The sequence below is a fragment of the Pelodiscus sinensis genome, unplaced genomic scaffold (genome assembly GCF_049634645.1).
Source record: "Pelodiscus sinensis isolate JC-2024 unplaced genomic scaffold, ASM4963464v1 ctg47, whole genome shotgun sequence".
Taxonomy (NCBI): Eukaryota; Metazoa; Chordata; order Testudines; family Trionychidae; genus Pelodiscus; species Pelodiscus sinensis.
Window position 1 is genome coordinate 138,379 of NW_027465886.1, and position 70,438 is coordinate 208,816.

The 70,438-nt window shown below is 53.1% G+C and overlaps 1 protein-coding gene across 2 annotated transcripts; it reads right to left on the bottom strand.

The window, feature by feature from the left end:
• Positions 1–5,685: 5,685 nt before the first annotated feature.
• Positions 5,686–43,731, bottom strand: AHCYL1 (adenosylhomocysteinase like 1). 2 transcript variants are annotated; one of them, XM_075916023.1, is made up of 17 exons: positions 43,509–43,730; positions 19,814–19,925; positions 19,068–19,211; positions 18,429–18,529; positions 17,932–18,034; positions 17,407–17,501; positions 15,986–16,092; positions 15,369–15,485; positions 15,059–15,122; positions 13,587–13,675; positions 13,019–13,089; positions 12,178–12,272; positions 11,937–12,035; positions 11,147–11,215; positions 9,964–10,042; positions 8,329–8,449; positions 5,686–7,995 (listed from the first exon to the last, which is right to left on the bottom strand). In XM_075916023.1, the coding sequence occupies exons 1-17, from the start codon at positions 43,614–43,616 to the stop codon at positions 7,989–7,991; spliced, it is 1,581 nt and encodes a 526-aa protein (XP_075772138.1). In that variant the 5' UTR covers positions 43,617–43,730; the 3' UTR covers positions 5,686–7,988. The 2 variants fall into 2 exon arrangements, with proteins under 2 accessions (XP_075772138.1, XP_075772139.1); XM_075916024.1 differs by lacking the exon at positions 5,686–7,995 and having other exon boundaries at positions 8,325–8,449; positions 43,509–43,731.
• Between the last annotated feature and the right edge of the window lie 26,707 nt (positions 43,732–70,438).

Consider the following 70,438-nt stretch of genomic DNA (forward strand, 5'->3'; position numbering starts at 1 on the left):
TTAAATCGGCTTCCATACCTAATGACTGGAAGGTAGCCAACGTGACACCAATATTTAAAAAGGGCTCTAGAGGCAATCCTGGTAATTACAGACAAGTAAGTCTAACTTCAGTACCAGGCAAACTAGTCCAAACAATAGTAAAGAATAAAATTGTGAAGCATGTAGAAGAACATAATTTGTTGGACAAAAGTCAACATGGTTTCTGTAAAGGGAAATCCTGTCTTACTAATCTATCAGAGTTCTTTGAAGGGGTTAACAAACATGCGGACAAGGGGATCCAGTAGATATAGTATACTTGGATTATAGTATACTTGTGTAAATTACATGGCCATGGGATAAGAGGGAAGGTCCTTTCTTGGATTGAGAACTGGTTAAAAGACAGGAAACAAAGACAGGTAGGAATAAATGGTAAATTTTCAGATTGGAGAGGGGTAACTAATGGTGTATCCCAAGGGTCAGTCCTGGGACCAATCCTTTTCAATTTATTCATAAATGATCTGGAGAAAGGGGTAAGCAGTGAGGTAGTAAAGTTTGCAGATGATACCAAACTGTTTAGGATAGTCAAGTCAGAAGCAGACTGTGAGGGACTCCAAGAAGATCTCACCAAACTGAGTGATTGGGCAACAAAATGGCAAATGAAATTTAATGTGGATAAGTGTAAAGTAATGCACATTGGGAAAAATAACCCCAACTATACGTACAGTATGACGGGGGCTAATTTGGCTACGACAAATCAGGAAAGAGATCTTGGAGTTATCGTGGACAGTTCTCTGACAACTTCCACAGATAGTGCAGCGGCAGTCAAAAAGGCAAATAGGATGCTAGAAATTATTAGGAAAGGGATAGAAAATAAGACCCAGAATATCTTACTGCCCCTGTATAAAACTATGGTACGCCCACATCTTGAATACTGTGTACAGATGTGGTCTCCTCACCTAAAAAAAGATATTTTGGCCTTGGAAAGGGTTCAGAAAAGGGCAACTAAAATGATTAGGGGTTTGGAACAAGTCCCATATGAGGGGAGGCTAAAGAGACTGGGACTTTTCAGTTTAGAAAAAGAGGAGACTGAGGGGGGATATGATAGAGGTCTATAAAATCATGAGTGGTGTGGAGAGGGCCGATAAAGAAAAGTTATTTATTAGTTCCCATAATAGAAGAACTAGAGGACACCAAATGAAATTAATGGGTAGCAGGTTTAAAACTAATAAAAGGAAGTTCTTCTTCACACAGCGTGTTGTCAACCTGTGGAACTCCTTGCCAGAGGAGGCTGTGAAGGCTAGGACTATAATAGAGTTTAAAGAGAAGCTGGATAAATTCATGGAGGTTAGGTCCATAAAAGGCTATTAGCCAGGGGATAAAATGGTGTCCTTGGCCTCTGGTTGTCAGAGGCTGGAGAGGGATGGCAGGAGACAAATCGCTTGATCATTGTCTTCGGTCCACCCTCTCTGGGGCACCTGGTGCTGGCCAGTCGGTAGACAGGATACTGGGCTAGATGGACCTTTGGTCTGACCCAGTACGTCCGTTCTTATGTTCTTATATGACATGACACATTGACCCTGGACAGACAGTCGCTATGAGGCAGTGGTCACCAACCAGTAGATAGGGATATACTGGTAGATCTTGTATCCTCTGTCAGGTGATCATGACTGGTGTGGGCAAGAGGATATCAAGTGCCAGCACTTAAATGCCCCTCCCCCCACTGCTGTGGATGTCCTGCACTTTGCCTTGCAGCTGATACCACGCCTGGGAGTCTGCTGCTTTGTGTGCACGGCAGGGGAGGAAAAAGAGGGGTGCTGATGTCAGGGTTCAACATATACCATTCTGTATCCTTTCAACACAGGACCAGGGATGGAGTTTTCTTGCTGCTTTAGGTAGTGTTACAGGGCAAGGCCATGGGTGAGCCTGCCTTAGGCACACTCCACCACCATCTAGGAGTCACCAGCAGTGACAAAATGGAGCATACATCACTAACTCCTACCCCTGGCATGAACCCAGTCCTGTATCCAAGCCCTTATCATTGCTCTGAGCACCCATGCATCCAAATACCCTGCCAAAGCCTGCACCTAGAACACCACAGTAAATGCATGCTCCAAGAGCTGATCAGAGCCCTTCTCACACTCCAGATCCCTTAAGCAAAGACCAGAGCATGTGCACCCAACCGTCTGTCCCAGGCTGATGAAAGAGACTGAGGATGGGCAAGAGAGGGAGGATAGAGGGTGCAGGATCTGGGACTTGGAGAAGGGGTAAGAAGGAAGCGGGAAAAGGGTATTTATATATAAGGTACATATTGGATTGCACTTTCAAAATGTTGGAGCCCCCTGCTCTGAGTTCTCTGACCCATGTCCCCATTGACTACGGGAGGAATCACTAAAATTTCACTTGGCCATGTTGGCGAGGAGTCCTGTGGCACCTTATAGACGAACTGAAGATAGTGCCACAGGACTCAACGATTCTTCATATTCAGACTAACACAGCTACCCCTCCGATACTTGCCCATGTTTGGTGATGAGGATCTGGGACGGAGTTTGGGTGCATGAGGGGTGCTTGCTAGGGGGAGTTTGGGGGACAGGTGTGGGATCTGCCATGGGTCAGGGGATTGCAGTACAGGAGAGGGTGTGGATGGGAGGGACTTTAGCATATCAGCATAGTACACAAGAGAAAGGAGATGCAGTGACTTCTGATAGAGAAACAAAGAGAAAACTATTAAATACTAAAAAAGTGAGAGGCAGAGTTTGAGACAGGAACTGTATGTAGAATATTTCACACTTGTACACATACAGAGGAACGGTGGTGTCTAAGCATTGACCGTCTAGGAATTGGGAGGCCTGTGCCTTTAAGAACTCAAGCCCAGGAGCCCGCCCCCTGCTCGGGGGCTGACAGGCAGAGTCCAGGGAAAATAAAGAAAAAAAAAGACTTTGCCCCTGGAAAACTGATATTTTCAAGGACATCAGGTGGCTTGTCCTGCTGGGTGACTGTTCCCACCTCTCCCCCTCCCTAAAAGGGGGTTTTGTTCGTGCACAGGGTCTGGCAGTGTCCCCCAGCCCGGGGTTAACCAAGGCTACCACCCCCCACCCCTCCGATTTTTCAAATTTCGCCCCTCTTCTGCAGCTAAAAAAAGAAGATTGATGCCTCCAGCCGGTAAATTTCTGCCCCATGCTCAGAACCAGACACACACACCCCTGCAATTTGCCCCCCTTCATCATTTTAAACACCTCCGAAGAGGAGGAAGCAAATCTGAGGAGGCAGTGAGGGCAGAGAGAGGGCAGCGGCTACAGCGAGGGAAACTGAGTTTGCTCAGTTCGGGTGCGCATGCTCAGTGCACCCAAAGTAGCAAATTCGGAGAAGTTAGTGTTTTGCTCACTACACCGGCCTGGCCGGTCAGCGGCCCCCCCCCCCCCCGAGCAGAGGGGACCCGGCCGGTCAGCGCCCCCCCCCCCCCGAGCAGAGGGGACCCGGCCGGTCAGCGGCGGCCCCCCCCCCCCGAGCAGAGGGGACCCGGCCGGTCAGCGGCGGCCCCCCCCCCCCGAGCAGAGGGGATCCGGCCGGTCAGCGGCAGCCCCCCCCCCCCCGAGCAGAGGGGACCCGGCCAGTCAGCGGCGGCCCCCCCCCCCCCGAGCAGAGGGGACCCGGCCGGTCAGCGGCGGCCCCCCCCCCCGAGCAGAGGGGACCCGGCCGGTCAGCGGCCCCCCCCCCACGAGCAGAGGGGACCCGGCCGGTCAGCGGCGGCCCCCCCCACGAGCAGAGGGGACCCGGCCGGTCAGCGGCCCCCCCCCCCCCGAGCAGAGGGGACCCGGCCGGTCAGCGCCCCCCCCCCCACGAGCAGAGGGGACCCGGCCCTGCCAGTCAGCACGCGCCGCTGCTTCGATTTCAGCCAGGGCAGCAGTAATGCGTCCCCGAGAGGATCGGGCCCGTCCCTGTAAAGGGGCGGGTGGTGCTGGACCTGTAGCACCACGCAGAGCTCAGAGCCCATATCCCCACTGCACACTAAGGACTAGAGCCCTCAGCCCAGCAACATGACCCAGCTCACCTAGCCCACTTTTTCTTCCCTAGGACCCTGCCCCCTCCTTACATTGTCCAGGGAATCGGTTACTCAGATTCATTTGAGCTGTTCTATTTGTACTAAGACAGAGTGACTTAATTGGAGGATTGGGCCACAAGAAATCTGATGAGTTTCAACAAGGACAAGTGCAGAGTCCTGCCCTTGGGCCGGAAGAATCCCAAGCATTGTTACAGGCTGGGGACCAACCAGTTAAGTAGCAGTTCTGCAGAAAAGGACCTGGGGGTTACAGCGGAGGAGAAGCTGGAGATGAGTCAACAGTGTGCCCTTGTAGCCAAGAAGGCTAATGGCATATTAGGCTGCATTAAGAGGAGCATTGCCAGTAGATCCAGAGATGTCATTATTCCCCTTTATTCGGCTCTGGTGAGGCCGCATCTGGAGTATTGTGTCCAGTTCTGGGTCCCCCACTACAGAAAGGATGCGGACGCATTGGAGAGGGTCCAGCAGAGGGCAACCAAAATGATTAGGGGGCTGGAGCATATGACTTATGAGGAGAGGCTGAGGGACTTGGGTCTGTTTAGTCTGCAGAAGCGAAGAGTGAGGGGGGATTTGAGAGCAGCCTTCAACTTCCTGAAGGGAGGTTCCAAAGAGGATGGAGAGAGGCTGTTCTCAGTAGTGACAGATGGCAGAACAAGGAGCAATGGGCTCCAGTTTTGGTAGGAGAGGTCCAGGTTGGATATTAGGAAAAACTATTTCCCTAGGAGGGTGGTGAAGCACTGGAATGGGTTACCTAGGGAAGTAGTGGAGTCTCCATCCCTAGAGGTGTTTTAAGTCTCGGCTTGACAAAGCCCTGGCCGGGTTGATTTAGTTGGAATTGGTCCTGCCTAGAGCAGGGGGCTAGACTTGATGACCTCCTGAGGTCTCTTCCAGTTCTATGATAAGACCAGAGAGAAAGGGAGATCTGAGGTTCTGAACCTGTTGTCTTCCAAGAGCACCAAGAGGAGAGGCTGACATGCCCCTCGGTGTCTCAGCCACATTGCACCTATGGAAAGCAGCAGAGCAGAAAGGATCACCAGGAAGTTCAGGAAGGCTGTTCACCAATGGTTTAATCAAAAGCGACAGCTGAAACCTCACCCATGTGACAGGAGTGCCAAGCCCTGGCCTTTTAGGCATCTCAAGAAAGATCTTAAAGAGACACTCCAGGTAAAAAGAAAACAACATGGCAGCAAATCCAAGGCAGAGCTAAACCACAGATTCAATTGGGGGGCGGGGGGGGCCGGAAGCGGGGAGGCGCGCGGGAGTGGGAGGTTCGTTTTAATTTGCTAGCCATGGTCTGAGCCCAATACATAGGATTTTAACAATCCTCCTGCAGGACTATAACAAAGCCCAAGGACAGACCCTCTCTCAAGTGGTATTCTACATAGAGAGGAGTTCCACAGTGTTGTCATGAATCTAGCAACTACAGAGGGAGCAATTTTTACATCTGGGGGCAACAAGCTTGCATCTACAAGGCCATGACCAGGTGTGTGCAACTGCAGTTTGGTGAGGTGTGCTGCACTCTGTTTGAATGGGCCATGATTAAGTCGATTTTAAGCTCTGTTCTTATGCCACAGAAAGGACAGTAACTGAATCACTGATCTGAAGGCTACCATGTTAGAGCGTAGAACAAAATCTCACCAGGCAAGAGAAGGGGTTTTCTAATCATTTTTAATTAGACTTTAATGATTTATTGCTCATCTGCAAGGATTAATATTGCATTCATTAAAAATCATTCATATACAAAATAAACCTTTCCCACCCGGATTGGTGCTAACATGCTCCCTCTGACAGAACCAAGGCTTCTCTAGGCATAAGACCAATTGTTCCGTTGTGTCCTTTAGTTACATGGCTTATACCGAGATGGAGCCCTTAAGCTAAGATTTCTCGTGACACTAACACTCAGACAAACGGAACAGAGGGCCATCATGACGGAGAACATTTAGGAGAACATGTACTCTGTTTGGCTGAGTGGGAGACCCCAGCCTGCTCTGGGATACTAGAACTTCTGTGCGCGCAGGAAGTGCAAAGGGAGTCATGGCATGGAGCAAACCCCCTGGACTGGAGCAATGATGGAGAGGGAGCAACTCTATGCTCCTGGCCATGTCCTCTTCCCTGAGCAAGAGGAAAGGGGAGCAGGGCCCCCAAAGGATCCTGGCTCACCACTCCAAACCCAGCTGCATCTGGCTGGAAATTCAGGTGATGGGGGGGGGGCGAGGGGAGAAGAGGAGTGGGATGCACTGGTGGACTTGGTAATGTCATTGGGAACCAGACCTGGTAGCCCAATGCAGCAGCGAGTCAATCAGAAACTAAGAGTTTACCCAGGAGAGGAGGGCAAGAAAGATTAATCAGCTGGGCAAGGCTGTCAAGAAGAGTCTGGAGGATGAAATCTTAACCCTATCAGCAAGGAGCTGTTCACTTCCAGAGAGGGAAGCAGCCAGGATCACCAAGAAACAAATACAGGTGGGTTCCTCAGGGGCGGTGCTGGGAATGAATCTTTGTACTTGGGTGAGGGTGGCACGAGAGCATAGGCTTGGTCAAGAGGGTTTGCTATGCCTGGCTGCAGCAGCTCAATTGTCGTTGTACCTGCACATTCATGCAGGGCTTTGAAATGCTTGACTGACGCCGTCCACTCAGCAGAAATACCCTCAGGGACTGGAGCTGGGCTGTTCGGCCACTGCAGCTCGAACTCCTTCCCTTTACCTGCCGTCGAGCAATGAACTGGAATCTGGATTTTTGTGCTGTGACCCTTGTTGAATTAAGCCTGGAAGAGGCTGAAAGCCATGGGGCATTCGCACCTTCCATAGTGGGACCATAACAAGGTGAACCAGATGAAATAAGACAACCTGCCAACTTCTGGGCTGGGGGACAAAGAGGTGATTGATCAAAGCAGCTTCATGCTTTAGAGGAGAGCTGTCAGCTGGCCAGGCATTCCCCCTCCCAGTGGAGTTCAGTGGTTTACAGAGCCGTCCCGACTGGAGAATTTTGATTTCAACATGAGCACTTGCTGGTGGAGCTCATGGAAGAGCAGTTACATCATCACTCTGCATGTTAAGGGCCAGGTGTGTTCCACACACTTGTGCTCAATGCCTGGGGGAGTTCACGGGACTCAGCTCACATTGGTGGCTCATGGCCGGACAGGCTGCGGCGTACTCTCAGCTGCCTGACTAGTCCTCGGTGTGCCCACTCGGAAACGCTTGCTCCCTTAAAATAACGGGCTGGAACGGAAAAGAAGAGAGAATGGTCTGAAGTGAAATAAGGTGTGGCCAAAGCCTGGCAAAGAGGAGGCGTCCGATGGGTAGGCGATCCCTTTTCAAACTCAGATCAGCACCTTAAAATAGACTAGTTAAACCCGACCGGGGCTTATCCTTACCAGGCACCAAACCACCTTCACATAGGCAACCTGGGCTGGGGTTACACACCTGTACCCCAGCTGGCCACTAGGTGCCACTCTGCTCCAATGCAGGGACAGGAGCATTGATCTAGCAGCTAAAAACTGGGCTCGTTAAGGCAATTTAGAAGTTGCAGATAGTTCGGGGGGGGGGGGGGGGGGGGGGGGGAGAGAACAACACACAGAGTACCTCTCTCAGTGTTTGCAGCGATCCCAACTAAAACTAAGGTGCACTGGAAAGGTAAAAACCATTGTGGGAATGAATTGCCCTTCCAACTCAGGAAAGGAAACTCCTCCCATTACTGAAAGCCTGACACCACACAGGCAGGCGTCAGCCATCAAGCAGGAAGCAAATCCCACCGTGTCTGCCAAGATCAGACCTACAGAGAGACGCGATCACTTGAAAGTGTAAGACAAAGAAGTGACATTAAAATCAGACTGCTAAAAGAAAAACAAAAACGGTTTTTTTTCCAAAAGAAAAGAGTAAAACAAAATAAAATGATCTTTAAAAATAATTTCTCTAAAGTTGTCTTGTGTGGTCCCGTCCTTCATGGCTGTGGTCCATCAGTATCTGAAACACAAGGAGAAGAGACCCGAGTCAGGCTACAGGTACGACACTAGAATCCACGCTGTCAGTGGGACAACTGGCACCTTCGGAGAGCAGCCAGCGGCCAGCGCAATTCTTTCCCAAGCCTGACAAACACCAGCTCTACCACCAGCCTGGGTGCCTCTCATCCCACCCAGAGCTGGCTAAGCAAACAGCTGGTCTGCGTCCAGCCACGTTGACAGTATTACCCTGCCCCAGCAAGCAGCAAGGTATCTACACCCCCACAGGGCACTGCGATCAGAGGCACAACCCATGCTGCTCCCCCGGGAAGAGACAGCCCTCTCACACGGCTATTACCTGTAATAGTTGGGTTTGAAAGGCCCGTTCTTGTTGAGTCCCAGGTATTTTGCTTGATCATCTGTTAGCTCTGTCAGATGGGCATCAAAGGAAGGCAGGTGCAAGCTGGCAACATATTCATCTGGGAAGAGCAAAGATGAAGTCAGGGGGATTGAGTGTCATGGCCCTGCCCACGGTGGCACATTTAACAGAACCAACGCACAGGTGGCAGCTATTAAGTGACATCAGAATGTGGTACTGGATGCCCCAGCTACTACAGAGATGGGCAAGGGCTAAGTCCTAGAGGGAACAGCTGATCCCTGCAGAGTCAATGTGTCCTGCACTGCCTGAAAAGGCCTCTGGCGTCGACGGCTCTTCCTCGGCTACTTGGCACTGCTGGAGCAAGATGGGAAGGGCTCGGCCACTCCCCCAGAATCCTGACGGGTGGCATGAGTCTGGGCTCTACCCCGACCCCCGCGGGCTGTTGGGGAGCATCTCCCTCGCCGGTGGCTTTGCCTCCTGTGCTGGGGATTGCGAGGGGGAACGATGCTGGCCAGACAAGGGCACCAGAGTGCTCGGTGCAGCGCTTGGGCCAGAGTCTGACCTGGTCGCCAGGGCAGGAGCAGACTCCATTAGCAGGGCCTTGAGGCCAGTGTCTTTTTCTTTATAGTGCAAGGCTTAACGACGTGCAATACAGCACTTGTGGCTAACATGCACCTCGCCCAACCCCCTCAGGTACCTGCTATGCGGGGCGCTTGCATTCTGAACATGGTTTAAAACCTGGGGATTGGGCCATGCCCTGACCTTAGGCTAAGCCCCACCCTCACATGAATTAACACTACTGAGAACTAGCTACACCAGGACACCGCCTGCTCAACAAAAAAAGCAGCTGCCTGGAGCACAGCAGTTCGGAGACACTGGTGCACTGGTAGAGAACTGAGGGTGGGGGGGAGCACACAGAACCCCTTACACTGTGCCAGGGAGCTCCCCACTCCAGGGGCGGCTTCCCTGGGGTACTGCTGAGGGGAACCTTCTGGCACCGTTGCATGTGGTAAGCACACCCCTCCTCGCCACTGTGGAACGGACTTGCGCAAGCTTGAACTGCACGTTCAGGAGGTGACTCGTTCATTCTGTGCTGCCCAGAGCAGCTGGCTCACTCCCACCACTGGCGTGAATGGACACCAAAGGCAGCCTGACCCTGGCTTCTCCTACATTTTACTGTTACGAGTCTCAGCCTCAATAGTAAAAGCATCTTGCTGATCCTCCAAGTCAGAAGAGCAAAGCTGTGCTTCTGCTTCATTAGCATCAGCCAGGGACTCTCGCTCCAAGCCCTGCTAGGCAAGACACATGGTCACTGGCACTTGGGTGTCAGGATAAGGTTTGAGAGCTAAAGGCAGCACATCAGTTACACGACCCAGCCAACAGTGCATACACATCACCCCAAACTTCCTGCCTGCTACAATCCCCTCTGAATAATCACACCGCAGGTTGGCTTCAGTTTCTCCTAGGAGCAAGAAAAGGAGGGCCAGAGAGCTCCGCTGAGTCTGGGGAGATTGTCGCTTCTCTAACAGCTTTGCTGGGCCCTGGCTGGATCCCACACAGCCCTGTTGGTTGGAGACCCCTTCAACTAGGGGCTCCAGAGCTTCCTTTACTCACCCATCTTTTTAGGCAGCAGGTACACATCTTGCTTGTATCGTCCCTCGGGAGCATTGTAGAGCTCAATCAGGGCTAGAGCCTGTGGAGACCAGGAAGGGTAAATCAGGCACCAGAGCAGAACTCAGCAGTGTGGGGGGCAGGGAGAAGCCTGCCAGAGGCCAGACCATGGTATGCATGTGGAGATTGACACTGATGGCAATTAACACACCAGAACAGCCCACCTGCAATGCAAGACAATGGGTCCTGGGTCTCCTCACTGATAAAACCCATTACAAGAAATGTTTCCATTCTGAAGATAACCTTGCCTCCTGGTCATGCGACTCAAATACCATAGGACCCTGGCACTAGAGAGCCACAGAGAATCTGACCAGCATCTTTTCAGTGCTCCAGCTGGATGTGAGGGCAAAACATAACCCTTGGACACACAGAAAAGCCAATCAAAGATAAAATCATCTTCTGTGAAAATCTACAGTGGTCCTCAGTCACAGGCAAGGGAATTTGTGTTTAACAGACATTCATTTTAACCTGGCAGTGTCCTCTCTCAAGAGAAATGGCCAGCTCTCCCTTGATGTAACTTGGTGGAGCAGCAGCTGGTCCAAAGTGCTGATACTGTAACACGTTCCAATTGGCATGAAAATAACTCCCTGTCAAGGGAAACAATCCCCAGAAACTCCCTTCCGCAATGCCCAGAGCTAGAGAGTTCAGTTTAGAACAAGTTTAAGGGCCTTCCAGCTCCAGATTTCCCAGTGTATCATACTTCCTGCATCTCTCTCAGATTATAGCAAGGACAGCCTTGACTTTGCATGGCACAGAGCAGAACTCGTAGCCAGTGCTGAACACAATTTGCAGCGCAGCGCTGTATTTCTTTACAATGCTGTTTCCAGAGACAGCCACCGGCCAAGAAATGTGAAGGGCGGTGAGGACAGCTCTCCATGTGAGGTAACATTGTTACCGAGGAGGGTTTAAATCATTTTGATCTTCGAGCCAAAACAGAGTAGAGAATTTTTTTATCCCAAGAGAAGTTGCTCCAAAGCTGTACACTGCAAACTCACGCGGCTGAAATCCTGAGCTACAGAAAGCATCTCCTGCTGCTCAATGGTGACGTCCAACCTCCCCTCAAAGTACAGTGCGAGGCAAGACAGGCGAGCCTTGAGCCGAGGACTGAACGGCTCCAGTCACATACCTGAGTGGTGGCTGTGATGGACAGAACAAAGGTGGGAACTGTTGAGCAGCTCAGATTGAGAAGACGACCCTACAATGGCAACAGAAAGACACTGAACTCATGACACCGGTGGCAGCTTACGTGTTCGGAAAACGGGGTGAATTTTGTCCCTCCCAATGCTTCAGATTCACCCATTTAGTCAGGTTACTAGTTGGAGCCAAACCAGCCTCAATACTTCCCACCCTCAGGGGTCCACACACCATCTCCAGTCTCACTGCCTGGGCCGGGCCAGGCCCGGCTATTTGAGAAGGCGCAGTGCCCCGCTTCCCACGAGTTCCTGTCCTCAGCTAAAGGACAGACATGCAGTGTGGCCCTGACAAAGGGAGAGACCCTCCCCCACTGCAGGGCCGGTGGTGTGCCCAGGGAGGCGGGCGTGAGAAGCTGGAAAGGAAGGAGACATGCAGTGTTTTGTAGACACTGGGTCCTTCCCAGCCAAGACAGCAATTGGTCTGGCTAGCATGCAGGGCAGGGGAAAGGCAGCTGGTAACTGGTGCTGAGAGCAGGGGTTAGAATTGGTTCCTTAGCCCCCCTGAGACAGTCCAACCAAGAAACCAGACTCCAGGAACTTCATGGTACAGGGTCCCCCCGGCTTCCCAGCCCAACAGGGTGCTCTGTAGTTATGCTCTGGAGCTATCTCCCAACTCACACCAATGCCCACAGTATCTCCTGGGATAGCAACAGCCCCAGGAGCCCCTGCAGCAAGGAGGTGCTTAGCACAGATGCTCTTCTGCAGCCTGACTTCAAACCGTACCTCAGCCAGCAGGACCACCCGCTTGCCATCTGGCCAGATAACATGGTCCACCTGTGAGCGGACGCGCTCCCAGGTCAGCTCTGGGGTGCGGAGACTGGTCTGTGGGAGACACACATGCAGGAGTCATTTACCTGTGACCCAAGGGGCCCAGTGGAAAGCAACTGGTAGCAGCCTGAGGCTACAGGACCCAGGGCCTCACTGCTGCAAAGGCTGATGGGACATGTAAGCAGCAGAATCTCACCACATCGATTTCCGTGTTGGAATGGCCCATGTTACACACAATGCAGCTGTTCTTCATTCGGTCCAAGTGCTCCCTGGTCACCACGTTCTTGTTTCCTACCGAGAGAGGGGACGTGACTAGAAACCCAAACAACTAACTCGTGCCTACCGATCCCTCTCTTCACCCTGGCGGGCACTGAAGATTTCTGCCCAAAGCCTGGCACAAGGTTCAGTCTCCGCCAGACCGCCGCTGGCTGGTGCACTCAGCCCACATTCACTAGGGCACAGCTGGCTGGAGGGCTTGGCAACAGAGGAGCTATGCTTCTTGTTGATCAGAAGGCCACGGCTGTGGCACTCCAAAGTGAGCTCCCATAAGTGGCTGTGAGGTCACCCAGTAGCAAAAAGAACCCAAAAGGGCAAGAAAAATGTGCACTCCTGAGTCACAATCTCCCCCTTCCCGTGGAGACCGACTCCCCTTGACCCACCGAGGCCGGCAGGTGGAGCTCACATTTTGACACCGACACAGCAGTGGATTTGATTTTCCCTCAGCTGCCTTCCAGCTTGGCTCCCCTCGCAGGCTAGGAACTGCTCTAGCTCCCCACAGAGAGCAGGGACTTGAGGGAGCCCAAGGTCACAAGTTGTATGGCTCAGGTTGCCTGGGTAACATGGCGACTGAGGGGTCCAAGCACAGGAATCAGTACCTGCTCCATGCACAGGCACAGGCCCAGGCCCATCACCTGCTCTCTGACGAACGTGGAGCAGGGAAACCCTAGAGTCCTGCCCCAAGTACAGGAGCCCAGGATCAGTTCCAGGGAGCCTGAAGCAAGCCTCAGCCACAGTCCCCTCCCACACCATCACTGTACCTGTGCAAGTTATGACCACATCCACCTGGCGGACCACTTCGTTGAGTTTCACCACTCGGAAGCCGTCCATGCTGGCAAAGGGAAAAGGGGGCATGAGAAGATGAACCGGAGCAGCCCCGCCTGCCTACCACAGCATGGCCTGGAGAGGGGAAGCCAGGCAGGATGCAGCCGGCTATTCTGACCAAACAATGGCTGAGTAGCAGGCTCCCCACCCGCAGCCCGAGTGCAGCACGTACACGATAGGCAGTGTGGGTAGGAGCCTGTAGGAAAGCACCTGGCTATGGATCCCAGCAACAGAAAGCAACCTAGAGGCCGGCACCCAATGGAGCATGGAGCCCTGCACCATTCTTTTAAGGCTCCTAGGGTCTCCAAATCCTGCTGGCTCTCTTGGGCCACAGATCCAGGAGCCCAGTGGCAGCACAAGTGAGGGAAAGTCGCTGAGAGACGTGTGTATGAGACTCGGCGTGGGCCCGGGCAGGGCTGAGGGCTGAGACGTGAAGCTCAACGGGCAGGAGCCCTCGCGAGGAGCAGGGGCTCCCTCAGCAGTGTTGAACACTTCAGCTCTTACCAGGCTTGGAGAGCACAGATGGGGTCAATCTCAGTGATGTTGACTATGGCTCCGAGGGCTTTCAGAGCTGCACAGCACCCCTTTCCAACCTGCAACACAGAGACGAGCCTCCAGACATGGCTCCAGCGGGACCCCACAGACAAGCCGTGCCAAAGGACCCGCACCCGTCTGCTTACACAGGGAGCGAGGTCACTGCACACGTCTGCAACGCCAAGGCTCAGGTCCAACTAACTCCAGGGCAGAAGCATCCGTATCAGCTCTACAACATACATGGCAACAGGCACTTGGCCCCTCCCAGCCCAGCTCTTCCTCCCAGAAGGGTCATTCCAAGATCAGCAGCTGGCCTTCGTGGCCTGCGCCTAACATCCAGCAGGTCCAAGGCTCTGAAGTGACTGCATTCAGCCATGGAAGCCAGCGAGCAGAGATCACAGCTAACTGCTTTTAAACCAAGGAAATGGAGACCTGGGCCTGGACTAACTTCCACATGCACTTTAAGGAGAACAAGGGTGTGCAACAGCTTTGTCACAGACCCCATATCTTTATTTAGCACAGATGGGGTAGTCAGTGTGGCTCTACAGTTCAGCCTCAGGCATCTCATATTTAGTATGGCAAAGCAGCCCAGTTGGGACTACGGATCCCAGCATGCAATGCTGTAGCTTGCTCGGAGCAGACAGGCGAACCCTTGGAGCCCTTGGCAGATTGCCAACACAGCCTTTTGGTTGGGCAAAGTTTTGGTTCCTTCAGTGTATAAACAAATTAGTACGCATGTTCCTGGGGAGAAGAGCATTTACTGCTACCGCCAGGGTCTCAACTGTACTGGACACAGCTGGTAAGGTAAACACACACAGACAGCCTGCAAACGGGGGAAGGGGTCAGGTCCCTGATTTGTGCTGTCTCTTTTAGGTTTTACAATCAAGATAAATGTAAGTCCAGGAGTTTTACAGGCACCAGGGAGTTTCAAAGCATGCAGCAAGAGAACTGCCTCATTCTATCTGCCTGCTTTATAAAGCCAAGAGTATAGCAGAGCTCCATTCACCAAGGCTCCAGCTGTGATCACCCTGAGGGCTCTGACACTGCAGTACACATGGCATGGCCATTCAGAGCGGTACCAGCAACAACTGTGTTGAAACAGAACAATTCAGACAAATTTCGAAGCAAGCTGGGAAACAGATCAGCAGTATGTAGCCAGGTTTTCCTGCATGAGCACTTGACAAGGTGGGCTTCTATCTTCCAATGCCGGAAAACAATTCCCTCCAGGATCAGCAGCCAGCCAGGCACAGACATAGGGCAAACAGTCTAGAGAGGCACTCTTCCCTTCTACTACATATGAGCTCTTCTATCCTTAGCAAGGGTAAGAGGCTGTTGCTAGTCAGATGGATAATGAACCTGGGGAAAGGATGGTCCTGACCATGCTTCAGGGAAGAGACGCAGAATCAAAGCAACACAACTTGGTGTTCATACTGGGAACTCACCTCCCCATAGCCACACACCACCACTTGCTTCCCTCCAAACATCACATCTGTGGTCCTCTTTAGGCTGCAGGATAGAAACAGACCTGTGTTGGGATTAGTCAGTCTCAGAGCTTTCCAGACAGAGGCAATGCTCCATGCCGGCTGCTCTAAGTGACAGCCGATCACGTGGCTGGACGCTGCAACATTCGGCTAGGGCACACCGGAGTTGGATTTAAATGCCATGGCAGCCAGAGAAAGACATGAATTAAAGGAAGGCCTCCGCACCCTCAGATCTCCTCAATGGCCAGACATCCTGAAGGATCAGACTCACCCGTCCAAGATGGACTCCCTGCAACAGTATAGGTTATCGAATTTCTGTTTGGTCACAGAGTCATTGACATTCATGGCCGGGACACACAGTTTCCCAGCCTTGGACAACTGGTACAGTCTGCAGGGAGAAAGGACACTTCAGAACCTGTTCCATTAAACACTCTAGAGATCTGTCACAGCAAAGCCAAGGCGAGCCAAATTAATACCATGCCCCACAGAAAGACGGCACCCCTGTAGCCTCCTAGCCTAGCACTAGGGAGTGGAAAGCTGGCTACCCAGAAGGGCAAACTGCCACAGAACATGTAGCTCCACAAGCCGCTCAAGAGAGGTGCAAGACAGAGCCAGACACACAGCAGAGGAAGTGATTGACAAATTAAATCATGTAATTAGATACTCAGCCCTTCACAAGCTTCTGTCACTTCCTGGAAGCAATCGGAGCACATGTGTAAACAGTAAGGGTCAGGGAACCCTGAAGGCCTTCCCTCGCATGGCCAGAAAAAGTACACCGACTCACTGACTGCTAGTCCCATCCAGCTGCCATGGAGAACAGCAGCCGCCTGTAGCAAGCAAAAGAGCAGTGACAGAGGTTCGATTCATGGCTGTCCCTGGGTCCGTTACCTGTGCACACCAGTCACACTCTCCTCCACAATGCCGCGGATCTTCTTAAACACGTTGGGATATTTCTTATAAACCCAGTGAGTCAGGTCTCCCCCATCATCCAGGATCTAGGGAACATGAAGAGAAAAGCAAAGGATATTGTGTCCTGCTGCTGCCAGCAAGCCAGGTCACACTCAGCTACACACAAGCCCCTGTAAAACAGGAGATGACTGGAGGATTTCTGCTCCTGGGTTCTATTCCTAGGTGTGAGACTTGTCTGGTTCAGGGCATGTACCAGGACTCAGTTTCCCCTCCATGAAATAGGGATAACTACTGACCCACCTCACAGGCGGACCAGAAGGCTGCTTGCATACCACTTCCAATCTTTGACCTGAGCGTCTCTAAATATCGCACATGCTCACTCAGGAGCCAAGAAGTCTGTGCCCAACCCAAAAGGGAACAGTCCTCAGGGCCAGGTTTAGACACTGCTTTGCTAAAGGGCTTGTTTCCTAGGTGAGGGAGGAAGATAAATACCAGTTAGGGAGCAGACTCCAAAAAACAGAGCACCCCATGGACTTCATGCAAATTTCATAGGAACCTCCACATGGCTCTGTGGAGCTGAGCAGCACAGGGACTGGTTTGTTCTCCAGTGTGAGTTAAGTCAGGCTCTTATGGGAGTGGCATATACCCCACTACCTACAATGGGTATCGGCCTCTTGAGAATTCTGCCTACTCACAGACCCTACAAGTCTCCCCTCCTCCAGCGACCCTGGGCTGTCTAGTCACAGGCTCTAAAACACTCGATCTCTGGGAACTCCCCTTCTTGAGTAGCACTCAACCCCGCCCGGCATAGAGGAGAAAAATGCTCCACGGATACACTTACAAGCCAATTCCCCCCAGCACCATCTCTGGGGGGGGCAGGGCTGCAGAGGGGAAGAGCATTTCAAAAGCAGAAGTGCCGCAGGGAGCACGGGGCGAGCAGGGGGACTCAGCATTCCCCCACTGGCCCTATGTTCCCTGCTTAGGGGATCTTGTGCATTTCCAAAGCAGGGAGCATGGGGCCAGTGGGGGACTGCTTGAGACCCCCGCTAGCTCCGTGCTCCCTGTGGCGCTTCCACCTTTGAAATGTAGCGAGAGCCAGCAGGGCTTCCGCTACATTTCAAAGACAGAGGCGCCCTTAGCGACTATTCGGATAGTCAATGCAAATTTCCTCCATTATTTGATTAGTCGATTCATCTAAATTGGATATCCCTCTTGATACACCGAGGGACTGGTGGCACAAGAGAGCGGCCGGATATTCAGCAAAAATCACAAGGTAATCTAATCTATTTGCCATTAGCAACAGCTCTTGGAAACCTAAGCTGTGTTCTGGGAGGGAGGACAGGCAGTGGAACATTGTGCGTGGGCGGAGCACAGGAAAGGCTGGGAAATGCTCCCATTACCATGTTGGCCTGCCAACCATCCATGTTAACACAACGGTCAATACACCACCAGAAATCATCCTCTGACTCCCCCTTCCAGGCAAACACAGCAACACCTAGGGAGGAGAAAAATCCAGTCATTTGCTGCTGCTGTGCGGGAGGGCGCTGAACAAGGCCCGCCGACACCGAGGCCTGGGCTAACACATGTGAGATGGCTCCTACGCTCTTAGACTCCCCCAGCTCTTTAAGCCTACGCTAACAGAAATAGCCAGTGCTGAAAACAGGCGCCTCTGCGCAGAGCTGAACAGCAAGCCTGGTCAAGAGCAAGCCCGTGTTATAACCCACCCCTCCGGCTCTGGGACGACCTTGTCCAGGGGGAATCTAGTTGTGCCCAAGTAGCCCTGGAATGTTCCAGAGGGGGCCGTGAAGTAGCAGTCACAGGCCTCTGGGCGTGCACGGTAGTTACAGGAATACTGGCAGTGCAATTTAAAACCAGCACAAGCTGCATTTCCATCAATCCCCTCCCGCTGCTCACACTGCACTCACCAGCCTCCGCCAAGGCAGCAGCCACCTCGTTCTGCGTGGAATAGATGTTGCAAGCAGACCAGCGGCACTGAGCCCCCAGCGCGCACAGAGTCTCAATTAACACCTGGACACAGACGCAAACCAACAGTCAGCCCAAGAGGCAGCGGTAATGACAGTGCCGATTAAGGGAACTGCAGCCCAGAGCAGAGGGGGACAGTGACTCAACCACAGAGCATCTCCACTGGAGAGTGGAAACATCTGCTGACTGGCCCCCGGAGCAGCCATATTAGAAAATGCAGCTGCGAAGCAGTTACGCACACCCTCCTTGGGGCAGGGGGAAAGTGGGGACAATTTGCTCATGTGTGTCAATGCAGTATTGAAGCACTTCCTTGTATGCTCCCAGGGCTGAGAAAGTTCCCAAGATTATCGGCACAGATGAGAGAGAGAAGAGGAAAAGCCAGGCTCTGTTCTTCCGCCTCCCCTGCACCCACAAAGCCCCAAGCCCAAGGAGTACTCACTGCAGTCTGTGCTGTAATATGTGTACAGCCCACTATTTTAGCTCCTGCCAAAGGTTTCTCTCCCTGGGCCCGTTTCCTGAGTGAAATCAGAGCAGACATGTCTGTGAAAGGAACAGAGGGTTTTTAACAAGGTCTGTGTCCATCAGTGATTACTCTCCACACAGACCTCTGTGGCAGGACACCAGGTCAAGTCCTGCACCTCTCCCTCTCCATGCTGCCAGACTAGCACATGGCTAGGAACAGAGGGGGGCATTTCAAAGCGAGCATTTAAAGCTTAGCACATATTCTAATGCATTTCCTTCCTCCCAAGATGGTCACTCTGCAAACCCCTTTACAATGGGGTATTTTCCATCTTCCATGGTGCGGTCAATGTGTGGGTAGATGGAGTTTGAAGGCACGGTCCTTCACCCATCCCTGAACCTGCCACACACCATCAAATTCCACTTGAAGATACAAGTCGCGGTTTTTTACAACAGATGGACTGGCTGGTGCTATAAGTTTTATTGTCTGGAAAGCATTTGGAGATCTTCACTGGTCAAGCTTCCCAATCCATATCCATCAGAACCTTAAATGCTTCTGAGTTCCTGCAGCTGACAAGAATGGAACACAGGAATACAGTCCAGTTAGCTCAGAAGATACCTTGCTCAGCAATCTCAATCTCCCGGCGCCCGAACTCTGCCTGCTTGATGTTCTTCACACAGAAGTTGCTGCTGCCCTTGGAGTTGGTTTGCTGTTTCTCTCGTGGGGAGACCTCATCATCAGAACTGTCTGTGTAGGATGCAGCTAAAACAGGAAAGAAACACAACAGGTGAATCTCAGAGGCTCCAAAAGCCATTCGTCTTTTACCCAGATACATTTCTGATTAGTTTCACTTCCTGTGATGTGCTAGCACAAGGCTGCAATTCTATGGTGCCAAGGATGCAAGGGAAAGAGATCTAATGAGAACATTGCATTTAAATTCTCTAATTTCTTAAAGGCTTCTCTGTTGACAAATTAATCATTCATGGGTGTAAATACCAACATAGACCAGATGGTTTGACAAGTTAGCAGAACATGAAACGTTCTATAAGTGGAGCTGCTTTGATAACTCTTTCAAAACTGCTTGAAAATGCTGCAAGCAACTTCAAAGGGGGTGTTTTGTGGGTTGGGTGAAGGAAGCCCAGTAAGTCTCTTACCCAGCAACACACTGGGTTTACCTGCACGTTAGACAAGAGCAAGAGTCTAGTTTTCAGGACCTTCCGTGTCATTGCAAAGCCTAGGGACAGCGGAGGTCCAGGCCACTTGGTGCAAAGGGCAAGCTGGGTGCTTCCAGTTCCAGCAGGGAGGCGTTCGTATGGAAACCAGAGCAGGGCTTGGTGACAGGGAGGAAGCGGGCCCTCACTTACCAGAGCTGTAGCTGTCAGTGGAAGACTGAGAGATGGAGCGAGACAAGGACCTGCGACCAGTCTTCGTTGGGAACCTGCTGAACTCCTGCATGTCGTCCGCAAACTGGATTTGCTGAGGATTGCAAAGGAGCAAGTTACAGCTGAACTTCACAGGAACTGCTCTAATGACTCAGACTGTTCTGTCCATGGGCTCCCTTCACCGCCCCAGCTCCTTCAGTAACAAAACAGCACTACTCAATGGTCCCTTTCCAGAGTTAACAGCTCTGCCTCCCAAGGACCCAAAGTTACACTTTGCTCAATGGCTATTCTCTCTCCAGCCTGGTTAATGCAGACAGGTTAAGCAAAGATCCAGCATATTTCCCTGCAAGCTTTGAAACATCTCCTTGAAACATTTCTAGGCGCCCCGAGAGATGAGCCAAAACCCCACAAAAAACGCAGGACACTGGGCGGTCATCCCTTCTAGGCAAACCCAGTGGCATCCAGCCCAAGCCAGTGGGGACAAAAGCAGTGTCACTCTTACAGTAGATTAGGCATTCACACTAGACACGGATTTGGTTAGACTGGGTAGCACGTGAAGATGCAATGGCAAAAGAGTCAGGCAAGTGGGGAGACACAGAGCACTGCAAATCTGAGGATATCCACTGTATCTCTCTAGGTATCCACCTATGTGGTGGCAGATATCCACAGCTCATTTTTGCTGATATGGACGTGGATATCAATTTTGTACCCAGGCAGGGCTCAAGAGATACAAGCTGGAGCAGTGGGAATGGCTACCTCCAAAGACATTTACCCCAGGAAACAAGCATCCTGTGGACTAAAAACACTACAGACCCCAAAATTACATGCCAGGAGGACCTGACACACCAGGGTGAAAGTTGAAAAGAAAGAACATTTCAACAAAAAGTAGTTGACACTGCATTAATGTTCAGCTTCCTCTGCTATTTTTACAGATGTTTCGATTGTAATCAGAGCTCTTAGCTGGCCTCTCCTTCCACTTCAGCCTGCAGTGAGACTCAGTTCAGGACTTTATCTTTCTCTGCTATCTCCTAAAATCCTAGTCTGCAGGGGCCGAGCAGAGAGCAGACCTGCTAGTTAGTGCCAAACTGCTTCAGAATTCAGCTTGTGGAACACGCAGTATGGTCAGAGCGAGAGAAATGTGGAAGGGAAACAAGTACAAGTTCTGGGCATGGTATTTCAAAACATTTTCCACAGAAACTCTTTAAATGGGAAGCAAATCTGGTTTTAAAAAGCCTACAAATTCTGGTTTATACTTCATTTCTACAGGCTGCAAAAGCAGAGTCTGATAGATGACAAACCTCGCAAAATGATCTGTGGCCCTGTCTGACCTTTTCATCGATTGGGAAGGCATGTGATTTAATCGCACCTCTGAGGAGGGATAAAATATCACCCTGAGGAGTGCAGATTAACAAAGCGCCCCACGGAGCCAGGATGCACCACAGTTAGAATAGAGGCCTGAAGAGAATATTAAAAAGTCCAGACAGGTGATATTAGGGGGGGTTCTACTCAGCAAACCAGACACGCAAAACCATTAAAACCAACTGCTTTCTGGGATGCTCTCAGAAGTGGGGAGGCGCAGATTGAGATGGCCCTCAAGGTGAGGAATAAATACTTCATCCAAGACGACCCACCCCAAGGAGAACCTGTCCACCCACTGAGCCCAAATACACAATGGATGGAACACTCCCAGCGGTTCAGGCCAGTGAGCAGCTGTGCTGCTGTAACCAGAGAAACCCTGCAGGGAGCACTGATAACATCTGAGTGCTCAACAATCTTGCTCTGTCATCAGCAAGCTTTCAAGGGGATAGCCATCTTAAGTGCTCCGATAACCCAGTGATGGGGACGGTATAAGTATATGAACAGAACAGAAATCTCTCAGGTAGACTGTAGCAAGGGTGCCTGTGGTTGCAAGACTGTGTGGGTAAGACTTGTAGCTGAAGTGTCCCTACCAGGACTGACATGAAGGGACTTTCACAGGGGAGGGCCTGGTTGAAAAGGGCTTTATCTCACTCAGTAGATCCAACCATTCCTACTTACTGAGCATGGGATCTGGGAAGCGCATAACAAGGACAAACACCTGACAGGCTTGTTTTCCCAGCTTGAGAGAAGTGATCAAAATGATCGAATGACCTTACAGATCATTTGAAACACACGCAGACTAGTGAAACAGTAATATTGACATAAAAAAACAGAGCACAACCCCTCACACTAGGGACGTTAAATATCAAGTCAATGAATAGTCAATTAACCTCATGAATTCTTATTGGTTACTCAACTATTCTATAGTTCCTGGGGGTGGAGCAGCAGCCAGTGCACCCCAGCCTCACTCCGGAGGAGCCCCCTGCCACTTCACGCTCTTGCCTCTGTATCAGAGGTTGTCCGCGAAGGGAGCCAGTTTAAAAACCAGCTCCCCTCACAGATCAGCTGCCTGTCACCCTGTGCTGCTGCCTCTGATACAGAGGCAGCAGCATGAAGTGGCAGCAGTCCCTGTCCAGGTGGGTGGAGGGCGGAGCTGAGCTCCTGGATCCAGCGTGAGCAAGGGCTGAGCCAGGAGCCTGCTAAAAAATTTACTGGCTTTTGCTAATCAGTTAATAGACTACACTATTACATCCCTAACTCGCACTTCAAGCAGATTAAGACAATCTTAGACTCAACCAAGAAGGTTGTTAATGTTTCAAAGCTGTAATCGCAGAGAGTAATTTTAAGACTGCTCCTCCTCATCAGGATTTTTGCATTTGGTATGTCCTCAAGTCTGGATTTCCCTGCAGACATCATGTGACATGCAGTAGGATGAATGTGGTTAAATATAGTTTACACAGTTTGCTTTTGCAGGTCTTACACGGATTTACTTTAGTTGGAAAATAATAAAGAGGCCATCACAACAACATCCTAGAATATTTGGTGACTGAAAGATAAGGAACAATCAGGTGTACTCTGTGCATTTCAAGAGCTGGCAAGCTGACAATCAGATGTTAAAAATGCACTAAATTTTCAGTCCAGGAACAGTTTGCTGGACTGTGTTCATGGCCTGTTGCCTGTAACAATCTTCCTCAAAGGCGGTGTGGGGTTTTTCAAGCTGATTGGAGGGAGAACTCATACACAGCATTACTGACATATCTTTACAGAGAAAGATTAGCAGCTTTAAAAATGCAAGCTCCCACGTCCTCCAAGAATTTCAAACCAACATGGGAGAGGGTGACCCCAAAGCGGCTGCAGACATTAAACAGCTTAAAATGTTGGGTTGAGAATGTTCTTAGAGTTAAAAGCGGGATATGCTGTCAGGACTGGGAGAAGTCAGAGTGCCAGGCAGTGCCTGGCGTATGCTTGGGCCACCACTTCCAGAATGGGAAGCTCTCGTCCCAAAAATCATCCAAGTTCACTGTAACCGTGGCATGATCAGAGTCATAGGAAAGTCTCTTTCTAGTCCAATGGTGATTTCAAATGAAACCCTCCTCTCCATGAATATCCTCTTGATTCAAAGGGTGTCCCAGGTTTGCCCAGAAGCAGGAGTGGTGGCGTGATGGTCTATCGCTCACCCACACAGCCCCTCTGCAGTGGCCGATGCTGCTTGGACACTCACTGCTAGCACAGCCAGCTGCTTTCCCCATTCCGAACACTGCCCCTGCTGGCAGGTCCTTTACATCAGGTTTGGGCAAATGCCCTTTTCATTCTCAAAAGGGTTCCTGTCTTGGCACTGGCACCGACATTTTTCAGTTCGAAAAAGATGAGTTTGGATCCAGGGAAATTGGTTGCTAAAGAAACCAAGTGCTGAATTAACCACAGTAATCCCTGTGCCAGCTTTAATGGCACTCATCCGAACTCTACAGCTTAGCAACATCTGCCCTGTCTAAAAATATGATCAAACATTGCAAGCAGCTTACTAATCAAATGCACTATTCCAGCATCCAACCCTCTTCAAACCTGGTGTTCCGCAAACTAACAGGCTGCTTCCTGGCTGGCAAAGGAGGGGGCTGGGCAGGAGAGTTTAGCTAAGCCAGAGTAAGAACAGGTCTAACTGCTGCACGCTCAGTGATGTCCTCCACTTAGTTCCAGCCACCCTACTCATTCATGGGCTGGAATCTCTAGCTGGCATGAAGGGGAAAATCCTCGCTGTAATCTCTCACACTCCAATTACATACTGACTGCACATCTCTCCAGCCCTGCACTGCTGTGGAACACAGCCACAAAGTCAATCTTTCGGATGGGTTAGGTTTGCTAATAAGATTCACAAGCCAACTAGTCCGGTTCTTCCCAGAGAAGGTTGGAAAGCAGGGCTGTCCACCTTCTCTTTGGGGACACAGGCAGCTGTGGGCTTCCAAGGCCAACAGCAATCTCTAGAATTGGAACCCAAACTTCTCACTCTGCGGGAAGTGCCTTTTCCAACTAGGTGGAGCACAGCATTTAAGAGCAAGGCAAATATTTTTAATCCCAGCATGTCAGGAGTAAGTAGGCAGAACACCACAATACTTAGTTGTACACACAGCTTTCTATGAATATAGCTCAAAGCACTTTACAAAGGAAGGTCCATGTGACCTTCATTTTACAAATGGAGAAACTGAGGCACGGAGAGGGGAAGCAACTTGCTCAGGGTTGCTGGGCAAGACGGGGCAGAGCCAGGCTACAACCCAGGTCCATTCTAGTTACCTAACCACTGGACCACACCACCCTTAGTTATTTCAAGAAGATGCTTTTAAAAAAAGATTCTCATCTGTCAACCTTTAAATCTGCCACAATATATGCAGAAGTCTAGTCTCAAGCATTAAGCAACGTTCATAGCCCCCAACCAGCATAGGCACACCACAAGCATAGATCTAGGACCTTCGTTAAAACAAGACTTGTCAGTCACCGAAAGCCACAATCCCTGACAATCAGTAAACTCTGGTGCAATTCTACTGTATGTCAGGCTGTTCCAATACTTCCCAGGTAACAATCACTTATTTCTACATGTGACAGTGCAAGTGGTATTTAGTTTTGCTTGGTCTATGGCAGATGGACAGAAGAGAAAGACATCTGGACCTTTCCAGACACAGTGCTGTGTCCTATGAAAGGCTGATAAGGCTCAAATGACCCCTATTCTCACCTAGCCATTTGAAACTAATGCTGGAAACACAGGTCAGGGATGCTATTAGAAACCTTCCTTCTCGGTAACTGTGTAGCTGTGTTACAGAGCAACCCCATGACACTACAATCTTACTGCCACATTAACCGCTTCTGTGCTGATGGGCAGTAATCCAGTGCTGTAGTCACTCCTGGCAAATCTGCATTAGAGAGAGAGGAGTAACAAGTCCTTAGGTTTTCATTAGCATGGCAAAAGGCAGGCAAGTTGGTTCTGTATCTGGGCTGGTAAGTTCCTTTACCTGGCTGCTCTAATCAACCTCCTACGCATCAGTCCTACACCTCCAACTCTTCCAGCAACACAGTCACTCTTCATGGGATGAAAAGCCGTCTGGCTTTGCCACTGACATAGTGGGGGCTTTCCAGTTCTCTGAGATTATGAGCATGTTTGGACAACTTAAATCACCTTTCCTGGAACAGGGGACTATGCATGACCTGCTGCGTGTAATTTCTGTACAAATCTAATGTTTTATTATATGGTTTTTATAAAGGCACCCTGAAACCTGCCCCAGTGCCAGTTCTCCCAGAATGAACTGGAGCTTAAGTACAAACTGATCCCAAAGCACCAACTGGGGAGAGGAGCGGAATGTACCCTCAATTAGTAGTATATAGCAACTCTACAGCAATTTCAATGACTGGAAGGGGGGAAATATCAGGCAAGGGTCCAACGACAATTTAGCAAGAGGGGAAGTCAGTGTTTGGATAAGGGTTTTTAACTTTCACATCCGTTATCTGGTTGAGGTAAACTCTAGAGAGGACCTACGGCAAACCTTGACCTGGCTAACACAGGAAGCCAAGCTAAACCTTGCTTTGTCTACCCTGCGATAAAAGCCAACATCTAAGGGGGAAATTTGGCTGACAACAGGGGGTTATTACTGGTGATAACATGCAAAGCAAAAAGTATCCTGCTTGCCTGACACTTCCCAGGCTACTTTAGAGAAAGTACACTATAACCTCTGTACCCCAGGTGTCCCTAATTTGGGAACACCCGTGCTATGGACCCTGGCAGGTGGAGGTAGAAGTGGCTCTGCTGGAGGCTTTTCCCTGCCACTCCCACAGCATTGGGGAGCAGCAGAGGACACAGAGCGCCCGGTAAGTGTCCTATCCCCATCCTCCTTGCTCCTTTCCTGGCCCGGCAAAATCTTTAAGCCAGCAAACCAGGGATGACGGATTCAAGAGGTTCAAAGCGTAACCTCAAGGCACAAACATGGAATCTTAAACACGTCCTCTATTGCCACCAGTTAGGCTACTCACGCCGCCTTGCCCCAGAGACCAGACCGACACTACACCCAAGAGAAAACAGGTGCATATCTCCTTTCAGGACAGCAAATCAGACACCTTCTCTGCTTGCTCAGGAACAATGCGGCAAGCGTATGGCCCACTTTCCTCTGGAGTCTGCAGAACCCCGGCAACAAAGAGATCAGGGGACAGTTGTGAGCACTGCGTTCCCTTGATTGAATCTGCTCGCCCTAACAATAGCTGGTGGCTCTGGGGACTAGTGGCCACACACTTTGCACAGCCATAATGCCCTGATGTTACCTGCTCTTTTATGTGTTACTTTCTCGTACAGAGACGACAACTGCGAACTCTGTCCAAATGAAGCGTTCAGCCGGCACCCATTCGCTTTGCCGAGACAAAGCCCAGCAGCAAGGAGAGGAAACTGCAGCTTTGTTTCCGCGTCTTACACATTCACAGCTACAGATTTTAACAGGCCTGGAAAACTGTCGCTACCATCATCAGTGATTAATTACTCCACAGAAAGACCATTTTCCTAACACAATTTCCTCCTGGGAGGTTGGAACTGTTTTCTCATAAGCAGCAGACTTTCCTTGGGCTTGCACTTCAGAAGCTTTTCAACGGTGATTGAATTCACATATTTTGAGAAGAAAGCTGTCATGTTAGTAACTCTAGCCACAAGGAGAGAGGGAGGGAAGAACGTTCCCCTCCAGCCTGCTCATTTTGGATATGCAAGCACCATTAAATCCTCAGACAGGCATAAATTTGCCTGCCATGCAGCTTCTTACTAGGTCTAGAACAGGAGCAGACCAGCAGGTTAATCCGTGGCCATCTCCCATCCTCCAAGGACACAGTTATGCATACCTGAGTAACCAATGCTCAGAATGCAGAGCCGAAATCATCTTAACTCCACTTCAGAGGAGAGTCCGTTTAAAATACAATGGGTCAGGCACACTGTGCATAATCACCGAAGGAATGGTCACAGCCCACAGCCACCACTGACCTATCCTGCCCGGGCGTGTCTAGTCCTCCAGGTAATTCCTGTCCTATGCCCTAATGGGGACTGTCTCCCCCTGAACGCAGTGCATTAAAGACCTTCCAAGTAGGGTCAGCTGTGAGGTAGCTACTGCTAGGTTAGACTGATGGAAATTCAGCAACTGTTTCTTCCCCAGTCCTGAGAGCAGGGAGCTGTAACTTGTCCCAGAGGCCTCAGCTTTGCTGTTCTCTGAATGGCTGGTTGCTTCCCGAGGCTGTAACATCGAGCCTCCACAGCAACCAGCTATGGCACAGACAGTTAGTACGCTTCTGACTTGAGGCTGCTGGCGCTGGGAACAGGAACTGCTGCTGACCCTCCTTTGTCAGTCCCAGTGGGTGCCCTGAATGGAAGACACCTCCCTCCAACCACCACAAAGCTGGTTAGCGAAGCAACAAGTACATCAAAGATCGCCGTGCTGTGCCAGGGCAGCATTCCTGACCGTTAGCACTTAGCCGTTCCCTCTCTCCAAGCTCCTGGCCAGAGTCCTTGGGCCCACCCTGCCCTAGCTGGGGTTATGCAATTCTCTTTTCCCACAACCTCCCGAAGGGATCATATGGATCATCCTTAAAAGTATCCGAGAAGGATTCGTCTGAGCAGGGCACAGGCAAAGCTAGGAAAATCTAGGGCCTCCACTGCTCCACTCAAGGGCCAGTAGCTTTACTTTCAAAGCACACTTGCCATTTCAGACTCCCTGTGGGTCTAAGTGTTTAACAGCAAGGCCTCCACGCTCTGTGTGTCACTGCAGCTAAAAGCTGCTCAGAGACCTTCACTACGGTCTGAAGCACAAATGGTAGCTTATGGAGCAGGACTCATGACTTTAGTTTGGGAATCCTGTGTCACACCCAACCAGGAACTAAACAGAAGTCTCCTCTTCCTTCAAGGCTTTCATGAGAATCTGAAGTCCAATGAGAATTAAATGCTCTATAAAAGAAACGGGCAAGTTACAAAGGTTAATGGGATGAAAAATGGCTTTTGGTTTTTAATCGTCACATAATGATACATGTGAAGAGGTGATTAAGGTAAAAAAATGAACAGAACACAACATTAAATAAAATAAATGTGATCATAAGGGTCTGATAGTTAACTAGTAACTGAGAACAACAATTGTTGCTTTAAAAAAAGCCACAGGGTCAAAGTAACTCATTCCACAAGAAGAACAGGCAAAGTTTTGCCACCAAAGGGAGAGATAAAGTCTATAGCCCTTGGACTCTGGGAAGGATTTTAGAGCAGGAGATTGTACCGATAATAGGCACAGGGATCAATTTTTCAAAGTGTGCCTGTTGTTAAATGCCCAGGCAGGGAATGTTCAAAGAGACTTGACACTTTGCCTACATTCAAGTGCTACATTGTCCTGCATTTTGCTTCAGCTACCCCAGACTAACACGGCTACATTTCTATCACTATGTAACTTCAGGTGAGAGTTTAAAGCAACTCATTAAATTAGTGCAACAATGCAGGCCAACTCCTCCTCTGACTCAAACTTGGCTTTCAGAACACCCACGTTTAACCAAACCCATTTTTAAACTCATGAAAAGTTAAACCAGTGCAATTTTGAATGTCCACAAGGCCCAAGAGAGTGAAGGGGGCGTTTTACAAGTTAGTCATTTACCTTCCTCTGGGTCTTTGGAACAGTCCAACCCTAAGGCTATATATGTCTACACTACAAGGCTTTTTGAGCAAAAAAGGCCGGTTTTGCGCAAAAACCCACAGAGGATCCATACCTCAAGCGCATTTTTGCACAAGAAAATTTACAGAAGAACAGCAAAACAGGGGACTTTTTGCGGTATAGGTATACCTCTTTCTATGAGGAATAACTCCTTTTTCCACAGGAGTTCTTGAGCATTCACTCACACCTTTTAGCGCAACAGGGGTTTCTTGTGCAAAAAGAGCCAATAAGAAAAAGTACAGGTGCTCTGATGGCCATCAGAGCTTTCTTGTACAAGAGCATCCATGAGGTGTGGATGTCCTCCTGCGCAAAAGCACATCACTTTTGCAATGTGCTTTTGAGATGTGGACACGCTTTTGCACAAGAAGTTTATGCGGAAAATTTCTTCCACAAAAAGCTTCTTGAACAAAAACCCTGCAGCGTAGACAAAGCCTAAATGCCTTTTGAACTGAGGATTTCACATGTGCTCTCCAACCACAAGACCCTCCCCACCCAGCAGTTACACTACACAATGTTCCCTCTAATTTTTTCCATCCATGTGTGGAATACATTTTATGTGTACTAAGGCATGTGCAAATGTGCACCACAAGTGGAAACTCAAAACATGCTGCCCAAAGCCACCCTGTCAGCGAGCAACTCCTGACTTCAGCCTCTGGAGTTCAATACAGAGCTTTGCAGTCACCCCAGAGGGTTGGGCTGAGCTTGCTGCAGCAATAGTAGCTGAATCTTTGCCTTTAGGCAGTAAAGTCTTATCGGTGTCTCATTAATGTCTCATTTACTTCGAGCTGCCAAACCTGCTGCACAGCAAGGTTGCTGTATTTCTTGTTCAGGCTGATTGCAAAGGGACCTACAATATAATGCTAATCAGCCTCCAAGCAGGGAGTACGTTTAAAGGCAAACGAAAGCACACGAAGATTCACCAAGCGCTGCTCGGGCCCTTAACTCAAGTTTTGGTTTTTGGAAAATGAAAGAAAAACGTTCAGGTTTCATTGGAACCATGGCTCTAGGGTGGGGCGGGGGCTGAAGGCTGCTCTGGGAAGAGAGGACAACTCCAGCCCAGTCTCACCGCAGCAGGTTGGGGCCAGGTGAGAAGGGCCTCTCCATGGCCGCTGCAGCTCCAGTGGGCACAACTGGCGGAGGGGTGCATGTCTTCCGGCTGGAGGAAGGTCCACGTTTGGCCGCCTCCACTCCCCAGCCAGAATAAGGAATTCAGCAACATGTGCACCTTCCCCTTGCTCCCTGATGAAGGTGAACAGTCAGCAGCATTCCTGTATGAATGGGGGGTGTGCTTTAACCCACAACAGAAGAGAGAGGGATGGGAGGTTCCGGCCTGAAGCAATCCTAGGAGGGAGGAGCCCCGGTCAGACCCTTTCACTCACCTGCCTGGTGATTCTGTCTCTTTTCTGTTTGGTTTTCTGAGAAGCAATCCCATTCCAGGCACATCCCATTATCCTGGCACAAGCAAACCCTTATGTTGCTTTAAGTAATTCTGATAGGAAGCTGTATACTGAATCTGGTGGTCCGAGCTCTTACCATTTAGGAGTTGTTCTTGGGACAAATGGACAGACAGACTCTCTCAAATATATAGACGACGCAAGATGCGAATCTGGGCACTTCTTGGTTTGAGACTGAAAAGCCACCTGAAATGTGTACAGACCTTTTCCACTTTTCTCTTTTTCTAATCACACGTAAGAGATTTTAAGTATATCATGTCCAGCTTTCCCCAGTGACACTGGAGCCTCTCTTTTAGAAGATGGACTCTAAGATTAGACAAGGGAGAAGAGACTGCTGAATCTTTAACAATGTAACTTTCCTCCCAGCTGGGGAGGATTGCCGCACAGCTGATCCCCGGCTCAGCTGTGCTGCAGCTGCTCCTTTGAAATGACGCCTCTGCACATTTCAAAGGGGCAGCTCAACATGGAGCCCGGGGTCAGCTGGGGAGTCCCCCAGCTGATCCTGGGCTCTATGTTGAGCTGCCACCTTTGAAGCACCGCAGCAGCACTTCAAAGGGGCAGCACAGCATTAATGCCTGCGATTAATGCGTTAATCCTGGACTGCATTAATTGCAGGCATTAACACATGTCAATTGACAGCCCTAGTAGAAACAAAAACTTGTATACAGTATGATTAAAAGTCTCTTCCCTTCCCAAGTACTAGGACTTCCCTTCCCTTGGTATCCATGATGTTCTAAGCTTATTAGTTCTCCAGTCACAGAGTTAGACACCAGTACAAGTTATTTACTGCTGTACATGTATCCCGATAATGTATCTGTTGTGCCAGAGATGCCAAAACAGAACAATAACCTTGTCCCAGTGAGCTCTCTCCTTACATTACCTTCAGCAGTGCATTCCAGTGCACAAGCTTCAATACCAAGCAGACTTTGAGGGTCCTCAAATGAATATTTATCCCATTGGATATAAAGGACACTGAGCATTGTGACATTCTTGTACTTTTGTCCTCTCTCAGTGTGTCCAAACTGAGAACAAAGCTCAGCAATATTGACAGCCTGAAATGGGACCAAGATGAGGAACATGCCACTGACATGATTTTGGCCAATCCACTGTGATTAGTACCAGTAGAAAGACAAAGTTCGTTGACATGCAAAGTGACAGGCTAGATGCAAGTGGCTCTTCTGCAGCAGCCTGTCAGCATCAGATGAGCTGCATACCCTCAGAGGATGTGTTACACAAAGATAAGAATCCAGCCAGGCTGAAGCATTTGAGTCCTGTTCCAGGGAGAGAGTTAAAGCTGCATGTTGGCTGGCAGACCATCAATGCAGAGTTCAGGCAAAGGTGAGGGTATGTCCCAGGGCTAAGGTCTCACTCCCATTCAATGCAATCTATGTACAGCTCAATGCAATCTTATCGAGATTGGAAAGTTTCATTTCACTCCACAAGCCAGGTGCACAAATCTGGCTGACCCGGACATGCTAACCCAGACTTGACCCCTTGGCTGCCCCATAGCAGACATCAGCTCACCCTTCATTCAGTACCAGAACAGAACACTCACCCTTCATTCAGTACCACCCAGGCAGTTAAGCCCCTGCCCTCCCCGCTGTCTAGGGGATGAAGTCTAGGTCTCCCGTCTCCTAGGGCAGCAACCACACTCCACAGGAACAAACCAGCATCTTTACCAACTCATTGTAAGAGACCAAATCACCTCCAATTTATACTCACTCTCCAGATGCAGCTCTTGTATCCCACTCACCTAAACAGTTACAACAACACAGTTTCAGCAGCTGCAGCTGACTGCAGTGATCTGAATAAACCACTTACATGGTCCATGCACTGTTCTATTGGGGTCTGCCTCAGGCAGGCAACTGAGAAGGATCTGAGACACACTGCGGCCATGCTTCCTTATGTGTGTTCATTTGGGAGCACATGGGGCTGCTTACAGAGGCCCATGGTCACTGCTTTGGAGTCTCCAGGCACAGAGGAGCACCCATAGAGACATCTATTCGAAGCACTCGCCATGAACAGCAATGCCTCCTCCAGCGGGGGAAAGAATCAGCCCAGCCTCCTCTCAGTTTAGCCCCTTCTGTAAGAGAAGTCAACAGGAATCAATTTGTATCTTGGCCCATGGACCTGCAGCGCGGAGATCATTGGCCAATAGGCTGTTGAACACAGGAAGATTGAGGCTCCACTATATGTAAGCAGCCTCTGGATCCAAGTTCAATAGGAATTGCCAAAATGCTCTCATTCCAAACATGCCCAGCTTGGAATTAACCTTCTCCCTGTGATACCAGAAAAGAATGTGCAATATTCTGAGCCTGGCTCCTGAGGAAGGGAGGTGGGGGGCTCGGGAGAAGGCCTGAAAACATCAGGCTCCAGGGGAAGTTTCCACAGCACCAAGGTCCAAGCCAAAGGAAAGCAAAGCGAATCTTTGCAAGACTGAGCAGAGCAAACTGCCTCCAGGCTGTTCTAAGGCAGACTCCAGCCACCTCCCTCAGCTTGAGGATCGGTTCAGACCCCTGCTTCCTTACTCTGGTATTGATGAACTCCACCACTACATTGGGAGAGCCAGGATGGAACTGGAATCGGGTCATTCTCTCAAGACGAACAGTAGAGGCAATATCCACTTCCCCTGCAGCAGCAGGAGTCTCAGCCTGCATTACAATGCTGCCTGTTTGAATAATTGGAACATCGTGTCCCTGGCCAGCAAAGTCCTTGCTCTGCTACAAACCTGAAGTAAACAGATTCTACAGCAGCAATGGGTCCGTTACCAAGGTCACGGTATTGATTAGACAGTGTAATTAAAATTCACAGTTCAACTGGCCCGATGTGCCAGGGCAGCTGGGTAGCCCCAGGAGCGGCATGAATAGCTGCAACATCCGTGTCGTCCCTTCTCAAAGGCACAATTCCCACAAGACTCTGGGCACAGCAGAAGCTAGTTTTGCTAGTGCAGAGGCAGCCTCGATTTCAAGAACAAATGGGCCACGACTGCTGTTCAGAATTCACTCCATATGCTCTGCAAGGGCGAAAACCAGCTCTCTGCTTGGAGCCTCCCCGTTCTGCCTTATCCATTTGCCCCATGTCTGCTCCCCCCCAGAGTCCAGGTCAACAATGGTTGTTGGCTCAGGTGGAGAATGTTGAGCTCCATTTAGCCTTTGGAAAAAGGGGGCATATTTCAAAACATTTTTACTGACGGTTAAATAAATATGGCCTGAGCATGAGTAAACTTTCATAAAGGGCTGCTTAGAGCTCAACGAAGATATGATTTATGGATTGATAAAGCCATTAAAAGTCTGTTCAACCCTGAGAAGTTCCAATCCTGTGCTGGTCTCAAATGAGGTGAATATCTTTTCAGGCTCCTAATGACATATCCCTGCCCCCTCCCTTTGAGCACATTTTGTCTTAGGGTTTGATTCTCTGTTACAAAACATCTGTGAATCAACTGATCAGAGCGCTTACCAGGAAATCCAAGAACCTTGTCACAAACTGTAACATCTCACGCATTGCATATAAATAAATCATCGTCACTGAAACCTGTGCAAGAAAGGGGCTTCCTTTGTTAGACAATATCTTGTTTTTAAACTAGGCAAGCTATACTAAGCATAGATTATTTGCACAGCTCTTTGGTAAGTCCCTTCATTAAGCAACTGATTTGCCACTCCACCAGATAACCATTGAAAACAGAACTGTCTGTGTGTAAAACCGATGAACAGACAATGCACTTCTACAGATACCAAATGTTTATCTCCAACAGTCAGCTCAATCCTGCCTCTGGAGAGCAGATTCCCATAGCAAGATTGAGAAGCCTTTAGCAATTGGGAACAAATGGTTTCAAACACAGTCCAAGCTGGAATCCAACTGTGGGGAGAACTGTCAGGATCCCAAAGAAAGTATTGTTATAGCCTGTTCCACACTGCAAAACAACCTTCCATTTCAGGAAGGGTTTTAACCCTTCCCCCCCGCCGCCCTTTAGCACTAGATCACCCATACTCAACTGGCACTGCTCATAGGAAGAGCCTCAGAGCCTCTTGACAGGACTCGATACCGGTAATTATGATGGAGCAGACAGGGAAACGTCAGAAAGGGTTGTAGCTTCATGATCTGTGATCCCTAATCTTCTAGAACTGGCATTTTATGAGGAGGCTCTGAGAAGCCTGCCAGAGCAGCTCCAAAGGAAGATTACGCATCGTAAGGTTGGAAACTCAGCCTATTTCCAGGGGCCACAATAATAAATATATGGGGAATGAATGGACCTGATCCCTGGAATATCAGTCCAAGGAACACCCTGGAAAGGATAAATGTGTCATTTAACTGTGCCTGAGGGGGGCAAGAATGGGTTCCCCTCAGATTCCCCACATCAGTTATGGTCCTTCTCACCTAAACTTATGTAGAACTGTTTCAAACTCTCTCTTGGTGAATCCAAAGTGCCAGACCACTTCCTCCTATCCCTGGTGGGACACAAGGAGAACTCCCCTTGGAAAGAATCACAGGCTGTTACTATGTACACACGCCTCACTGCAAGCACAGCAAAGATGCACAGAAGGTTCTGCTTGGCTCCTGGGGGAACTTAGAGTAGGTTACTATAGGAACCAAAACAATGTCCAGTCCAATTTAAATTCTTGATTGCAGATTGGAAAGGAGGTAAATGGTATGCTAATGAAATGTATGGAACACACTATCCCAGCGGGAGCAGGGAATGTCAATGCTGGCAGAAATATAAAGGGCTCTAGCACGCTCAGAAATATGTAAGGTAACAGAATGAGATTCAATTTGGAAAAGTGCTGTTAATACTTACAGAGAAATAATACAGAAAACGCAGCTGTGCAGTAATGGGAGAAACCCAGAAAGCAGAATGCTGAGCACACCTTACAATAGACAGCAATTAGAAGAAAAGCCACTAACTCCTGGCTGTGCATATGGAAGCAGGGAGCGCCAATCCCTCATCTATGGAAAAGCACTTGGAATACTACATGCAGGCTTGGGCACCTTGTCGCCAAACAAGCAAACTCCAGGAAGAACAGAAAGAAAGTTAGAAAGCAGCAGAGAATGACTTATGGAAGAATGACAAGGTGAGTGAAAGAAATGTAGCCGTGTTAGTCTGGGGTAGTTGAAGCAAAATGCAGGACAATGTAGCTCTTTAAAGACTAACAAGATGGTTTATTAGATGATGAGCTTTCGTGGGCCAGACCCACTTCCTCAGATCAAATAGTGGAAGAAAGTAGTCACAACCATATATACCAAAGGATACAATTAAAAAAATGAACAAATATAAAAAGGACAAATCACATTGCAGAACAGGAGGGGGATGCGGGGGGGAGGGGGGGGAGGAAGGAAGGTAAGTGTCTGTGAATTGATGATATTAGAGGTAGGGAGAGTGGGATGTTTGTGAGTTAATGGTATTAGAGGTGATAATTGGGGAAACTGTCTTGGTAATGGGTGAGATAGTTCAAATGTTTGTTAAGTCCTTGTTGGCAAGTGTCGAATTTTAACATGAATGACAGTTCAGAGGATTCCCTTTCAAGTGCAGATGTAAAAGGTCTTTGTAGCAGAATGCAGGTGGTCAAGTCATTGAGAGAAAAGGTTAAAATGGCAAGAAAGGACACTCTCTCAATGACTTGACCACCTGCATTCTGCTACAAAGACCTTTTACATCTGCACTTGAAAGGGAATCCTCTGAACTGTCATTCATGTTAAAATTCGACACTTGCCAACAAGGACTTAACAAACATTTGAACTATCTCACCCATTACCAAGACAGTTTCCCCAATTATCACCTCTAATACCATTAACTCACAAACATCCCACTCTCCCTACCTCTAATATCATCAATTCACAGACACTTACCTTCCTTCCTTCTCCCCCCCCCCCCCCCGCATCCCCCTCCTGTTCTGCAATGTGATTTGTCCTTTTTATATTTGTTCATTTTTTTAATTGTATCCTTTGGTATATATGGTTGTGACTACTTTCTTCCACTATTTGATCTGAGGAAGTGGGTCTGGCCCACGAAAGCTCATCATCTAATAAACCATCTTGTTAGTCTTTAAAGTGCTACATTGTCCTGCATTTTGCTTCAAGGTGAGTGAAGTAATCGTTCCTTGGACCAAAAGCAGTTGGTCTGGTAAAAGATATTACCTCACCAAACCTGCATGTCTCATAACCTGGGGCCAACAGGTACAACAAAGCCACAAACAATTAAGGAAGGGTGACACTAAAATGCGGTAGGTCTGGCTAGGCAGTGACTAAGGGTAAGTCTCCATTGCAGAGTTAATTCTGGGTTCTTACTGGGCTTTAGCCTTAACCCTCCTATCATCCAAAGAAAAATCTCTGACCCAGATTTGGAGGGGATTTAAACCCAGGCTTGCTTACAGAGCCAGGAATGTGAGGTAGAAGGCAAGCTCTGCTTTGCACTGAGAACAGGATCAATCACTCAAGTGCTGACAGTCCTCCAATGGCTTCCCACAATTCCCCCCACCCCAAAGGACAGACAAGTTCTTATGCAACTGACATTACTGACCAGGAAAACACACTAGAGCACAAAGAACTGTAGGATATATGCTTCCGTCACACAGGAAAGTATACAGGTCGGGCTTTGCGGTGAGGATCTCATTAACCCAGCTCCTCAGACTGGAGGCCAAGCAACCGGGGTTAACTGTTCACTGTAGACCGCCTATGGGAAATGCCAAGGTGGAGAGATAGCCATCTCCAAGTATCTGAAGAATGGGGAAGGATTTATGGGCAATAATTTAACCCCAGAAAACCTACATCCAAGAAATTCGGAATGACTCAAGAAAAGCTTGGACAAAGACTCTATTGGCTAGATTGTGACAGCCTCCAGGGATTAATGGAGGAAGTCACCATTCATGTATTGATCCTAGAGAGAAAAATCTTACAGTTGGCAGGGGGCAGGAGAGCTAGGTGGTCTTTTCCATCTCTAATTTCTATCGGCCTTGAGAGAAGCTGAGAATGCGTCCCACAACTCATTTCCATCCCAGCTTGCCAGAGTATCTTGATTCACTGGCATCTTGCAGGTAGCCAGCAATCCAGCAGGGGCTTAGTGGAGTAAATCAGACCCCGTGGGGGTAAGCTTGTATTGGGAAAAGGAGCTGTGTGGAAATTCTGCCCTGGGAAGGATACAAATAAACTCATCCACACAGAAGAGCTGATGTGCCAGGAGCAAACAGGACCTATGTATCAAGGCTATCCAGCACCAGGGAAAGCACCAGAGCCGTTTGTGCAATTGACCCCAAAAATTAGCCACCAACCCAAAAACTCTGGGAAATGCACAGTGCAGCACAGGGGGATTTAATTCTGGATCCTACATTCACCTATTCAGTCTTACTTATGCCTCATTTGCCCTGTCCTGCCACATCCACCTTTTCCTGGCTTCCCCCTTCCCCCACCCCGATGCACAGAGTAGCTCTGAGTCTGTACCACTGCAAAGCTGCAGCAGCATATTAGCATTCTCCTTGGCACTCTAGTACACAGCCTGAGTGGGAATCCACTGATGCCACTATGCGCAGGTTCAGAAGCAAAAAAACCTAGTGAGCCAGTGAAGCTGGGGAGGGAGGGGGAAACACCACAATTACCTGCTTCTCAGGCCAAGGAAGACAGAGCCTTGGGCTGGTGCAGCGGGCTTCAGTCTGCCTGACAGAGCAGGGAGCCTGAGACAACTTTTAGCCCTTGCGAAATGTAAAAACATTTCAGTTCTGCTGCATGAATAAGCATAATTGACTGCAGCTGATGAAAAGCAGCTTTCCTGATGAAAAGCAGCTCCCATCTGGCAAGATAGCTCAAGGTGTTAGCTTGGCTGTAAAGCATCCTAGGAGGTGTGACAGGATACCGCAGACAGTTCATGACAGATAGATACTATGCTTTGTAGTCAGCCCTGGTTAGGGTCAGGGAAGTTCAATCCCTCAATCCTGTCTGGGGGCATTTTCCTTATGGAGAATTCATCCCACCTTAGATCAAACAGCAGGTATCACTCCCACCTGAAAATCAAATCATCTGTCACTGAAATATCCTGCAAGCCAAAGTCACAGAAAGCCCTGCTCATTGAAGAGGAGGGAGCTGAGAAAACTGGCATCCCCATGAAAACCACTAGTAATACTGAACAGCTCCTGATTTGGGGAAGAGATTATGTTGGTTCTTTATTCATCGGATAAGATTCCAGAGCCATTATGAGACTACTGTTCTGGATGCATCTATTAAGACTCTCAACATAATTCACCACTGGAGGGAATGCTGCTGGTGGCTAATCCATCTGTGTCTAAATTCCCACGAACATCTAGAACAATGGTGGCCCATGAGACATTTTGTTTGCCGTTGCCCACGCACAGGGCTGTAGATTCCACTGGTTTCTGCCGGTGTGGTTTTTTCCTATTGGCACTACTAAAGGGAGACACACATAAAACAAGGACATGTGAAGTGAGGTGGGTGCTGATTGCACACAACAGTGACTGTAAGAGACATGCATTCCCTCTGCCTCCAATCGAAGCACAGCTCCAGTTCAGTTGGCACTCCCCACAAATTCTAGGTATAGAAGCAGTTAGAAAAAATACCCTAGTCCAGGAGACTGCCTTGGTTCCAACAATCTTGCAGCCCCCTGAGATGAAGGAGGCTGCCTGAGGCCCACTCACTAGCCTGGGCTGCCCATCGCTAATCTAGGCACTACAGCACAGCACACACTGGCTAACATCTGCCTTTCTTCAAATGCCCACTGCACTGTGGTAGAATCACTGGAGATCAAAGCTGGAGTTATTTTGATAACAGAAAAGACAAAGCACGATGAGTCCAAATAAGCAGACTGCAGTCAAAAGGGAGCCTCAGGTAAACTAGTTTCCCTAATCGATAAGAGGGGGAAGACCACATTTCAGTTCCAGGTCGAATTCCAATTCACCTCGCCTTCTTTGGCCTTGGATTTAAAGCCAGAGTTGATCACATATAATCTCTTAATCACTCACCTCCTGCTGCTTCACTTTTTAATCTTTACCAATTCAATGACAAGTGAAGAAACAGGAGATCCTCAAGGTTAGGGTATGTAACCAACAAGGATTTCCCCATCTGGCTCTTTCAGGCTGCCACAGAGGGCTCATCAAACATGAGGAGCACATCTACTTCTGCAGGAGCCCACCTTTGATCAGGGTCACTTCTTCCTAACTTTCCCTCCTGCTTCTCAAATTAGGCACTTACCCTGGGAAACTGAACATGCGCTTCTTGGCAAGCATAAACACGACTGCCCTTTGAAAAGCTAGTCTAGAATGGTCAGCACAAAGGACTAGCCAGAACCAGCACTCAAATCCTGGAGATGTTCCCATCCTCTCCCTAGGTCTGATCTTCATGCCCACCGGCCTTCAGAGAAGCTTTTGTTCAAAGCAAACTGCTGTTGGCCTCTCAGTCTCCTGGCAAATACAGGGACTCTCTCAGATTCTGCCTGAGGTGCTGAGGAAAGGTTGGGATGCCTGTGTGAAAGGAGGGCGTTTCAGAGCTGTAAAAAGGCACACAGAAATCACACCAACTTTGCACTCACGGAAATCAATACAAGCCTCGAGAAGGAAAGAGGCTTGTTAATGGTTATGATTTTGTGGAAAGTGAGATAAGCTGGAGGCACTTAGCATTGTATACTTTGGCGTTTTTGCCAACGCCTCTGCTATCAGTGCTAGTCTCAATCTCTGGTTGGGTAGTGGCCTGGAGCACTGATTCCTATTGATGGCAATGCACCTGCACCCAAGATTTCACTGGCTACTGATGTCATCAGTCTCAGAGGACATTCGCTGCATGTCCTGAAGTGCTCCCAGCAGGCCCCTGGCAGCACTGTAACCAGACAGCTGCACATCAAGCTATGAAACTGCAGCGGATTCAAGGGGCTATCATTACGGCCCACACACATAGAATCATAGAATACTAGGACTGGAAGGGACCTCGAGAGGTCATCGAGTCCAGCCCTCTGCCCTCATGATAGGATCAAGTACTGACTAGACCATCCCTGATAGACATTTATCTAACCTACTCTTAAATATCTCCACAGATGGAGATTCCACAACCTCCCTGGCAATTTATTCCAGTGTTTGACCACCCTGACAGTTAGGAACTTTTTCCTAATGTCCAACCTAAACCTCCCTTGCTGCAGTTTAAGCCCATTGCTTCTTGTTCTATCCTCAGAGGCCAAGATGAGGAAGTTTTCTCCCTCCTCCTTGTGACACCCTTTTAGATACCTGAAAACTGCTCTCATGTCCCCCCTCAATCTTTTCTTTTCTAAACTAAACAAACCCAATTCTTTCAGCCTTCCTTCATAGGTCATATTCTCTAGACCTTTAATCATTCTTGTTGCTCTTCTCTGGACCCTCTCCAATTTCTCCACATCTTTCTTGAAATGCAGTTCCCAGAACTGGACACAATACTCCAACTGAGGCCTAACCAGCGCAGAGTAGAGCGGAAGAATGTCTTCTCGCGTCTTGCTCACAGCACACCTGTTAATGCATCCTAGAATCATGTTTGCTTTTTTTCCCAACAGCATCACACTGTCGACTCCTATTTAGCTTGTGGTCCACTATAACCCCTAGATCCCTTTCTGCCGTACTCCTTCCTAGACAGTCGCTTCCCATTCTGTATATGTGAAACTGATTGTTCCTTCCTAAGTGGAGCACTTTGCATTTGTCTTAATTAAACTTCACCCTGTTTACCTCAGACCATTTCTCCAATTTGTCCAGTTACGAGCATAAGAACGGTCTGACCAAAGATCCATCTCGCCCAGCGTCCTGTCTGCCGGCAGTGGCCAGTGCCAGGTGCCCCAGAGGGAGGGAATAGAACAGGGAATCACCATGTGATCCCTCCCCTGTCTTAGAATGAGTCCTTTTAGAGCTCCTCTCACAAGAACAAGATTGAGCTAAACCCTATGCATCCTCACATTAAAGGGAGGGCTGTCCCACACTGCTCACCACCCCTGCTGTAACTGCCACCCCCACACCCCACCCCCACCATGGGATGCTTATGTGTTACAGCGTATTCATCTGTCATATCACTGCCACACTACAGCTTATGTGGGCACAAGCCTCAGGCTATACTTCCATCTCTATTGTGCAAGATTGCAAGGAGATAACACTCAAAAGAAGTGTTTGCTTTACTTCTCTCAGAAGCATGGTTACAGCTGCAGAATCACCTCTGGGGAAAAGCAGCTCTTAGCCTCTGCATTCTTCTGCTCCTTGCTCCAGGCTATATCCACTGTCTGCATAGATACCATGCACAGAAAGATCCATGGAGGGCTTGTCACTGGCAGCTGAATGCTAGTTATTCAAGATTAGGCAGAAGGGGATGTCTCAAATGCAAATGATTTAAAAGGCCTGTAGTACCTCCGCCCTCTAAAATTCCAGCACCTATGCAAACAATCAAAACTTTCTCACAGGAAGGCTTTGCATTTCCAGTGGCTGAGCACGCTAGTGTTTTTCCCATTTACTCTGTTCAAGTCCTAACACTGAGGCATGTGGCATAACCCTAGGGGAAAACATGATATTCAATACAGCCGGGATCTCCCACAGCCAGTCTAGATCCCAGAGTCCCCACTCTCTTGACACATGCAAAGTTAAGACCTGAAATTCACCATAAGTGCAACTCTACCAGTGGTGGCTACAGCAAAGAGTTTTTACCATCTTCTTGTATAATCCAACTCAGACAAAATTGAGATGATGGAGAGGTAAAAGCCTCAGTAACCAAGTCTGAGGACTCTCACCTTTGCTAGCACTGAGCAGCTGATGGGAGAATTTCAGTCATGTTCTAGGTGAAGAGACAAGAGGGGAATGCTGAGCACAGAGAGCACTCCAGGAAGCTTTAGAGCTGCATCCCCTTCAAACTTGCCATCAGATGGGCCCTTCTCTCAAAGCTGCCCTCAAATCCCTCCTCACACTGGTTGCCCACACTTGTCCACTGCACCCACAAACATACTGCTCCCGAAAATGCCTGGCTTGCTGTATTCTTGAAATATTCAGGGGATATTTAATCACATCTCCTGGGCTTCCCTACACCTTGCTGTCATGACCCAGTTCATAAGCTACTGGTACCTTCCTCCCAGCCTCAAAGCCATCCTCCAACCCACTCCCAGGTTGCCTTCCTGCTGACCCTGAGATCATAGAAGATAACTTGCCCAGTTCAAATCAAACCTACCCACCTGACTCATGACAGACACCTGTACAGGGCCATCACAATTCCCCCTCACACCCACCCTACAAAGCTTTGTGAATTGTCCTCCCTACAACTCCAGGACACTCCATCCTGCAAACAGCTTCCCCACCCACATCCTATGGGCAGCCGCTCCCCCTGCTCCCCTTCCAGTGCAACCCATGGGAGTCACAGCAGGTGGCCAGCTCCCCTATGACCTGTAATCCCCACTGCCAGGTACATGCTGCCAGTTCACAGGCCTTTACCCTCACCCACCCCTACTTGGCAGCCGGCTTGGATATGCTGCCAACAGGATCTCAAGAGCAGAAGCCCATCACCACTACCCTCTGTACCCCACCCCCGAACTGGATAGCCCTACCTGGAACCAGCCTCCCCCCACTCGCCACCCTCCCACACAGATCCTGAGCCTCCTTCCCCTTCGCCCCCACCTCCCCGAGTCCCCTTCGGCCCCTGCGGCCCCCTTCCCCACCGCCCCCCCACACTTCCCCAAACCCCCTTCCCCACCGCCCCCCCACACTTCCCCAAACCCCCTTCCCCACCGCCCCCCCCACACTTCCCCAAACCCCCTTCCCCACCGCCCCCCCCACACTTCCCCAAACCCCCTTCCCCACCGCCCCCCCCACACTTCCCCAAACCCCCTTCCCCACCGCCCCCCCCACACTTCCCCAAACCCCCTTCGGCCCCCGCGGCCCCCTTCCCCCCCGCCCCCCCACACTTCCCCAAACCCCCTTCCCCACCGCCCCCCCACACTTCCCCAAACCCCCTTCGGCCCCCGCGGCCCCCTTCCCCCCCGCCCCCCCACACTTCCCCAAACCCCCTTCCCCACCGCCCCCCCACACTTCCCCAAACCCCCTTCCCCACCGCCCCCCCACACTTCCCCAAACCCCCTTCCCCACCGCCCCCCCACACTTCCCCAAACCCCCTTCGCCCCCGCCCCCCCACACTTCCCCAAACCCCCTTCGCCCCCGCCCCCCCGCATCCCCCTTCGCCCCCCCGCCCCGGTACCTTCTTGGGCGCCTTGGTGACCGTGGCCAGGAACGAGAACTTCTCGGCGGCCTCGCTCTCCTTGGCCTGCTTCAGCTCGTCCCCGCCGGCCGGGTCGGGCAGCGACATGGTGGCGCGGGGGGGGGGGGGGGGGGGGGGGGGGGGCGCGGGGCTCAGGCAGGAGGCTCCGGCTCCGAGCGCTCTGCGGCAACGGGACTGCGGACGCCGCGCGCTCCGGCAGGGGGTGGGGCTTGCAGCGGCGCACGCCACACGTCACACGCCGAACGGATGGGGCGGGGCCTGACGTCACGCGGCACGCACGGGCCGGGAGGGGAGGCCGCACGCACAGAGGGTAGAGCTCGCGGCGGCGCCCCCTAGCGGAGGAGAGTGGGAGCGTCCCACCGCCTCCACGTGGCGTTGCAGCGGCCAGACCTAACGGGGGCGGGGGAGCACGTGGGGCTGAGCCTAGCACTGGATTTCCTGTCCCAGTGGGCACCACTTCCTCTGAGCGTTGGGGGGCTATGTGGGTTGGGGGGCTGACCAACCATGAAGAGGGGTCTCACCAAACAAAATGGCAGGTGAAATTGAGCGCTGATAAATGCAAAATAATGCACCTTGGAAAACATCTCCTTAAATGTAGGTATGAAATGGTGGGATCTGAATGACCTGGTCCCGCCCAGGAAGGGGGTCTTGGAGTCATTGTGCATGGTTCCCTGGAAACACCCCACACACTGTGCAGTGGCCGTGGGCATAGCGAAGGCTGTGTCTACATTGGCAAGATTTTGTGCAAAAGTGGTTGCTTTTGCACAAAAACTTGCCACCTGTCTACACTGGCCGCAAGTTCTTGCACAAGAACACTGACGTTCTAATGTGTGAAATCAGGGCTTCTTGCACAAGAACTCTGGCGCTCCCGCTCAGGAATAAGCCCTCTTGCGCAAGAGGGTCAGTGTAGACAAGCAACATGAATTTCTTGCACAAGAAAGCCCGATGGCTAAAATGGCTACCGGAGCTTTCTTGCGCAAAAGAGTGTCTACGCTGGCACAGATGCTTCTGTGCAAAAGCACATCTCTTGCGCAAAAGCACATGCCAGTGTAGACGCTCTCTTTCGCAAATACTTCAACGCAAAAACTCTTGCGTTAAAAGTATTTGCGCAAAATCTTGCCAATGTAGACATAGCCTAAGAGAACATTGAATCATTAAGAAAGATTAGATAACCAGACAGGAACTAGCTTGCCATGGTAAGTTGTGGTGGGCCAAAAAGAGTTAAATCCAGCCCTGGGAGAGGCTGTGGAGCAAGCAGATGTGGCAGAGAGCAGCCAATTAGGGTCCAGCATGGGCTGTATAAATAAGGGCTCCCCAAGGGAGGAAAGACTCACTCTTGAGTCAGCAGCAGGGGAGCAGGAGGGGCCTGGCTGCCAGGGAAGCTGGAGGCTTCCTGTGACAGAGCAGGCTGGGGAAAGGCAGGCAGAGCTGGGGAGCTCGGGCCTGACCTCACTCCCAGATTGCAGGGCCTTAGGCAAGGCAAGGCCTGAGGGCATTAGAGCTGCAAGGAGACAGCTAGGATAGAAGACCACAACCAAGGGCACCATTTAGGGAAGTTAGGGAAGCAGTAGCCCCCTTCCCCCCCGGCTACATCCACAGTGCAGGCGTCTTGTACAAGAACTCTTTTGCACAAGAGGTCTTGCACAAGAGTGCATCCACACTGCCATGTGCTTTTGCACAAGAGCGCCCATGGCAGTGTGGACGCTCTCTTGCGCAAGAAAGCTCTGATGGCCATTTTAGCCATAGGGGAATCTTGTGCAAGAAACCCCTGTTGCTCGTCCACACTGCCTTCTTGCACAAGAGCTCTTGCACAAGAGGGCTTATTCCTCGTGGGGAGAGGAATAACTCCTGCGCAAGAAGCCCGATGTTCTACTGTAAATTTACTTGCACAAAAATGCGCATGCAGTGTAGATGCTCCGCAAGTTTTTGCGCAAGAACAGATGTTCTTGCACAAGAAGCCTGCAGTGTAGATGTAGCCCTAATGTTTGAATCCCTGGTTTTCATTCTTGAGGCCTGCTTAAAGCTGCAGCCCCTGGTTCCAGACACAGTTCTTAAACACAACAGAGTTTGAGCCGCTTGCAGCTTTGCTTTTGGGCAAGGAGCTTGTAAAAAGAGGGAGGCTGGTGATTAAGATTAATGAAAGACTGGCCATTCAAATAATTGAAGGATCATTTAGATCATAGGTTTCCAAACTGGGGGGCGTGAAGAAATTCCAGGGGGGTGCAAGGTGACCCAGCCCCCCCGAACCTCCCCAAGAAAGACCCCGTGCTGGCATTACCTCACCCAAAGTTCATCTTTAACTGTTTGTTTTGCGCCGCAGCTTCCCGAAGTCTCCCTCCCTCCCTCCTCCCGGGGCTACAGACTCGCCCCAGAGCCACTTGGAAAAGGTGCTAATTTCCCCTGGACAATAGGGGCCACGGAGCTTGGCTTTTTGAATGATCATTGATTTAAAAGGCTCAAACGGGGGCAGACTTGCAAACAGCTACCAATTCAAACTCAGGAAGCAGCCCAGGGAATAAGTAGCACACGTGCTTCCTGAGACCCCGGACCTGGTTGCAGGACCCCCAGGTACCAGCTTAGCTGTCCTCTCTCCTCACCCAGACCCCTACAAGTACCCTGTCCCCCATCCAAACCCCCACGAGTAACCTGCCCCCCCTCCCCAAACCCCCACAAGTACCATGCCCCCCACCCAACCCCCCTGAGTACCATGCCCTACCTTCTACCTTTTCTCTCGGCTGCCATGTCTCCTCCCCTTGCTCCATCAGCTCCCCCGGTGCCTGCTGCCCCCAACCCCTCACCCTCCTCTGCTGTCCTGACTCCTGCCCTTCTCACTGCCCTCAGCCCTCCTGTGACCTGCCCCCCTCCACCAGCCCTTCTCTCCCCCTGTGCCCACTCCTCCAGTAGCCCCACTCTGTTCATGTGAGCTACCCCTCCTCATCCCCTCTCCTAACACCTCCCTCTACACACCTGCCCTGCCTCTCTCCTCTGGTGCTGGTCCCTCCCCTGCAGGTGTCTGCCCTCCTGCTCCACCCCCAGAATCTCTTGGCCCCTGCACCCTCCCTCACTGCCCCTGCCCCCTTTGCCCTCTTTTTCCCTGATACCCACCCCCTCACCACCCTCTGCCCCATTCCCCTCATGCCCCTATGCCCTCACAGATGCCTTGCTCCATCCCCGCCTTCCTCATGCCCACCCCTTCTTTTAAGCCTTCTCCCAGCACCTCCCCCTCCCCCCTCTAGCCCCCAATGCCCTTCCCCTCTCCTCTCCCAGCATCACCCTGTCCCCCCTCCCACTGACACCTCCCCTCCTGCCCTTTCCCTCGTTGTCTGCACTTGGCCCCCTGGCGTTTGTCTCTCCTGCACCCCCATCCCTTGGTGCCTTCCCCTTTCTTCTTCTTCTTCTCCTGACCTCCCCCTTCCCCTCCCTTCCTCTCAGCACAAGCCCCTTCCCCATATTTTTCCCCTCCCCACAGCCCAGCCCAGCCCAGCCCCTTCCCCTGCCCCAGGGCCAGCTCTAGGTTTTTTGCTACCCCAAGCAAAACATTTTTGGCCGCCCCCCCTTTGTTGTTGTCTTTTATACATGTTTGCATTTTGCGATGGGGTTTTCTTTGTTTGTTTTTGTTTTTGTCCCGCATTTTAGCCCTAGAAATAGCAAATAGCATTTTCATTCGGTTTTTTCCATAAAGGCAAAGGCGCTTCAAGTGAACTCCCCCTTCCACTCTCTGCTGGGTCACAGCAGCCTTTTCCCTGCCCTGTCCAGCCCCTCCCTATGGGCAAGCACCCTTCACTCCGACCCACAGGGGGAGCAGGGTGCAGGGGCAGCACAGAGCCAGAGGAGTGCAGGGAACAGTGGGGGAGTACGGGGGTGGCGCGGGGAACGGGAGGGGCAGAGGGATCGGGGTCTGGGGCAGTGCAGGGAATGGGCAGCACAGAGCTGGGGGGGCAGGGATCAGGGGGAGCAGGGTGTGGGGTGCAAGGGCGGCGCAGAGCCAAGGGGTTGCAGGGAAGAGGGAGAGCAGGGGGCCCGGGGAGTAGTGGTGGCGTGGGGAACGGGTGGCACGGAGACAAAGGGGGAATGGGGCCATAGCAGGACTGGGGCTGGCAGGGCGGGCCCTGGCTGCGCTGTGTGCCGTGCGCCGCAGCCAGCTCCCAGGGACACGCGGCCAGAGCCAAGCTACCGTGGCTCTTTAAAATCAGCGGGGCCACGTCACACCAGCGTCCTGGCGTCCCGCCCCGCCCCCTCGCGCTGGAGCTACACGCAGGCAGCCCGGTGGCAAGAATCGCTGCACTTCCCCCTTCCCAGCAGCGCTGTGCTCCTCCACCGGCCAGTGCAGGCTTCGGCCAGCCCATCACAACAGCCCACCAGGCCAGTCCACCCCTGCACTCGCCAGCTGGTAAAATCTACTCATTGCAGGCAAGCAGATTGCATTATTTGTCAAGCCCTCTCTCTCTCTCTATATATACACCCTTTCGAAGTATAGGGGAACCAGTTTGGTTGGTGGGGAGGCCAAAGGACAATGTAGAAGGAAATGAAACTTTTTCAAACTTTCTAGCATGCTTGCGGGACTGTTCTATCGTGGGAGTAAATTAATGGAGATGCCTATCTCCTAGAGCTGGAAGAGGCCTTGAAAGGTCATTGAGTCCAGTCCCTTGCCTTCACAGCAGGATCATGTACCATCCCTGACAAACTTTTGCCCCAAATGGCCTCCACAAGGATTGAACTCACAGCCCTGGGTTTAGCAGGCCAATGCTCAAACCACTGAGCTATCCCTCTTGCTTGGTTACTGGTGGTGGGGTATATATAAGATAGTACGCGTCCGTACGTAATAGTAGTAGTAAATAAATGTTTGCAATAACTTATCAAAGTAACTTGTGTCCATTAAATTTATTCTAATTGGGAACATTATTTTTATAGTTTGTTTTAAATTAATATATTATGGCTGCGATTAAGAAAAGGAAGTATGATGAAGTCTACATGAAATATGTCTTCACTGTCATGGGGGAAAAAAAGATCCATCATTCTCCATGTGTAGAATGCCACACAGTTCTTAGCAATGACGCCTTGAGACCTAGTTGTCTTGAGCAACACTTGGCGAAGAACCACAGCACTTTGACAGACAAACCAAAAGAGTTTTTTGCTGCTAAACTTCAAAATTTGAAATGCAAAGCTGGACACTATTGGAGCTTTTCATCAACCATCGGCCAAAGAAGTAGAAGCTTCTTATGAACTGTCATTGCTCATCGCTAAAGCCAAGAAAGCGCACGTAATCGGAGAAACGCTTGTGAAGCCTTGCTTGTTGAAAGCTGCTGATATTGTGCTTGGTGTCAAAAGCAAGAAAAAACTATTGGAAATTTCACTTTCTAACAATTCCTTGAAACGTCTCATCGATGAGCTGGCGAAAGTTCTTTAAACTTCAAGTTGTGGAGGCAGTGTTGGCTTCTTCTTTTGCAATTCAGTGCAACGATACCACTGATGTAGCACAATGTTGTCAGTTGCTTGTCTACGTTCAATTCATTAATAATGGAACTGTGAAAGAAGAACCGCTTTTTTCGAAGGAATTGATGACCACATCAAAGGCTTCTGATATTATGAAAACGATTTCCGACTTTTTTGAAGAAAATAGACTTTCATGGGGAAAACTGGTTGATGTATGCCCAGACAGTGCTCCAGCAATGCTTGGCTCTCACTCTGGATTTGTAACGCTGGTGAAAGAAAAAAATTCAGCCGTAACCTCAACTCACTGTGTCATAAACAGACAAGCGTTGGTTACTAGAACCCTTCCAGATGACGTATGTGACTCATTGAATTTGGCCATCAAATTTGTCAATTTTGTGAAGAACAGCTCTTTAAATACAATACTTTTTTATGTCCTTTGCACGGATTTGGGAGCGGATCATAAAACTCTTTTGTTTCACATGGAGGTACGATGGCTTTCCAAGGGTAACATGTTTTCGAGATTATTCTAACTGAAAGACGAAGTGGAAGGCAACAGAAGAAAGAAGAGTTATATCATACATTTATGGACCAAACATTTCAACTTTCACTGGCATACCTCGTGGACATTTTTGAATCTTTGAACAACCTCAATTTGAAGCTGCAAGGAAACAACGCTGCAAACATTATAGCACACCACGATGCCATCGATGCATTTATGGAAAAAAATCCAGCTTTGGAAACGTCAAACACAAGCTCAGATGCCTAACTTTTCATCTTTTCTGACATTTCATCGCTCACTGAAAATGAAGGTTTCCAAGAAGTTTGTAAAGAGTACATGAAGAACAAAATTGTGTTTCATCTGGACTTCCTTGCTGACGAATTCATCCGCTATTTTCCAGACAACTTTTCTGGCAACCCCATTCATAAATTAGTATACAAATCCATTCAATGTTGATGTTGATTCGTTGCCAGAAGTATTGCCAGAACAAGCACTCAAAATAAAATATGATTCAAGTGAGAAAGATAATTTCAAAACACAAGCTTGAAGGAATTTTGGATAATGTACTCAAAAGTTGGAGAAGAAGCACCATGTATTATTCTTCCATTTTCATCAACGTCCCTCAGTGAAAAAAGCATTTCAAGTTTACTCACATTAAAAACAAAACAAAGAAAACGACTGGATGTCAAAAACGATTTGCATTGTGCACTTTCATCTTTCAAATCTAGGATTTCCCAACTCATAAAGAAAATGCAGCAGCATCCTTCACATTAAATTCAATTTGTTTCTGCTATTTCTTATGTTAAATTATATTTTTATTCAATTTTTGTGCCAAGAAAAACTATTTGTGCATATTGTTAATTTTAAATAATTTTTATACCAAGTTTTTGTGTTTTTTTAATTTTAAATTACAAATTGAATTTTTTGTTAAAAGGGGGGTTGGATGATGGTAAAGGAGGCGGGGGGAGCATGAGGGTTTCTCAAAAATCAAAAGGGGAGTGTGATGTCGAAAAATTTGGGAACTACTGATTTAGATCATCATGAAAACATTGCCAGGTGCTTAAAATATAGGAGGGGAAGAGTAGCAATGATCATTGTGCTGCTGGGATTTGCTGTTAAATTTACACGTGTTCTTGAAAAGGGGGTAAACAGAGAGGTGGCAAAACTTGCAGATACGGCAAAATCACTCAAAATAGTTACATCCAAAGCTAACTGCAAAAAGTTACAAATCTGGGTGACTGGGTGTGACGGCGCGTTGGGGGTCCCCCGTCTCCTGCACCCCGAAATGGCACAAACAGACTGCACCAGCCGGTGAAATAGAGAAAGTTTATTGCCTCTCCAGGATACAGCACAGCACAGATGTAATCTGGTCACAGAGCTGGGCTAGGATGCCTCAGGCCCCCTTGAGATGGGGGAGACTGGGCCCCTAAACTCCAGCCCCTTTCCCTAGCCTCTCCTCCATGCTCCCAGACAGCCACCAACTCACTCTCCTCCAGCCCTGCCCCCCAGCCAGGGCAGCATTGCACCTTCCTTTGTTCCTCTCCATGGGGGGTGTCTGGCCATACTGGTTGCATAGTGACTCATCCTGTTTTGCTGGGTCGTGGTACCCACGGCAGCCAGTGGGGGTTACCCCAGAGCCAGCAGCATAGAAACCAGCCAGGTACCCCCACTACGTCACACTGGGCAACACAAGGGCAGATGGAATTCAGTGCTGATGAGGGCAAAGTAATGTACGTGAAAATAGAATCCCATCTATATGTACAAAAATGGTGGGGCTGTGACCACTCAAGAGAGAGATCTTGAAATCATTGTGGATAGTTGCCTGAAAACATCTGCCCAGTGTGCAGTGGCAGTCTAAAAACTAACAGAATATTGGGACTCATCAGGAAAGGAACAGATAAGAAGATAGAAAGTATCATATTGCCTCTATATACAGTTGCCAATGCTGAATGGCTGTCAGGTGGCAGTGTCCCTGGGGCAGGGGCTAGATGGTGCCTGGCAGTGGGTCACTGAGGAAAGGGGGGGCGTACGGGAATTGGGGGTTCCCTGGGAAGGGAGGGTTGCAGAGCACTGACAAAGGGCAGCGTAGGCAGGAAGGGACGCGGGGCTGGACAGGCAGAAGACCCGTAACAGAGGCTGGGACATGGGCAACAGAGGGCGCTGATTCCCCACTGCTCTGTGGCAGTGAGTGTTTGACCTGTGACATGCGTCCACACCTCGAATAGTGTATGCTCGCCCTCCCCCGCTACAAAAAAAAGATGACTTGGAAAAGGTACAGCAAAGAGCAACAAAAATGATGAGGGGTAGAGAACATCTTCCACACGGGGAGAGATTAGTAAGACAGGACGTTCAGCTTGGAAAGGAGACGACTAAGGGGGTATGAGAGAGGTCTATAAAATCATGGCTGGGGTGGAGAAAGTAAATCAAGAAGTGTTACTTACCCCTCATAACACAAGAACTAGGGGCCACCAAATGAAATGCATATGCAGCAGATTTAAAACCAAAGGCAGTATTTCTTCACACAACACACAGTCAACCTGTGGAACTCCTTGCCAGAGGATGTTGTGATGGCCAAGACCATAACAGGGTTCAAAAAGAGCTAGATACATTCATGGAGGCTATCAGGATGGGCAGGGATGGCGCTCCCAGACGTTGTTGCCAGAAGCTGGCAGTGGGCAGTGCTTTGGGTGACTTGATGATTGCCTGTTCTCTTCATTCCATAGGCGCTGACTTCCCCTTTAGCTGGAGGGTGGATGCTTGACCCCCTCTCCAAGCCCTGTCCCCACTCCACCCCATCCCTCAAGCCCTGCCAGCACACCCTGCTCCGCCCTACCCCTCCCCTTCTGCCAAGCTATCCTGCCAATTTCCACTCCTCCGAGCATACCCACCCCATCCCTTCCCCTCCCTCCCAGGGCCTCCTTGGGTGCGTCTAGACTACATGGCTCCTTTGACGGAGCCATGTATATTAGTTTACTCAACAAAGGGAAATGAAGTGGCAATTTAAATGATTGCCGCTTTATTTAAATCAAATGCTGTGTGGATCAGCTGTTTGTCTTCACAGCAGGGCAGTCTAGAAGGGAGCTGCTGACCCCAGAGCCCTCTGTCGGTAGATCCTTTATGCCTCGTGAAATTATTATTTAAATCGCCGCTTCATTTCCCTTTGTCAGCCTGCCTCATCTCCATGGCTCCATGGACGGAGCAGTGTAATCTAGACACACCCCTGGTGTGCAGTGGCTGGGAGTCGCAGGGACGGAGGGAGAGCAAGTGATCAGTGGGGCCACCAGCCTGCAAGAGGTGCTGGAAGGGGGGGGAGGGGAAGAGAAGCTCTTTGAGCACCTGCTAATTTTTCTCCATGGGTGCCCAGCCCCCGAGCCCCCATGGCACTGGTGCCCATGGTTCATTCCGTCGGGGGTCGCTGGCCAAGCCAGGATACTGGGCTACATGGGCTGTTGGTCTGGCCCAGGTGGCCACTCTAAGGGCAAGGGAGAGATTTTCCCAGGCGGCCCAGCGCTGAAAGGGCCGAGAAGAGGAGATCGCTGCCCGGACACTTCCCTGCAGCATAAATACCCCTCTGCAGGGACACACCAAGGCCGGTGCCTGGACCCCCACGGCTCCCAGCGGCTGGGCCGGGCCGGCAGCCACGAGGGGACACCGGGCGCGGCCTTAGGGCTCGCTTGCAGGGCAAGGCCCCCAGGGGGCGCAATTGCGCTTCTGTGCAAGGCTGCTGGGTGCCTCGCGCAGGCCCGCAGGCTCCGTGATTCCACCCGCTGCCCGGGAATTAGAGCCGCGCGCGGGACCGCAACGCAGTGCGCCCGGCAGGGGGCGGGCTCCGCGAGCTGCCAGCACCGCGCTCCGGCCGGTCCGGGCACCCCGCAGCGGGGCAGCACGTGGCCACGCCCCCAGCCCGGACTCCCAGCGCGCGTACTCAGCCCCCTGCCCGGAGCCCCCTGCCCGCCCCTCAGCCCCCTGCCTGGAGCCCCCTGCCCTGAGCCCCCTGCCCGCCCCACAGCCCCCTGCCTGGAGCCCCCTGCCCGCCCCACAGCCCCCTGCCTGGAGCCCCCTGCCTGGAGCCCCCTGCCCGCCCCACAGCCCCCTGCCTGGAGCCCCCTGCCCTGAGCCCCCTGCCCGCCCCTCAGCCCCCTGCCTGGAGCCCCCTGCCCGCCCCACAGCCCCCTGCCCTGAGCCCCCTGCCCGCCCCACAGCCCCCTGCCCTGAGCCCCCTGCCCTGAGCTCCCTGCCCGCCCCTCAGCCCCCTGCCCGGAGCCCCCTGCCCGCCCCACAGCCCCCTGCCCTGAGCCCCCTGCCCTGAGCTCCCTGCCCGCCCCACAGCCCCCTGCCTGGAGCCCCCTGCCCGCCCCACAGCCCCCTGCCTGGTGCCCCCTGCCCTGAGCCCCCTGCCCGCCCCACAGCCCCCTGCCTGGTGCCCCCTGCCCTGAGCCCCCTGCCCGCCCCACAGCCCCCTGCCTGGTGCCCCCTGCCTGGAGCCCCCTGCCCTGAGCCCCCTGCCCGCCCCTCAGCCCCCTGCCTGGAGCCCCCTGCCCTGAGCCCCCTGCCCGCCCCACAGCCCCCTGCCTGGAGCCCCCTGCCCTGAGCCCCCTGCCTGGAGCCCCCTGCCTGCCCCTCAGCCCCCTGCCCGCCCCACAGCCCCCTGCCTGGAGCCCCCTGCCCTGAGCCCCCTGCCTGGAGCCCCCTGCCCGCCCCTCAGCCCCCTGCCTGGAGCCCCCTGCCCTGAGCCCCCTGCCTGGAGCCCCCTGCCTGCCCCTCAGCCCCCTGCCTGGAGCCCCCTGCCCTGAGCCCCCTGCCTGGAGCCCCCTGCCCGCCCCTCAGCCCCCTGCCCTCAGCCCCCTGCCCGCCCCACAGCCCCCTGCCTGGAGCCCCCTGCCCTGAGCCCCCTGCCCGCCCCACAGCCCCCTGCCTGGAGCCCCCTGCCCTGAGCCCCCTGCCCTCAGCCCCCTGCCCGCCCCACAGCCCCCTGCCTGGAGCCCCCTGCCCTGAGCCCCCTGCCTGGAGCCCCCTGCCCGCCCCTCAGCCCCCTGCCTGGAGCCCCCTGCCCGCCCCACAGCCCCCTGCCCTGAGCCCCCTGCCCGCCCCTCAGCCCCCTGCCTGGAGCCCCCTGCCTGCCCCACAGCCCCCTGCCTGGAGCCCCCGGCCCGCCCCACAGCCCCCTGCCCTGAGCCCCCTGCCCGCCCCACAGCCCCCTGCCCTGAGCCCCCTGCCCACCCCACAGCCCCCTGCCTGGAGCCCCCTGCCCGCCCCACAGCCCCCTGCCTGGAGCCCCCTGCCCGCCCCACAGCCCCCTGCCCGGAGCCCCCTGTCCTGAGCCCCCTGCCCGCCCCACAGCCCCCTGCCCTGAGCCCCCTGCCCTGAGCCCCCTGCCCGCCCCTCAGCCCCCTGCCTGGAGCCCCCTGCCCACCCCACAGCCCCCTGGCCTGAATCCCCTGCCTGCCCCACAGCCCCCTGCCCTGAGCCCCCTGCACGCCCCACAGCCCCCTGCCCTGAGCCCCCTGCATGCCCCACAGCCCCCTGCCCGCCCCACAGCCCCCTGCCCTGAGCCCTCTGCACGCCCCACAGCCCCCTGGCCGCCCCACAGCCCCGTGCCTGGAGCCCCCTGCCCGCCCCACAGCCCCCTGCCTGAGCCCCCTGCACACCCCACAGCCCCCTGTCCTGAGCCCCCTGCACACTCCACAGCCCCCTGCACGCTCCACAGCCCCCTGCCCTGAGCCCCCTGCCCTGAGCCCCCTGCCCACCCCACAGCCCCCTGCCCTGAGCCCCCTGCCCACCCCACAGCCCCCTGGCCTGAATCCCCTGCCTGCCCCACAGCCCCCTGCCCTGAGCCCCCTGCCCATCCCACAGCCCCCTGCCCTGAATCCCCTGCCTGCCCCACAGCCCCGTGCCCTGAGCCCCCTGCACGCCCCACATCTCTGCCCCCTGCACCCCCCACATCTCCACCCCCTGCCTTGCATCACCCACACTCACCCCAGCCCCCAGGCCTGAGCCCTCTGCTCCCCATCTCACATCTCCATTTTTGTACAGGCAGTGTTATATTGCAACCCCCCACCTTCCTACATTTACCCCCTCCAAGGGATGGGGGTGCAATACGACAGCATCTGTAGGAAATGCAAGTGACTTTCACTCCTGCACATGTTCTACCCCAGGGCTTCTCCACACACGCCCATGGGCCACACATGGCCTTTGTCCTCTTTGCAGCCTGCGGGGCAGTTTGGGTTTACACGGGGTTCAACACGCAGCCTGCAGGTGGGATCCTTTGAACGTGGCCTCTGCTGGGAACACGCTCCACAGCGGCGTGGCATCTCCCAGGCAGGGTGAGCACTGAAAGACACAAGCGCACGGGCTGGCTGGAGCAGATGGGTACAGGGTGTCGGCATTTCTAGCCTCCAGGGAGGAGGTGCCCAGAGTGCAGGGCATTGTGGGAAGTGCTTTGTATTCATGCTCATCAGTGCGAAAGAAGTTATTTGCATATATTGTACATGCAACCACGCTTAAGTTGCTGCCCTTGGCATGTGCTGTGAGTATCATTGTGGCCCCCAGGGCTTCCAAACTTGAGTAACCCTGGTCTGCACGCTGCTACCATTCTTCCTGTCCAGAGTAACGTTTCTGGTTGGCTGGCAGGCACCGTGCCCATGGACGGGCAGGCGCTCCTAGCACATGTGCTAGCTTTGTAGCTATCTGGGCGTGCTATGGTCTGCTCCTGGAAAAGCTATCAGCCAAAAAGTGAGTTTGCATAGCTCAGTATTTCTCTTTACTCCCCCATGCCTTCCTGCCCTTGGATGTCACACTCCCCTCTAATGTACCCCGCAGAGCACACAGAGAGCCGAAGGACAGGGCTTCGGACTGCAGCCGTTGCGCTAAGGAGAGCAAAGATGAATGGAGATGAGATGGCACATCTTCCCATGGAACAGACTCAAATCCAGAGGCAGACACATCCAGCTTCATTTAAAGGCTTCCAGTTAGAGAATCCCCCAATTACTGTAGTTCAGACTAGCCAGGGACCCAGCATGCAAGCCTGTCCAGCTAGGGAGAGAAGAGCCCCCCACAGACATTGGAGGGCGTGTACTTATCTGTGTCTAAATCCAATGCCAGGACTGGTGAGCGAACGCTGGGGTTACCCTCCGGTGTCATCGGTCGTGCCAAATAGCTACTGCTGCACCGTCGTCTGAGACCCCCCGCACCCACTGCCTTAGAGTGACCTGTCTCCTCCAGGCCTCATGGTCCTTTTGCACGATACGAATCTCGTTAGGAATTGAAATTGTTCAGCCTGGCCATGCGGTGGCCCAGCAGAGCTGCACTTGCCCTGCCTGGCATGGGGAGCGGCTGGAGTTTCCACCCTCGAGGCCGGAACTGGTCCCAAGCTGAGGCCACGGCTGGGCTGTCTGAGGTGTGAGCACAAGCCTGGGGAAGGCGCTGCCAAGAGAGGCGCACGCAGCGCTAAAGGGAGCCCCGCCGTTGTGTCTATTGGCGTCTTTCCCATTACGAGGTGGCGCGCCACCGAGAAGGTCCAAGGGACCCTCGTGGGAAGGGGACCTCACAGAGCCGGTGCTGTTGTGTACCCAGACTGAGCTGAGGGGGCTTGTGGCAGCTTTGCTGGGAGGAGCGGGGCTGGGCATTCACTGTACTGAAATCCCAGCTGGACAACCACCCAGGCCTGGGGATGTCACACGGCTGAGGCTCAGGAGCTGAAATGCCCCTCTAGGGGACCGGCTCAGTCTTCCTTGCAGTCCTGGAGGCATCAGATTAGCCCCTGGAGAGGGAAATGTAGATCCAGGTGGCAGGCTGGGCCCCCAGACAGCGAGGCCCAGAGCTGGACTTGGGAGAGCCCTTTGAAACAGCCCCCAGGGACCCTTCCATCTCCCCAGGGGCTATCTGCCCGCCCTGCAGCACATCCCCTCTCGCTGCCCACGGCCCATTCAGTCCTCAGTTCCTCTCTGGCCCTGGCAGTGTGGCTGCGGTCAGCTCTGGGCGAGAGCTTGGCTTTGGTGTTGCAAAACATCCCCCACCGCTGGGCGGCTGGGGCAAAGCCAGACCTGGGCTCCATGTTGGGCAAGCCCCGTACCCAGGGCGGGGGCAGGATCGCGCTCAAGCAGCCGTCGTGTGTCTAGCCGATTCCATTCCAAGCCGCCTGCACTTTCTCCTCCGTGCAGCGAGGTCAGCGGCAGGAAGCTGCTGAGCAGGTTCTCACAGGAACTCTCAAAGGACACTTTCTCCACTGGCGTTGGTGTCTGTGGGTCTCTCCACCTTCCCTGATCTGGTCCCCTGGAGATGGGATCTCTGGGCCGCTGACTCTCCAAGAGCTGCCCTGGGGCCCCAGCTCTGCGGGTGTGATCAAGAGTTGCATGTGCTCCAGCGTTCTCCTCCCAGCTCCTGAAGTCAGGTGGTGAGATGAGACTCTGCCCCCCCGTTCCCCCTTGTGATTGCAGGAAAGTCCTAGAACATCCAACCCCAAAAAGCCAGAAACCAGGAGCGCCCCAATTCTGCTCTTTAAAAAAAAAGCTCAGAGTTTTCCCTCAGCGAGGCCTGACTCATCCCCTGTGAATTTTCGGGGCTGGCAGCGCTACATGCTGGAAAGTCCCTTTGCAGCTGAAGCAAAAGCCTTTGGGGAGACAGCGTGTGCACCCAAGCACAAGGGGCGCTCTCGCCTGGAGAAGGAGCCGTGCCGAGGACTCAAAGCACAATGCAAGATCCCACCCCGAGGACATTCCCCCCACCCCGGCTAGTCGTTGGCTTATGCCCTGGACTGGGAGGATTTCTGTCCCCTTCCCGTTTTTATCGGATCCTTTTATGTCGTGGAGGTTTGGGTCACCGATCTCGGACGCTGCGCTGCTTACCCCCATGCTCCTGTTGACAATCTCTCCCCCAAATGAATGGAACTCTGCCAAGCCCTGGGCCCTCAGCCGGCACGCCTCATTTTGCTGGGGGGGAAGTGAGTGGAGCTACCGCAGTTTACGCCAGCTGAGGATCTAGTAGCAGGGAGTTCTACAGGCTAATTGTTTGCAGCCTAAGAACAAAGTGTGCCCTCGTTTCAAGCTTCCTGCCTTCTCTCGACCCCCTGCTGTCCCACAGTGGCCTCTTTGCCAGGGGAAGCAAGAGCCTGTGCAGCTGGGGCAGGGAGCTGGGAAGCCGAGAGGGAAGGGGACAGATTGAGGGTGGCACAGAGCGTGGAAGCTGGGGGGTGAGGGAGGACACTATAGCAGGCACAGGACACACGGGTGCCAATCTTGCTGGGATAAGCGAGGGTTAAACGTAGCCCTGCTGGGCCACACCCTGCTGGGGTGTCAGAAGAAAACTGGAGCAGATGAAGCTGTTTGAATCCCTCCCCTTGGAAGGGAACCAGGCGGAGAGCGGGGGGAGGCGGCTGCGATTCTTCCTGGCACCCACATGCATGGCAGAGGATTCGGAGAGTGGAATCCTGCCTGTGGCACCAGAAATACAGCCCCTGGGCCAGGTCCCCAGTGGGGTACATTGGTGCAAGCACCACTGAGCTTCTGCTGATTTGCACCACCAGCGGGCTTGGCCCAGGCAGCTGGCTGCCTCTAGGGTTTCGTTTCGCTCTCTTGCAGCTGGGGCCGGGGGGGAGCGAATGGGAGGAGGAGGGGGAAGAGGCGGGGGGGCCGAATGGGGTGTCAGCCCCTCCCCTCTTAGCCAATGAGATACTCTGAGGGGATGGTGCGTCCCGCCCTCTCTCCAAACACCAGCTAAGCACCTCAGTGCGGCAATGGGCCTTCCGTCCCCCCGGCTAGAGCCTCCCCCCCGCGCTGCGAAACAGGAAAGGAAGGCCGGGGGCTGGCTGGCAGGAGGCCCTGGGGACTGATGGGCTTCAAAGGGAGATGCCAGTGTCCTTTCCCAGGTCAGGATGGGTCTCTGGCAAGCCCTCCTCCCCCAGCTCCAGCTCTGGATCACAACCTGGGCCTAGCCTCATGCCTGGGTCCAGGTGGGCTGCGGCCGCTCTCCTTGCAGGGCAGTTCCCGGAGTGGAGTTTTGTAACTCCAGATCCTGGCTGGAGCGCAAACCACAAGTGCTTTGCACTCTGCCCAGAGCGGCTGCACGATTCCTTAGATATTTCCGGCCTTCATTGAACGTTAACAGGCCCCACACCTCAAAGGCAGCTGCCTTGGATGCTGGAGAGATTCTCAGGAGCCCACACCTGCTTCCCCCCACACCAGGTGCTAGAGGGAGTGGGGGACAAGAGCTGGCACTTGGGGGATTTGCAGACGCTCCAAGTCCTGGCCTCTCGTAGCAGGGGTAGCAATGCAGGAGCACGGCCCTCTGTCAGCAACAGGGTGAGATGGGCTCAGTCCTCAGGAGCAATGAGCCCTCTAAGTTTTCCCATCCGTGGGTGGAATACATTGTTATGGATGTGCACCACCAGGCGACACACGCTGCCGGCTGTGGGCGCGCTACTAATCAGCTGGGCAGCACTGGAACCTTGCCGCCCGAGCGCACAGCTGCCAGGGAACGCAGGGCGACGTTTGGGAAGAGGAACCTTTGCCTTTCAGGCCAGGGCAGCACGTCTGTGGCCCTGCTTACGCAGGAGGAGACCAGCAGTCCTCGGCTAAAGGCAGGCACGCGGGCGCCACTTTCCCTCCATTCCAGCCTTGTGGGCATCGGCCTCCCCGCCTGCATGATGGCCCAGCCAGCCCAGGACCAGGCTAGGACTCCGCACCCCCGCTGGAGCTGGATTTTCACCAGCCCGGCTCCCCTTTAGGCCCTGCCCACTCTAGGAAGTTGCACTGTATTAACCATACAGGTCCGCCCCCACCCCCACCTCCCATTGTGTTGATACAGTTATAACCGTATAAGAGGCAGTGGGGCGTAGTGCTGAGATCGCTGGACTGGTCTTAGGAGACCTGCTTTGCCACTAGCTGCAGCTTGGCCTTGGCCAAGTCATATTGCCCTGTGCCTCAGTTTCCCCATGTGTAAAACATGGATACTGATTACACAAAGGAGGTCACTAAGTGCTTTGAGGCCCACTGAGGAGAAGCGCTAGAGAAGAGCACCGTTTAGACCAGTGTTTCCCAATTTTATTTGGCCATAGAACCCTTTTCAGCTTTTCAGAATTTCAAGGAACCCCAAGGTTTGTCAACCAAAAAAAAGGGGGGGGGTGAGAGGGAAAATCCCCACCAATTCATGAAAATCACATTTCTTCCCTGAGGCCCCCACCCCCCTTCCTTGAGGCCTCATTCGCTCTGTTCCCCTCCTCTCCATCACTTGCCATCCCCAGCCCTTATACACTCTCACTAGGTTGAGACAGGAGGTGTGGGGTGGGAATGAGGGATTTGGGTGTGGGAAGGGGTGAGAAGTACAAGCTCTGGGAGGGAATTTGGATGCAGGAGAAGGGGATGTTGGTTCGGGGTGGGGGCTCCAGGCTTGGGAGTGTTGGGCTCAGGTGGAAGGTTGGGGTGCTGAGCAAGCCAGGGCTTGTGGCTGTGAGGGTGCAGGAGTTTGGGCTGGAGATGTGAGGGACTCAGGACAAGAAGGTTGTGAGTATGATGGGCTCAGATTTGGGGTCAGGTGGTGCAGGAGTGTTATGATGCTGCAGTGAGATGGGGGGTTGAACCCAATTGGGGGCTTGTTGGCCTGGCTTCATTTTTAAATAAAATATTATGTCAAACTCAAAAGGTTTTAACATTGTCTTTATTTATGAGAGGGGTGAGGAACCTGTTTTGAGTCAGTTGGGGCCACACAAGTGAGATGCAAAAAAACCCTACAACCCTCCAAAACCCCCCAAGCCTCACTAATGTGGTCCCAAATGTGCTGGTGGGGGCAGGGGACAGAGTGCTAGTGGGTGCTGGGGCTGGGGAGAGGGTGCTGCTGCGTGGAAGGATGCTGGCTCAGGTGGCAGGGTGCTGGGGCAAGGTTCTGGGGCAGGTAGGTGGCAGGGTGCTGGGGTCAGGGACATGGTCCTGCTGGGCACTAGGGTGACTGGCAGGGTGCAGGAGCCAGGGCCAGGGTGGTGCTGAGTACTGGGGTGTGAGGCAGGGTGCTGGGGCCAGGACAGGGAGGGGACTTGGATAGGAGTTGAATCTCCCTGGTCTGACACCCTCTGGACCTGACTGGTCCCAGATGAGGGATTTTTGGACCAGGGGAGGTCATTTCAGGGCTCCCCCCCCCCCCCGCTTCCCCACTAGGCTTCTTTGCACCTCTATCCCCTGCAACCCAACTGAGCTGCCCACCCCTGCTGGTTCCCTGCACCTCCCCCAAAACCATCCCCCAAAATCCAAGGGAGTGCAGCACCAGTTCCCTGCAGCCCCTCACAGCCCAGCTGAGCTGCCCGTCTGTTCTGTGTGTCCTCCCCCATCCACCTCAGCCCAGCTGAGCCCTGCACTGGTTCCCTGCATGCCTCCCCCACAGCACAGCTGAGCCCAGTTTCCCTGCACCTCTCCCAAGCCCCGATTCCCTGCCCCTCCCTCCCCTTGAGTCTAGCCCCGGTTCCCAGCACTTTCCTCCTCCTGCAGCTGCTCTGAGCTCCCCACACACACACTCCCACCCCGCAGCCCAGCCCAGCTCCCCGGACCTCCCCACTCTGCAACCCAGCTGAGCTCAATTTCCCTGCACCTTCCCCCAAACCATGCAGACATGCTGAGCCAGCGCTGATTCCCTGCCCCTGCCTCCCTCCCGCCCTCCCCTTGGCTGTGTCTACACTGGTGCAATCTTGCGCCAAAGCAGCTGCTCTTGCGCAAAAACTTGCTTCCTGTCTACACTGGCCGCGTGTTCTTGCACAAGTAAACTGACGTTCTCATTATGAAATCAGGGCTTCTACGATGCTCCCGCTCAGGAATAAGCCCTTTTGCGCAACTGTTCTTGTGCAAGGGGCCAGTGTAGACTGTCAATGTGAATTTCTTGCAAGGAAGCCCTATGGCTAAAATGGCCATCGACATTTTCTTGGGCAAGAGAGCGTCCACACGGCCATAGATGCCCTTGTGCAAAAGCTCAGCTCGCAAGTACTGAGTTCATGTGGCTTGTCTGGATGTGCCACTGTGGCACCCAAGTTATTAATAAATATTTTTAAAACTTTTTACCTTTTCTCTCTGCTGCCATGTCTCCTCCCCTTGTTCCATCAGCTCCCCTGGTGCCTGCTGCCCCCCCCCCCCAACCCCTCATCCTCCTCTGCTGTCCTGACTCCTGCCCTTCTCACTGCCCTCAGCCCTCCTGCGATCTGCCCCCCTCCGCCAGCCCTTCTCTCCCCCCCTCTGATCATGTGAGCTACCCCTCCTCATCCCCTCTTCTAACACTTCCCTGTACAAACCTGCCCTGCCTCTCTCCTCTGGTGCTGGTCCCTCCCCTGCAGGTGTCTGCTCTTCTGCTTCACCCCCAGAATCCCCTGGCACCTGCACCTTCTCTTACTCCTGCACCCTCCTGGTGCCTCCCCCTTCCCTCACTGCCCCTACCTCCTTTGCCCTCTTTTTCCTTGATGCCCACCCCCTCACCACCCTCTGCCCCCGTTCCCCTCATGCCCCTCTGTGCCCTCACACATGACTTGCTCCATCCCGGCCTTCCTCATGCCCACCCCACCCTGGCATTTGTCTCTCCTCTACCCTGTCCCTTTGGTGCCTTCCCCTCTCTTCGCTCCCCCTCTGCACAAGCCCCTTCCTCTCCCAGCCCTTCCCCTTCCCCTACCTTCTGCCTTCCACTTTGCGGGGCTGGAGTCTGTGCTCCATCCCCAGACTCCGAACCCACAACTCAGCTGCGTGGCGCAACACAGCGCCCAGCAGTTTTAAAATCCTGGGCCATGACGTTACATCACGCCCAGGCGTCTCCCCGCCCACCGGTTTGAGCACGCCGTGCAAGGCAGCAGCAGCCGTCAAGGGGGAGCTCAGTGAAGGTTGCACACGGCAGGGACGGGGCTGGGGGAGAGATGCTCTGGGCTGGGGTGGGATGACGCGCGCGGGCATTGCAACTTGTAGCACGAGGGCCCTGTGCTGTGTTGCGGTGTGGCACCACCACACTGGGATATGCCTCTGGTGTGACACGAGGACACTCTCTTGTGAGCCAGCGATGCCGTGCCCTGCATCGTAGCGAGGCCACGCCAGGCCGTACAGTGGTGCTTCATTGTGAAAATAACATCCTTCCCCACTGCTCCACATGGTGCCAGGCTGACGCTGTGGCTGGGCCTGTCGCCTCCAGCTGCATGGGGGGAGCCGGCCTTTGGGGCAGCCTGAGCGCGGCTGAGCAGACCCGTCGCTCGGCGCCTGCACAGGCACCGGAGGCACGGGACTGGGGGGACGCAAGGGGGCATCACGCAGGCAGTGGGGCTGTTGCTGCTGCTGCCCGGGAGCGGGGGAGCTCGTGCTGCTGTGGCAGGGAGTGGTGTTTGTACAGAGGGAGGCAGGCAAGGCAGTGCCCACTGGGCCTGCGAATGGCTTTGCTGGGACGACTGTCTGGCAAGGCGGCCGAGCGGAAGGGACATCAAAGCTCCCCGGCCTGCTGCTGGAGCCGGCGACACTTCCTCTGGGTCTGTGGGAGACCCAGCGAGATCCCACTGGCCTCCTGCGGGAGACAGCACGTGGGGCGAGCCCCCCCCCCCGCCTCCGCACACCTGGGCAGCGCCGCTGCAGCCTCTCTCCTGAGCCCATCCCCCCACCCGTGCAAACCCAGGACACATGCCCCCTCAGCGGCCCTGCCCCTGCTCCACCTAGGGTTGCCAGATAGTTGAAACAAAAATACCGAACACCCCTCCCCCCAAACCGGGAAACAATTCTGCTGAAGGGGAAGGAGACCAAAGCTGTTGAGCGAAAAGAAAAGGACTCCAAGTAAGCCAAACCAAATTCAATCCACCCGTGTGGAGTGAGTGCAGGGCTCCCCTAGCTCCACCCCGTCAGGCATCGGAAAGAGACGCTGTGACGTAGTGGGGGGGCCTTACTTGGGCTGTGGCGACCTCTGCTGTCTGGTCATTACGCAAAGGGGGCTCCAAACCTGTCTGACCAGCCACCCCCCATGGGGAGAAACAAAGGAAGGTGGAAGGCTGGCTGGGGGGCAGGGCTGGAGGAGAGTGAGTTAGTTTCTGTCTGGGAGCATGGACAAGCAGCCTCAGCAACAGGCTTGGGGGTTTAGAAGCCGAGACCACCCCCCATCTCAAGGGGGGCTGAGGCATCATAGGCCTGCCCTGTAACCTGATGACATCTGTGCTGTGCTGTATCCTGGAGAAGCAATAAACCACCTCTATTCTACCGGCTGGTGGAGTCTGTTTGTGCCACTACGGGGGTGCAGGAGGCGGGGGACCCCAACGCGCCGTCACAGACACCCAGGGAGTCCAGCTGCTGTGGGAGCCAGACCAAAAGCGGCTCCCAGCCAGCGTCCAGCACTCGCTGCACAGGCCAGGCAGAGGGGCTGGGACTCCGGGCTCCCAGCAGCAGCACAAGGCCCTAGGCGGCTCCTACTACTGCCCTGCTCTAGTTTTTGGTCTGGCCGAGCGTGGGGTCTGGGGGGAAGAGGCGGCACAAGGGAGGGGTCTAATGGAGGGGGCGGGGCTAAGGCCCACCGCAGCCCCCTGTATTCCCACTAGGAAGAGGATGGCGCCACCTCTGACCTTGGGGCAATGCTGTCCCCAAGTCAGGCCACCCAGGCCAGGACTTGAGTTGTGCGGTTTGGGAGGGTGCCAGAGCTCTCAGCCCATGGGCTCAGGGGGAGGACGCAGGGCCGTGTCCCCCCACTGCCTGCTCCCCAGCCCTGTGGCCTGGCTGCTGGGGCACGGTGCACCACAAGGACCGATGTGCTGGGTGAATCGGTCGTCTGGCTGCACGGCGAATCCCGCTCTGGCAGCTCCACCTTGGCTCCGCACTGCAAGCATCTCACCAGCTGCGGAGATGGCACTTCAGCATCCGGGCACCGTCCAAGTATTCAGAGCGAGCCAGCCATGCTAATCCCCCGCCCCTGCTTCATCCCTTCCCAGCCTGGGCGCAGCTGAGGGGTTATTTGCACGTGTGCGTGAACGCACATGGGTGGGACGGAGTGTGTGTCGATACATGTGTGTGTGTGAACGTTGTGCGCAGGGAAAGCCAAACACCCAGCTCTGCATTTACTTCTGAAGGGAATGACACTTGTGGGCTCCGAGCTCTTGTGGTGGTGAGTTCCACAGTCTCTAGATTCAGCTCAAGGAGGATCCTGTCACCCACAGCTGTCCCCGTCCGGTCAGCATCAGCCCATGGTTGATGACGCCAGTGGAATGTCGCTGCCCTGGCACAGCAGAGAGAAGTATTGCTTGAGTAGCTGGGGTTGCTCTCATAGGGATAATTGATGGTTGGACAGAGACCTTGCACCATCCCTGGGCTGCTAAGCAGAATTCCTGCTGCATTTTGCTTCATTGCAAGGCATTCTGAGTGGTGATAACCAGGAGCTCATCTAGCCAATGCCTGGATCTTTATGGCTGCTCAAAGGCACGTTCTCCTGGAGCCAGTGGGGGAAGTGGCCGGTTTTCACAGCCAGGAGCTGTACAAAACAAGGCCGGGTTTGAAACCAGCACATTCCCCCTCCCCTCCCAAATTGTGGTGTCCTTTTTGAAAAAAAAAGATTGCCCCAAATTAAATTGTCCAGATTTCTCAAAAAGCCCCCCACCCCCACCCCCCGTGGTCCTCCCTGTCCCCAACCCAGCTTGTAACATTTCAACTTGCTCTGCTCACTCAGGGCTGGCGCATTTGCTGGGCTAAAGCAGTGTGGCCTCCTTGGCTTATTGCGCCAGTTTGCACCAGCTAAGGGCCTGGCCCCCAGCAACCAAAGCAGCTCGCAGGGTGTCCCAAAAAATCCCCTGCGGAGGCTGGCCAGCGCCGGACCAGCCATGCTGGCACAGCTGCGAGAAGGGAACGCGGCGGGGGAGGGGAAGTCCTCGCTCCAGCCGCTTTCCGGGAGGGTTCTGCCCTGTCAGCCCTCTCGCCGGCTTTGTGGTGGGTCTGTGGGAGCGTGTGGCCGGAGGCGTCCCAGGATGGGCTGTGTCTGACCAAGGCTCTGTTTTTCCCATGCTCAAGATGCTGACTCCCTCTGCCCGAGGCCGGCTGGAGCAGGGCCTTTCTGGGAGCCGGGTTTCGAACAGCGCTCCCGGCGCCCTCAGCAGGCTGGTGCTTTCACTGTGGGTGGCCTGGGCCCACGGGATGGGAAGACTTGGCACCCGACACGAGTGCGGGGCGGGGGGGAGAAGGGAGCACCCCGTCTTCACCCAGGAAGATTGGGGAGAGCCAGTGCTCCCTGTTAGATGCCTCCGCAAGCCCTGCCCTCTGCAGCGCCTCGCACAACATGCCCGACTGCAATGGGGCAACATCCAGCGGCCCCGTTTCTAAGCCCCTCCCCTTCATTGCATATTCAAAGACCGTGCCAGCTGCTTCTCTGCCTGTGCCATCTGCAGTACTTCCACACCCTGGCTGCTGGAGTGCCCGGCAGGTCCCCGGGGCTGCCCCTCCTCTAGCTTCCACTGGAGGAAACCCACCTGCTAGAGCGCCCCGTACTGGCCCAAAGAAGCAGCCAGGGGTGAGCAAGCTGGGGTGAGGTCGACACTTCCCCTGGGCGTTAAACTACTAAGGCATCAACTCATTACCCGGAAGGCACAAGAGTCAACAGCTTCCAGGCACTACGGCGCTGGGCATGAGCCCACCACAGACCCCACCTCTCCTTGCACACTGGCCGGGGGGGGCTTGTTTGCACTGGCTGGGCCCCCATCCCAGCAGCTTTAGGTTCCATGCCCCAGCAGAGCTAAGGCCCAGCTGCCCTGCGGTTTGCACAGGGGTGGGTGCCTACGTGCACCCAGAGCCAGTCTTCCGGAGGAGGCCTCCCAGCATGGCCCCAGTGCACCACGCAAGGGAGGGATCCGCTGGCTGGCCCAGATGGCTGCTGAGAACGGCCCCGCCAGTGACTCACGGCCAGGGCAGCATAAACAAAGGCAGATGTGGCTGCTCGCCGAGTGCCCGGGGAGGGACGGAGTGAGGAGAACCCTCCTCAGGCGGGGGATTAGGGCCACCTGCAGCTGAATTGCACCCGTCTCAGGGCCTCTCCTCTCCCTACAGCCCCTCACCCTCCTACTCCAGCCCCCTTCCATGGCTAGGCCTCTTCTGTCCCCTCCTCTACATTCCCTTCTCCTCCTCCGCCTCCATTCCCTCTTCCCGTTCCTGCCTCCTCGCCGCAGCTCTCTCCTCCTCCTCTGCCCCCTCCATTCCTGCCTCCCCCTTCAGCCTTCTCCATTCCCCCGACGCCCCCGAAGCTCCTTCTGTAACTCAGCAGGCCCAGCCAGGATGGGGACAGGACTCAAATCCTCGGGGGAAGAAACCTCCTGCCCTGACCTGACGGTGAATTAGACTCAGGCCCGGTTCTGCTAACCCTGCACATTGCACAGCCTTAGCGTAAACCCCTGGGCTTCAATGGCCTCACTCCTGATTCACACCAGGAAGCGCTCTGCCTGCCCCAGGGCCGCCGGTCCCTCAATTTCACAACTGTCCCGCTGCAGTCGCAGTCCCCCACATGTTCCCAGTCCTGAGGCAGGCTCACCAAAACCCACAGGGCGGCTTTGGGCCCTTGTGTAACACTAGTGGCTGTGGGGGGCTTTGAATTTGCCTTCTGCTTTTCCAGCCCTCGGGGCGCAGCTGGGATCACACTGGGAGCACTCTCCGCTGCCGCGGGCTGGACACAGACTGCTTCTGTGAGAAGGGAGGGCGGAAGCCTCACACATCCGCCAAGCCAGTGAGAGCCAGGACACAGCTATGGCCACATTGAGCAAGGGGGGGAGTGACACTCCCGTTTCATGGGGCACTAGCCGCATCCCTCCGTGCTCAGGGCTGAGGGCCAGCAGGGCCAGGAAGACGGAAGCCCTTCGCCGTGTCCCCTGGGGAATTCCAGCGGGTCAGTTTCAGACGTAAGCCTTCTCCAGACTCTACCGGCCTCGACAATCCGCCCCGTCTGGCCCTGCTGCCTCTGCCCCCCTGCAGAGCCCCCTTCGCGCTCCTGTAGGTGCACTGCCCTCAGCGCCACGCGGACTCTGCCATTCAATGCCCCGGGCCAGACTGCACCAAGCGAGACGCCTCCTTTCCAGGGGCCTCTTCTTTTCGCCTCTCCAGGTCACGCCCGCTCTGGGGCCACAGAAGAACCTGGAGGGGTCAGTCGCTTTCCTCCAGGTCAGGAGCCTGACCCTCCTCCTGGCACCGGAGTGACAGGCGGGCGATACAGCCAGCTCCTCTTACTCCAGTGGTGAATTTGGCCCAGGCTGTGCCCTCGTGTTAACATGCCACAGATGTGTGTGCTGCATAGTGAGTGGTGTGACAGCACTGGCCAGGGCGGGAGGAGGCTGTAGGTGTGGGCACTCGCACAAGGTGCAGCTGGATCTTTTGCAACCGAGAAACGTGTGAGATGAGTTCGGTAGGTGGGGGGCGGTGGAGGGTTCTGGAGGAGGAGACATCGCTGGTTCCAATGCCGAGGATGGGTGTCCGGGGTGACACTGAATTTGCAAGTGGGTCAAAAGTTTGTATTCCTCCCCTCTTCCCCCAAGCTGGCTGGCCCAGAGCACCCCATCCATTATCTATCACTGCCCCTCCACCACAGTCACCTGATATTTGTGCTAAAAAGGCCATGAGTGAAATGGAGGGGTGGTCATTAGGCTTCAGAGTTAACATCAATTGAGGTGGCCAGGAGCAAGCCACACTCCTGTCCCAGAGAGCTATCATCTCAGGCTGCCCGCAGACCTGGGGAGACACTGCTGCCCCTGTTGTGCAAGGGTCCCATTCGGAAGAAGACCATCACCACTCTACTGGTGAGTGAGTGAAGTGTAGATTCTGGGTCACAGCAGAGCTGGAATTTGTTTCCAGAAAGCCCGGCTCCGGAGGCACAAGAGAGCCTCACTCTGCGTTAAACCCGGGAATGGCTCAGTAACAAAACCACCATCAGTGTAGGAGGGGGCATCCGCAAGCATGGCCACTGGTGGCACAGCAGGGCCCTGCAAGCCCCCCACCACCAGGATTCAGGGAGAATCACTCACACCCGGAGACTTTCAACACCGCTTCCCTTCTCCTGGGGCCCCTTTCGGGAAGGGCCTTCCTGTCAGGCTTCTTCATCCTGGGCATTCTGCATCCTTGCTGGAGGTGGGTTATAATTTGCAGCCCCACTCTCCTGACCCAGGGCTCCTCATCCCTCCTCCTGGAGCTAGGCCATCTGCTAATCCCAGGATGCTCCAGACAGGGAGACCCCACTCCCCTGCAGGGGCCAGATTAATCAGCCTGGCTGGAGCCACCCACTCCGAGCTTTGGCCTGTCTGCCTGTAGAGGTTACAACAGCACCCGCCTTCCCTTCGGGGTCCCAGGCCACCGTTTGCCAAGCGCTGGGTGCACGTGGAAGCAGAGCTAAGTGTCATGGGGCCCTGCTCTGTCCCACAGGCTCCCAACCAGACGCCCAGAGCTAAACATCCCTGAGGGCTGGGAACATTGGGGTCTGTGTGCAAACGAGGTGGGAGGAGCAGGAGAAACCATCCCTCTTCCCAGCCCCGTGGGCAACAGGGAATGCTTGGTCCTAAGCATGAAAAGCATGCGGCTGGCTCCATCTTTTCTTTTGTTTTGTACCCTAGCAACCGGCCCAGAGCTGAGCTGGTGGAATTCAGTCCCAGCAGACTTGGCAGTGGCCAGCGGAAATACCTAGCTCCTCGTGCGACAGAGCGAAACTGACCTCGCTGGCGCAGGAAGTCCTTGAGTCACTTGCTGAGGAGTGGACTTCCTTGGCTTTGAAGCAGCTGGCTCGTGTTTGACATGTCCTCCAGAACACAGCCCCGAAGGCTCCATGCTAGCTAAGAAAGGGAAAGCAAACGGCAGGCTGCAGGAGCAAGCTGATCTCTGATGCAGGTCACGGAGCATTTTATCCTCCCTCCTCCCAGTGCCCATTGTTGGTTTACAGGCCGAGCCAGCTCCCTTGGAGTTCAGTGGGAACAGGGTTGGGCCCTAAATGCCGGCTGGGGGCTGGCAGAGTTCACGTCCATGGCAGGGTACAGAGGTCATAGCCCAGTGGC

Bases quoted from the DNA above. Each gene is read 5' to 3' on its own strand.
- AHCYL1 (XM_075916023.1), bottom strand. From the start codon at position 43,616: ATGTCGCTGCCCGACCCGGCCGGCGGGGACGAGCTGAAGCAGGCCAAG. The intron at 19,926-43,508 runs GTACCGGGGCGG...TGCAATCCTCAG, and splicing joins TCACCAAGGCGCCCAAGAAG to CAAATCCAGTTTGCGGACGA. The intron at 19,212-19,813 runs GTAAGTGAGGGC...TTCCTGTTTTAG, and splicing joins CACTGACAGCTACAGCTCTG to CTGCATCCTACACAGACAGT.